Below are 72,089 nucleotides of genomic sequence, written 5' to 3'. Positions count from 1 at the left end.
GTTGCGGTTAAAGTTGCGGTTGTGGTGGTAGTTATTGCGTTTGTAATTGCGATTATTGTTGTTGTTGTATTGGTGACTCTTGTCACTGTTTTCTTCCCACTTCCTCTTGACTTGTTTCGTGTTGGCTTCTTCGGTCACCTGCTCTTTAATTCTTCCCTCAATCTGATTTATGAGTTTATGAGCCATTCGACTTGCCTTTTGTATGGAGGCGGGTTCGTGTGAACTCACATCTTCTTGAATTCTTTCTGGTAACCCTTTTACAAATGCGTCGATCTTCTCTTCTTCATCTTCGAACGCTCCCGGAGACAATAGGCACAACTATGTGAATCGTCGTTCGTACGTGGTAATATCAAACCCTTGTGATCGTAACCCTCTAAGCTCTACCTTGAGCTTATTGACCTCGTTTCTAGGACGGTACTGCTCGTTCATTAAGTGTTTGAATGCTGACCACGGTAGTGCGTAAGCAGCATCTTGTCCCACCTGCTCGAGATAGGTGTTCCACCATGTTAACGCAGTACCTGTGAAGGTATGCGTAGCGTACTTTACTTTGTCTTCTTCAGTGCACTTACTTATGGCAAACACCGATTTGACCTTCTCGGTCCATCATTTCAATCCGATTGGTCCTTCAGTTCCATCGAATTCTAGAGGTTTACAGGCAGTGAATTCTTTGTAGGAGCATCCTACACGATTTCTTGTGGAATTAGTTCCACTGCTAGATCCAGAGTTATTGTTGTTATTTTGCATTGCAGCCTGCACTGCGGCTATGTTTGCAGCAAGAAAGGTACGGAATTCTTCTTCACTCATATTCAAGGTGTGTCGAGTAGTCAGTGCCATTTCCTTCAAAAATAACCAAAAGAAATGAGTTAATCATATAGAATATTAAGAGTAGTCAATACTATTTCGTAGCATAATATGAACTTATTTATAAAAGCTTTTTCTTCATATTAGCGTTTTATAAGTTTTAATTCGGGTAGTACCTACCCGTTAAGTTCATACTTAGTAGCTAACATACAATTCAACTACTACAATTCTATATGAAAAACTGATTACAATAAATTTCACGTTCAAACTTTTATACAATATTTTACAATACCGCTATTTTACATACAGCATAAAATATAGCACACAATAACTTTGATACAAAGTAGTTTTGAAGACAATCATAGTTAATACGCAAGTCGTTCAACAAAGGCAATAAAGACACGTAATTCATAAGTCCAGAAACAAGTCATGCATTCTGGTTGTACTAATATTATTTCCCATCCTTGGTTATGTGGCAGATAACCATTGTGACCGTTAGCTAGGCAGCATGTTGTAACGTCTTCAAAAGGATGAGGGTTTCGTAATGCCCAACAGCCCCGTAACAATCTAAAAACCTTGTTTCTCACCCCAACTACCGAATCTGTCACTTGTGGGAAGGTTTTATTTAAAAGTTGTAATTCGATGTTCTTTTTCTCACTTTGGTGAGAGGCGAACATCACTAACCCGTAAGCATAACATGCTTCTTTATGTTGCATGTTAGAAGCTCTTTCTAAAGCACGAAGTCCTATGTTGGGATATGTTGAGTCAAAATAGGTTTTTAACCCGTAGCGTAAAATTGCACTTGGGTTCCCCGCATTTAACGCTTTAAAGAAAACACGGCATAACTTAAGGTCTCCCCAATGTAATATACCCCATCTTTCAAAAGAAAGCCTTTTATAAACTAAGGCATGCCTGGAACGTTCTTCAAATGTTCTACAAACTAATTTTTCCGTAAATAATTGTGCCGACGAATTCTGACCGACTCTAGACAAGATTTCATCAATCATGTCCCCGGGTAGGTCTTCTAAAAATTTTGATTGTCTATCCTTAACATCCATTTTGTGTTTTTATACTGTAAAAATAGACGAGGGTTAGATTCATAAAAGATACTTAACAAACAATACAATCCATTTTTACATATATCATAAAATCACAAGCACACTATATTACATATATTACATCGCATGATTACAACTCTTTATTCCGACTAACTTGTTTCTTCTTCTTCGGACTTGGTTTGTTTCGCTAATTTCCTAGGGATATATGGTGCTCCCCTAATACGAGCCGTTCTTTTCAAAAATTGTCTAGAAAAACCTGGTGGCTTAGATGTTCCCGGGTTATAGCTAAAATTTAAGAAATACGGGTGTTGACGGTATTTTCCATTGGGATATTTCATGTTAACATAGAGGTCATCGGGGTTGGAATTAGGTTTCTCTATTTTGATGCCTTTTCCCTTATTATTTTCTTTTGCCTTTTCAAATTGGGTCGGGGTAATTTCTATAACATCATCGGAATCCTCGTCGGGATCCGATTCATCAGAAAATTGGTAATTTTCCCAATATTTTGCTTCCTCGGCGGAAACACCATTGACCATTTTTAACTTTGGTCCATTGGTTGAGGATTTTCTTTTATTTATCAGTTTTTCTGGGGTTCCTAATATTTCCTCCTCCGGAACTTCTTCTTCCGGTTCCTCTTCTTCCGGTTCCTCTTCGGGAATTTGTGAATCTTCCCAAAATATATTCGACTCTTCATTATTATTAGGTGAGTCGATAGGATTTGTACTAGAGGTAGACATCTATCACAGAATATCAAACACGTTAAGAGATTAATATGGCACATAATATTTACATGTTAACAATATGTAGTTTCCAACAAAAAGTGTTAAGCAATCGTTTTTAAAGAAAAACATGGTCGAAGTCCAGACTAACTAATGCATCCTAACAAACTCGATAAGACACATTAATGCAATTTCTGATTCTCTAAGACCAACGCTCGGATACCAACTGAAATGTCCCGTTCATATCGATTATAAACGTTTCATATTAATTGATTTCGTTGCGAGGTTTTGACCTCTATATGAGACGTTTTTCAAAGACTGCATTCGATTTTTAAAAACAAACCATAACCTTTATTTTATCGATAAAGGTTTAAAAACATTGCGAAGATTATCAAATAATGATAATTTAAAATATAGCGTTCTCACACGACCATTACATAATGGTTTACAATAATATTACACAACAACTTAAGTCTTCGAATGCAGTTTTTAAACAATATTATACAAGCATGCAGACTCTAATCCTGTCTTTATTTAGCATGCAACAGCGGAAGCTCTTAATATTCTCCTGAGAATAAACATGCTTAAAACATCAACAAAAATTTTGGTGAGTTATAGGTTTAACCTATATATTTATCAAATCGTAATAATAAACCACAAGATTTCATTTATTCAATAATCTTACACTCGCAAGTGTATAAAAATCATTCATATGATGAATACCTGGTAACCGACATTAACTTTAATGCATATAGAATATTCCCCGCATACTCGCAAGTATGTCATAAATTGGCAATCGCAATCACCATATGTAACGACCCTGGATTTTCCAACGTGTATTTATTAATAATAATTATTATTAATACTTGTGATTAAACGAATGTATGTTATTACATTTAAATTGTTGCCATGATTAACCATACTTGACTTTAAATGCCCGAAACGTCTTTGTGACACACGAAACTTGCCGAATAATATTTTCAAGTATTATTTACATTCATGATTAAATTTTATTAATCATTTTAATTAACTAAGGTTTTTAGTTAATTACTTGGGCTTTGTTGGACTTAAGTTGTTAAAAACTTGGACTGGGGCTTTAATTAATGCTAATGGACCTATGAAGCCCACCCTACTTCTTTAGTGGACTTATTAGCCCATATTTACATGTAAGTAACCCATTTATGTGTAACTAGTTTGGTTAGTGCAATTGGAATCTAGTTATCACCTTATCCCCATGAAATCAACTCTAATATCCATCTTTTTAAGCTTTAGCATGCAATAACCTCATGGATCTTTCCCTCCTCCCCTTGGGATGTTGAAACTGTCAGCCTTCATTGGCTTTTAGGGGAGTTTCAATTTTTTTTTTACTACTTCATTACTTGCAATCTCATTCTCACACTTCACTTCAAACTTACCTCTTAACTTTTCTCTCATTTTCTCTCTAATTCTTGTAAGTATTATAAACAACTCTCCCTTCTTTCTCCTTGATAAAACCGAACCAAAACACCCCTTAATCATCATCATCACTTGTTCTCTGATTATTGTTTTGTTACTTGTTGTTGTTGTTATTTACTTACTAGTTTCAAGAATCAAACTTACTAGTTTCATTCTTCTTTTATCTTGTATTACAAGAACACTCAAGAACATAAACTTACTAGTTTATGTTCTACCTTTAAAGTTTTAAAGATTGTAAGTTCATGGTTGAAAATCATTACTTGTAATTCATGTTAGTAAACTTTAAAGTTTACTTTCTTAAAGATCAAACTTTGGTTTGAATCTTTAAAGTATGAACAACCCATGAACTAGTTACTAGTTTACTTAGTTTACTTCTTCATATTATGCACTTTAAATTCATGTTTGTTGGTTAAAATTGGTCAAGTGTTACTAGTTAACTTTGATCTCATTTATCTTGAACTAAAAGTTAACTTTAAAAGTTCAAGAACATGTAAGTAAGCTTTCTATAATTATAACTTGGTACACTTATGTTAGATCTAGACTTTTGAGTCTTGGATCTTCAAGATCAAACTGAGAACTATGTTCTACAACTTAAGATCTTGATTTCATAAGTTATCTTCAAGTTTGTAACTTAAATATTAGTTTTAAAGTTCATGTAAGTGTTAGATCTAAGACCTTGATGTAACTTTGGTTCATCAAACTTCATACAACTCTTAAGTGAGTTGTACTACATGTCTTGGACTTGCACAAGTGTTATGATGGTGAAACCTTGGTTAAGATGATGCAAACACATCAAGAGTTGTACACTTGAAGCTATATGCATCAAGGATGAGAACCATGATAAGCATCGAGCACCAAGAACCACCAGAACCTACTGACCCTACTGTTCTACTATTTTTGTGTCTGACCCATATGACCTGGGCTACTGTAATTATGATTTTCAGATATCTCTATTCTAGTAGATAACTTTTCATATAGGACTCGTCTTAATCCGAGTTACGGTTTAGGATTTATGGCCCTCCGATCGTCACTATGTCCATTTAACGTTGTGCTGAAAATTCTGACCTACTCGCACTTAGACCGTCGCCACGGTCAAACGAAGACGAGTTTACTTCTGTAATTTTTACCACAACTAAAGGACTCATATACGGAGCCATGGCCACTGGTCTCACCTTATTTCAGTAGGTATAGAGGCCTTGGTGACTGACCGAACTCAGCCTTTGTTTTAAACTACTTTCATAAATGAAACTTACTTTACGCCTTTTTGTTGATGATGAATGATGATGACCCTTAAGAACTTATTTACATACTTTTAAACCTATTCGGATGATTTACTGACTTAGTACTATTTGACTTAGGTTGAGGACCCTTTTGGACAACCTTCATTACTTGCTTACTTTCTGAGTCATACTTTACCGATATTTTATCATTGTGAGTTATAGCATTCCCTTTTTACTTTAACTTATTTTGGGAACTGAGAATACATGCGGATTTTATGTTTTACATACTAGGCACGAGTACTTAAACTTATATATGTGTGGGTTATACAACGGCAGAAACATTCCCTTTAGCTCGGTAACGTTTAATCATTGGTTTTTGAACCGTGAACGCGAATCTTAGATATGGATCCATAGGGTTTGACATCCCCACTCGGGCTAGTCGCGCTAGCATTTAACGAGTGTTTAATACTTCGTAGATATACGCACTTGCCAAGTGTACTTTCAGGGGGTATAAACGTTAAGTTAGTTACCAAGTGCCCACGGTTAACATATACTTTATCATACTGTTTTGAAATGCTCTTTGTAGCACTGAAATCTCGTGGCCTACCTTACATACTGTTATACTTAAACTATAGCTCACCAACCTTTGTGTTGACATTTTTAAGAATGTTTTTCTCAGGTGCTTAAGGTTATTTGCTTCCGCTGTCGTGCTAGTCTTGCCGTAGACACCCGCTGCTCTAGTGTTATCACCGCATGAACTGTTTATCTTGCATTCAAACTTTAATACATTTGAAACTATGTTTTGTAATGACCTAAGGGTCACATACATTTATTCATTCTTGCTATTCGTAGAAGCATACTATTGGTGTAAAACATTTGATGTCAATTATGATGTCATCTTTCTATCGTGAATGCAACTCCTTTTATTACATCATATAGTACTTAACCTTGTAATGATCCTGTTGTTGATGATTCGTACACGATGGTTTTGTACAGGGCATCACATTTGGTATCAGAGCATTGTTGTAGGGAATTAGGTTGCATTAGTGTGTCTAAGACCGACCCGAGTATGATTCACTAATAGGACTAATCTACAACTTGCGAGTTTACTTGTTTCCGATGAACTTACTGCATGCTGCTGCTTACTTTTACTGCTACATGCTGTATGCTACTACATGATTTCACTACTGTATGATATTACTTTCTTTCGATTGCATGCTACTTCTGTACGATTCGTTATTATTGCCATGCTACTTATTGTTATACATGATTTAAACTGTTGGCCTAATACGTGCTTGCTTTATGACTTACTGACATGGAAAAATTTATTTTTCCTTGTTCAGATGTCGGATACACCACCTGCTATCATTTTGGACAGTTCAGACTCGTCAGCCACCCCACCTGCTGCTGCTGCCGACACACCGATCCCGCTACCCACGAGTGACCCCGGCGCTTCATCTTTCGGGACTAGCAGCTAGGCGCCTGCCCCAGTGGTTACTTCTAGTGGATCCCAGGACCCTTCGGAGATTCCAGCTCCATCTGCCCCCGGAACCTCAGGATCACAGCCCCGCTCCGGTGAGATTGTGATTCCCGCAGAGTTCGGGGAAGGTCCATTCCGTAATCGGTATCGCCATTGGTGCCGACGCGCCCCTGATGGACGTCTCATTTAGATCGGACCCGCTAGGTGCAGACAGATGATGGCTGCTCAAGCACGGCCAGTTCAGCCACCCCGTACAGCCACCACATGATTCGGACGACCCGTCATCCACTGATGCTTCATCCGACGACACCTTCTCAGATGACTCCAGTGATGATGAGGACCCTGCCGATGTACCTATACAGGCACCCTCCACCCCGCCAAAGAAGCGGTACCGTTTTGATGGCACCGTCATTCCAGGGGTGAATGGAGGTCGTGCTTTCACTGACGCATTTGGTCGGCGTCGTAGGGTTACTTCTCGTAAGCGGCTTGTGCCGTACCCTGCCGACCCACAAGTGCGTAAGGCACCCCGTTACGTACTGACTATTTCTGGAGCCGGAACATCTGCACCCCGTTATGTAATGTCTGCACCACCGGCACCACCCGCACCACCCGCACCACCTGCACCGCCGGCACCACCCGCCCCACCAGCTCCCACTGTCGAGGAATTGACAAGGGAAGTGGAAATCCTCCGAGCTCGAGTTACTGAGCTAGAGGACCAGATGGCTCATGTTATGGACATCCTACACCCACCTTCACCGTAGGGCTTTTGAATTTTGATTCCATTATGTAATCTAGTTGTAGTTTTATGTTTTACTTATGTATTGTACGAACTTATTCAGATGTATGAACTTATTATTATTAATGGAACTTTGCGTTATTTAATTCTTGCACGATGTTCTATTTACATTACTGTACGATGATTCTGTGGTATTTGTACCTAGATGTGTTACTTAATAAACATGTGATGTGTTGATTCCATGTTGGTTACATATACTGTATTATTATATATTGAATGCTGGATTTTGACTCGAGTCAAAATTTTTGTTTAGAACACCATGGCCAACGGACGATCAACACCTACCACCGCCTAAATCGAAGAGATGATTGCTGAAAGGGTAGCCGCAGCCATTGCGGAAATGCAACCTCAAGCTCCACCGCCACCGCCACCACCACCGGTTATGCAGCCCATTCGAAATGGGTGTACTTACAAGGAATTCCAGAGCTGTAAACCACATAACTTCAGCGGCACTGAGGGACCAGTTGGTCTCACCAGATAGTTCGAGAAACTTGAATCAGTATTCCGAGTTAGCAACTGTTTGGAGGACAACAAAACCAAATTTGCTTCTTGCACGCTGTCTGACGGCGCGCTCACATGGTGGAACACAATGGCACAGGCACAAGGCATTGATGAGGATTATGCTACGCCATGGGAAGAATTTAAGTGTGCCATGATTGAGGAGTATTGTCCGAGAACCGAAATACAAAAGATGGAAATGGAATTCATGCAGTTAAAGGCCGTTAGGAATGACCTTGATGGTTACAACAGGAGATTTTTGGAGTTAGCCCTGATGTGTCCGACAATGGTCACCCCGGAATTCAAGCGAATGGAAAGGTACTTCTGGGGACTTCCTAAGAGCAATAAGGGAAACGTCACCTCGTCCAAACCACCAAATGTCCCAGAAGCGATGCGCATGACGCATACTTTAATGAATCAAATAACCATCGATGAACCAGAGAAAACTAAGTCTGAAGCGGGTACTAGTGAGAAGCGCAAATGGGATAACAACAGGGGACGGACCTATGAACAGAACCCGGCGAAACGACATGAGGGTTTCAGAGGAAACAACAACGGTGGAAATCCCAATCCAAACACCAACACGAACCCGAACTACAAGGGAACCTTACCAAAATGCAAGAGGTGTTACAAACACCACACTGGGTATTGCAATGTTGTCTGTGAGAAGTGCCAACGGTCTAGGCATATCGGGAAGGACTGCAAGGTCACCACTTTGAATGGGAAGCCGAACACCAATGGACCGAAAAAGTGCTACGAATGCGGACAGATGGGCCATTTCAGAAATGCGTGTCCAAACAAGTAAAAAGACGGCGGACCACCCCGTGGTAGAGCTTTCAACGTTAATACAAGGGATGCACGTGAGAATCCTGACTTGGTGACAGGTATATTCAAAATCAACAATCTTTTAGCTTCTGTCTTATTTGATACTGGTGCCGATAGAAGTTATGTATGTAGACATTTTTGCGATTAAATTAATTGGTCATTAATCCCGTTAAAAGAGAGTATGTTTGTCGAGGTCGCCAATGGAAAACTTGAGAAAGTTGACCATATTAGTCGAGGAGCTATTATCAACATAGCTGGTGCAGATTTCGAAATTGATTTGATACCCATCAAACTGGGAAGTTTTGATGTGATCGTTGGTATGGATTGGCTGACGAAAGAAAGGGCCGATATTATTTGTGGAGACAAAGCTCTTCGTATACCACAAGGAGACGGTGAGCCACTGATCATCTACGGAGAGAGATGTACCTCGAAGCTGAACCTCATTAGTTGCGTGAAAGCGCAAAAGATTATGAAGAAGGGACGTCTTGTTATCCTAGCGCATGTGAAAACGGTAGAAACTGAGGAAAAGAGCGTGAACAATGTTCGAATTGTGAACGAATTTTCCGATGTCTTCCCAAAGGAATTGCCCAGATTGCCACCGCCGAGAGCAGTAGAGTTTCAGATCGACTTAGTGCCAGGAGCTGCGCCTGTAGCTCGCGCACCTTATAGACTCGCACCTTCCGAGATGCAAGAATTACAAAGCCAACTACAAGAACTACTTGATCGAGGATTTATCCAACCAAGCTTCTCGCCTTGGAGCGTACCTGTGTTGTTTGTGAAGAAGAAGGATGGATCCTTCCGTATGTGTATCGACTACCGTGAACTCAACAAATTGACAATCAAGAATCGGTATCCTCTTCCTAGAATTGACGATCTTTTTGATCAACTACAAGGATCGAGCGTTTACTCAAAGATCGATTTGCGATCCGGCTATCACCAGTTGAGGGTGAAAGAAAGCGATGTAATGAAGACTGCAATTAGAACTCGTTATGGTCATTATGAGTTTCTCGTGATGCCATTCGGATTAACCAATGCACCTGCCATGTTCATGGACCTCATGAATCGTGTCTGCAAGCCGTACTTGGATAAGTTTGTTATCGTCTTCATAGATGATATTCTCATCTACTCTAAGAGCGAAGAAGAGCATGAGCAACATCTCCGATTAGTACTTGAACTCTTGAGGCAAGAGCAACTGTATGCGAAATTTTCCAAGTGTGAATTTTGGTTGAAGGAAGTCCAGTTTCTGGGTCATGTTGTGAGCGACCAGGGTATCAAAGTTGATCCCACCAAGATTGAAGCTATCAGCAAGTGGGAGACCCCCACTACTCCGACTCATATTCGCCAATTCCTAGGTCTCGCTGGTTATTACCGAAGGTTTATCGAAGGTTTATCTCTGATTGCGCGTCCTTTGACAGCGCTGACTCACAAGGGCAAGAAGTTCATTTTGGAACCCGCACACGAATCGGCATTTCAAACTTTGAAGAAGAAGTTAACCACCGCACCTATCCTATCACTTCCTGAGGGCAGTGACAACTTTGTTGTTTATTGTGATGCATCGAAGAGTGGTTTTGGTTGTGTACTGATGCAACGATCAAAAGTTATTGCCTATGCCTCCCGCCAATTGAAGATTCACGAGCAGAACTACACTACTCACGATCTTGAACTTAGAGCCGTTGTCTTTGTGCTCAAATTGTGGTGACATTATTTGTATGGAACTAAGAGCATTATCTTCACCAATCACAAGAGTCTCCAGCACATCTTTGATCAGAAGCAACTGAATATGAGACAGCGTCGATGGATCGAGACGCTCAACGACTATGATTGTGAACTCCGTTATCACCCTGGTAAGGCCAATGTTGTAGCTGACGCTTTAAGTCGAAAGGAGAGGATGGCACCTCTTCGCGTTAGGGCTCTGAACATCACCATCCATTCGAATCTCAACAGCCAGATTAGAGTAGCCCAAGATGAGGCTCTCAAGGAGGAGAATATATCTCATGAACATTTGAACATACTCGTCTCTCGATTCGAGGTTAGGGATACTGGACTCCGATGTTATGCCGGAAGAATTTGGGTACCTCTTTATGGAGATCTGCGGAACCTTATACTTGATGAAGCACACAAATTGAGGTATTCGATTCATCCTGGAGCGGGCAAGATGTACCACGATCTTAAGGAACAGTATTGGTGGCTGAATCTTAAGAAGGACGTTGCGACTTATGTTGGTAAGTGTTTGACTTGCTCGAACGTTAAAGCCGAGCATCAGAGACCTTCTGGGTTACTCCAACAACCGGAAATCCCACAATGGAAGTGGGAAAGGATAACAATGGATTTCATCACCAAGCTACCAAAGACGGTGGGCGGATACGATACCATCTGGGTTATCGTTGACCATCTTACCAAATCTGCACACTTTTTAGCGATGAAGGAAATGGATACAATGGAGAGACTTGCTCAATTATACATTAAAGAGGTTGTATCTCGTCATGGTGTACCTTTATCGATCATCTCAGATCGCGATCCCCGTTTTGCTTCTAGATTTTGGCGTTCTTTACAAGAAGCCATGGGAACCCGTCTCGACATGAGTACTGCTTATCACCCACAGACCGACGGGCAAAGTGAACGAATGATTCAGACCTTGGAAGACATGTTGCGTGCATGTGTTATCGATTTCGGAAAGGCCTGGGAAAGGCATTTGCCACTCGCCGAATTTTCTTACAATAACAGTTATCACTCGAGCATTAATGCTGCACCTTTTGAAGCGTTGTATGGCCGTAAGTGCCGATCCCCTATTTGTTGGGCCAAAGTAGGCGAAAAGCAAATCACCGGACCCGAGGTAGTCCACGAAACAATGGAGAAGATTGCTCAGATTCAAGCTAGGCTTAAGACTGCCCGCGATCGTCAAAAGAGTTATGCCGATCTTAAACGTAAGGACTTTGAATTCAACGTGGGCGACCGTGTAATGTTAAAGGTTGCACCTTGGAAAGGTGTGATCCGTTTTGAAAAACGTGGAAAGTTAAACCCACGATACATCGGTCCTTTCGAAATCTTGGAACGTGTTGGACCCGTTGCTTACCGTTTGGATCTACAAGCACAATTGAGCTCAGTTCATCCTACCTTCCACGTGTCAAACTTGAAGAAGTGTCTTACTGCACCCGAACTTATAATACCACTTGAGGAACTTACGATTGACGACAAACTCCACTTCATGGAAGAGCCTGTTGAAATTATGGATCGTGAGATCAAAACTTTGAAACGCAACAAGATTCCGATCATCCGAGTACGATGGAATGCCAAACGAGGACCTGAGTTTACTTGGGAGAGAGAGGATCAAATGATGCAGAAGTATCCTCACCATTTCCCGACTCCTCCATCTACCTCAGCTTAAAATTTTGGGACGAAATTTTCTTTAACAGGTGGGTAATGTAACGACCCTGGATTTTCCAACGTGTATTTATTAATAATAATTATTATTAATACTTGTGATTAAACGAATGTATGTTATTACATTTAAATTGTTGCCATGATTAACCATACTTGACTTTAAATGCCCGAAACGTCTTTGTGACACACGAAACTTGCCGAATAATATTTTCAAGTATTATTTACATTCATGATTAAATTTTATTAATCATTTTAATTAACTAAGGTTTTTAGTTAATTACTTGGGCTTTGTTGGACTTAAGTTGTTAAAAACTTGGACTGGGGCTTTAATTAATGCTAATGGACCTATGAAGCCCACCCTACTTCTTTAGTGGACTTATTAGCCCATATTTACATGTAAGTAACCCATTTATGTGTAACTAGTTTAGTTAGTGCAATTGGAATCTAGTTATCACCTTATCCCCATGAAATCAACTCTAATATCCATCTTTTTAAGCTTTAGCATGCAATAACCTCATGGATCTTTCCCTCCTCCCCTTGGGATGTTGAAACCGTCGGCCTTCATTAGCTTTTAGGGGAGTTTCAATTTTTTTTTACTACTTCATTACTTGCAATCTCATTCTCACACTTCACTTCAAACTTACCTCTTAACTTTTCTCTCATTTTCTCTCTAATTCTTGTAAGTATTATGAACAACTCTCCCTTCTTTCTCCTTGATAAAACCGAACCAAAACACCCCTTAATCATCATCATCACTTGTTCTTTGATTATTGTTTTGTTACTTGTTGTTGTTGTTATTTACTTACTAGTTTCAAGAATCAAACTTACTAGTTTCATTCTTCTTTTATCTTGTATTACAAGAACACTCAAGAACATAAACTTACTAGTTTATGTTCTACCTTTAAAGTTTTAAAGATTGTAAGTTCATGGTTGAAAATCATTACTTGTAATTCATGTTAGTAAACTTTAAAGTTTACTTTCTTAAAGATCAAACTTTGGTTTGAATCTTTAAAGTATGAACAACCCATGAACTAGTTACTAGTTTACTTAGTTTACTTCTTCATATTATGCACTTTAAATTCATGTTTGTTGGTTAAAAGTGGTCAAGTGTTACTAGTTAACTTTGATCTCATTTATCTTGAACTAAAAGTTAACTTTAAAAGTTCAAGAACATGTAAGTAAGCTTTCTATAATTATAACTTGGTACACTTATGTTAGATTATAACAACCCTCATTTTTCCCTTCTGAATTCACCAAGTTGTCCTTAGGGTTTCAATGTCATATTTTGTGCATCATCATTAGGGTTGTTATCCATTTCGACAAACGAACATTTATACTTTCATTAAATGATCGTAATTATTATTAAAAACCCTAATATGATATAAAACCCAAATACCATTAAATATTAAATAATGAACCCTAACCCTAGTACTTAATAAATAATATAAACTATGTGTATTAATATTAAATGTGATAACTTATAACTATTAAAAACTAGTAACCTAATTGGAACCAAATAAAAATTTATTAAGGTTATGGACTAATAATTAAACAAAATGTTTTTAGTAAATGTAATTTCAATAATAATAACAATAATAATAATAATAATAATAATAATAATAATAATAATAATAATAATAATAATAATAATAATAATAATAATAATAATAATAATAATAATAAATATAAAATACATAAATCAATTAATAAATGTCGAAAAATATATATAATACATAAATATAAGTAAATAGCCCTAAAAAAAAAATAAGATCATATGAATCAGGTATATCGGCTGTATAGTTTTGATTAAGGGAATTAGACTTGATCCATAAGTTTCTTATCCTAGTATAACTCAAATTAGTCTTGGATTACCATTAACTTGAGATCAATTAGGAAACTCACTCTATCTATATAAAGGCCATCGTAATTTTCAGGAGAATCACCATAATAAACCCTGCAAATTAGTCGAATGATATCCAGCTATCTGTCGACTTTCTATTCTGCTATCCCTCCATAATTCAGTCGACAAACAACCTCCACAAAACCCACCTCTATTCAGTCTTCATTCGATCACCAAGAATCTACTGCAAACTTTCCTGTTTCCTGCTCCAGTTCTGCTGTAAACCGCCATCTGTTCAGTCCAAAACAATCGGGAATTTCTTGCTAAACTTACTGCTACCTGTTGCTGTTTCTGTCGAGTTTAACCTGACCCAAAAGACTCCAAGTGGGTCGAGATTACCTGCTGTTGTTGCTGCTTGTTTCTGTTTTTTCTGGACGTGCCATAACCATCACAACATCTTGATTTCATTCTTCTTGAGGTAGTTCTAATTCCTAGTTAAATCCTACTTAAAGCTATTGGATAATAAATATATGTATTAAGATTAAGCTTATGATTTTATGTGTTAAAAGTTGATAAGATTATGAATATGAAGTATGATTTTGGTTAAGTATTAATAAGTATATGTTAAATTAGATAAAGATTAATGATGATGTTAAAGGTTAAAAATTGGATCAAGTTTTATAATTAGTTATGATTTTATGTGATAACTAGTATGTATGAATAATAATTGGGTTTTAAAGATAATAAAGATTTATGAATTGTCGAAAAGGATTGATCAAGTAATTGTTAATATCATGATTATGAGTTAATGTGAAAAGTTTAGGTTATAAATTGATTTTGGCTAAAAAGGATGATTAGTTATTAAGATATAAAGATATGATTTTATGTTAATAAGATACTAGGTTGATTTAGGTATGATCATGAAATATTAATAAGGTTAAAGATTTATGATTTTATGTAGGAATATGGTTAATGATGTTGTGATTAAAAGGTTAAGTAGGTTAATTAAAGTTGATTAGTTATAATAATAAAGGTTATGATTTTATGTGAAAGGTGGTTAATTAGTTAGAAAAGATAGTTAGAGATTATAAATTGATATTGGCAAGAAAGACTACTAGTTATTAAGTTAAAAACCTATGATTTTATGTTAAGTTATAAAGATTGTGATCAAAAGAATTAGGTTATAATTGTGGTTTCGTAACATAGTTATGATCATGGTGTACGTGCATGCATGCATGCATATGTACGTATGTGCAAGTATACACTGTAAGTATATGTGTGTGTGTATATGTGAATATATGCATACGTGTATATGTATGTGTATATAAGTATGTATATGTACGTGTGAATGTATGTATGAAAGTTCATTATGCAAGATACATAAGTTAGTAAACCTAATTATAACAAGAAGTAACAAGTATATGTTTATGTACCATCTTACACTACTATATATGTAACACCTACACTTACTAACACATATGTATCATATAGTTAAAAATAAATGCATGTGTAATGAATAAAGAATATATATGTAATGTATTGTATCACATAGATAAAATTATATATGTAACACATAATGATAACTTTCTCAATAGTTGAATAATTAATGTAACTAATAATACTATTATTAGTATAATATGTACACTAAATTATATAGTAACACTTAATAAACACTAATTATATTATCACTCATATGAATATAACTTTCTCGAAATATAGTTTACTATATTAATAAACAAACTTTATGTCTATTAGACATTACCTAATCGAACATTATATCTCTAGGTTGAGATCCCTGATTACACACTCCGATCATATATCTTACGTGGAATATCTATCTGCTATTAAGGTGAACTTCATTGCCCCGCTTTTTACTATTTCTTAACTGTTTTATAAACTTTGGGGTGAGACACATGCTTGTTTTTAAACTGTTTTATGATTAGACACAAGTACTCAAATGTTAACTATATAGATGTTGTTTGTTAACAATAACGGTCACTGTTATATAATTCGTTATATTAGTAAACATACTTTGTCTGTTGACAATAACGGTCACTATTAATATATTCATTATATTAATAAACATACTATAACGGTTACTGTTAATATATTCATTATATTAATAAACAAACTTTATCGGTCACTGTTAATATATTCATTATATTAATAAACAAACTTTATCGGTCACTGTTAATATATTCATTATATTAATAAACATACTTTGTCGGTCACTGTTAATATATTCATTATATTAGTAAACAAACTTCATTCTATTGATTGATTTTATATCAGTCAACCCTAACTAAATCTTGTGGTATAAAAACTTGTTATAATTATTAAACCTATGTTGTTCACTCAACCATTTTAGTTGACACTTTAATCATGTTTTGTCTCAGGTGAAGATTGCTAAAGATTATTTGCTTTTTGGACTTTGCTGCTTTTGGAGTCCGCATATATATATATATATATTCATATTATTGCATTAAAACATTTATTGTAATGACATAACACTTTGCGCTGCTTTAATACATTGGTAATCAATTAAAACGTATCATATAGAGTCGTTCTCGTTTATACATACTTGTGTTGTGATATTGTGATGTCATATCTTCCCCGGCCCTTTTTGGGGGTATGACAGAGTGGTATCAGAGCCAGGTTGTTATAGAGAACCAGGATTGCATTTATGTGTACCTTATGTGTTAGTTAGGTGCCTTAGCAATCTATAGGACTATAACCTTTTCTGTTTTAGTGCCTAGTGCATTTTCTCCTTACATTTTAATTCGTGCTTTTGCGTCCTCCTTAGAACTTGCCTAACTTAGTTCTTTCGTGTCTTCTAGGATGTCTTGCAATAGCCCGATCATCATCTCCGACAATGAGTCCGATGGATCCTACTCCGAAAGATCTGTCCACACACCGACTTATGGTCCCGTTTCCCCGCCATTTTCACCAACTCACCCAAACTATGTCCCTGCTAGTCCACCACACTACCCTCATTTGGAAGAATCCCACACTAATGATAACTATGATGGGGATGACGAGGAGGAAGAGTTTGTGCAGGAGATGATTGAAGAAGAAGGAGTTGAGGAAGAATTCAAGTCTGAGTCCTCTGTTCAAGGCAATGGAAACAATGGCGTACCGCGAAACCTTTCGACTAATCGTTCTCATCAAAGTTTCATAAACTACCCGCCCCCTACATACAACAGTACTGAAAGACCTGGGTTCAGTGATATAGAAATGGTGAATGCTGATCTCATGAGCTACACCAACCGATTTCAAGAGTTTGCTCTCATGGCTACTCCCGAGTATCTAGGGATCCAATGCTACATCAATGGGTTGCCTAACGAAGTACGAAGAGATGTTATCTTGGAGAACCCGAGCACCATACAAGAAGCTGCTTGCATGGCAAGCTATTTCATCGATAAACATAAGGAGAAAGAAGGTGCAAAAAGGAAGAGAGAAGGAATGGAGCGAGGAAATTCAAAAAGCAAATTCAACAAGTTGTATAAGGGAAAACGTCCCTATTGCAAGAGATGTGAGAAACATCATAAAGGATGGTGTAAGGCCAAGTGCACCAAGTGCGAGAAGGTGGGTCACGTAGCCAAGACTTGTAGAGTTGTTACTCCATCAGCCATCACTCCAGCCACAAAGGCAAATGCAACCGTTCCTACTTGCTATAACTGTAGAGGAGTAGGGCATTTCAAAAATCAATGCTTGGATAATAAGAAGAATAAAGAGGCACAATGAAGAGTTTTTGACAACTACAAGAGTCAATTAAATTTTCATAGTATTCTTTGTGTTACCGTTTAGCACTTCTATAGTTTGAAAGATTTCGTTAAAGTTTGTGTAATACTCTAGTTATTTCCTTTTAATGAATGATGTTATTTTCTTTTCTTTCATTTTCCATTGAATCCTTCACCTCGATGAAGATGCATATTGACTAGATGACATAGTAGTGACCTTATGGAGTGATAAAAGTATGATTTAGAATAATATAATGACACTTGATCAACGTCATTATATTATGATAAGTCCTACAGAAATCCTAATGGATCATGATGGGAATAAGATTTGATCAACCTTAGGACCACTGTGTACCATTACATACTCCTTATCACTATATTGTCAACTAAAAATATCAACCCTAGATATTATATATCTTCTACTTATCAATTATCTAAGCCCGATGCTATACCTATTGCATGGATATCATACCGATTAGCTCCACCCGAACTGAAGGAATCATCCAGCCAACTCCAAGAGCTTTTAGAGAAAGGTTTCATTCGTCTTAGCTTGCCTCCTTGAGGAGCACCCGTTCTTTTCATTAAGAAAGGTGGCACATTGAGAATGTGTATTAATTGCCGAGAACTCAACAAGCTAACCATCAAGAATCGTTATCCATTCCCGCTTATTGATGACATGTTTGACCAACTGCAAGGGTCAAGTATCTATTTGAAACTTGATCTTAGGTCGGGTTATCATCAATTGAGAGTCAAGGAAACCAATGTTTCTAAGACTACTTTCCTAACTCGTTATAGACACTATAAGTTTCTTGTCATGCCTTTTGGTTTAACCACTGCTCCTACTGTATTCATGGATCTTATGAACCATGCATGCAAATCCTATCTTGATAAATTCGTGATAGTCTTCATTGATGACATCTTAATCTATTCCAAGAGTGAGAGAGAGCATGAGCAACCTCTGCGATTTATTCTAGAGCTCTTAAAGAACAAACAAATGTATGCCATGTTTTCCAAGTGTGAACTTTGGCTACAAATCGTACAATTCCTAGGACATGTAGTTAATAATGAAGGAATACATGTCGATCCTATAAATCACCGCTATTCAGAAATTTTTCAAGAACTAGTCATGGATGAAGTCCATAGGACTAGATATTCTAATCACCTAGGCTCTTTAGCTGAAATTTCATACAGTATCCACTCTCGTTCAAGTAGGTCCCCACTTTAATTAAGTGTAGACTTTGCTTTAACAAAACGATGACCGAATGATAATTTTTAGTCAACACTTCCTGTTAAATAAAGTTCATCCATTTCCCATCTCGAATCTTAAAAAGTGTCTTGATGACAACATACTCGTTATTCCCTTGAATGATCTTCGCATTAATTGTATTTCATCAAAAAACCTATAGAAATTCTGGATTGTGAGGTTAAACATTTGAAACAAGGCGTTACTTATGTTGTTAAGATCTGTTGGAATTCACGAAGAGGCCCCGAGTATACCTGGGAACGTGAAGACCAGATGAAACGAAACTACCCACATCTATTCTCACTCGCTGATGCATTCGAGAAGTCTTCCTGAAACTTCGGGACGAAGTTTAAATTAATGGGGAGGTACTATAACAACCCTCATTTTTCCCTTCCGAATTCACCAAGTTGTCCTTAGGGTTTCAATGTCATATTCTGTGCATCATCATTAGGGTTGTTATCCATTTCGACAAACGAACATTTATACTTTCATTAAATGATCGTAATTATTATTAAAAACCCTAATATGATATAAAACCCAAATACCATTAAATATTAAATAATGAACCCTAACCCTAGTGCTTAATAAATAATATAAACTATGTGTATTAATATTAAATGTGACAACTTATAACTATTAAAAACTAGTAACCTAATTGGAACCAAATAAAAATTTATTAAGGTTAGGGACTAATAATTAAACAAAATGTTTTTAGTAAATGTAATTTCAATAATAATAATAATAATAATAATAATAATAATAATAATAATAATAATAATAATAATAATAATAATAATAATAATAATAATAATAATAATAAATATAAAATACATAAATCAATTAATAAATGTCGAAAAATATATATAATACATAAATATAAGTAAATAGCCGTAAAATAAATAAATAAATAAGATCATATGAATCAGGTATATCGGCTGTATAGTTTTGATTAAGGGAATTAGACTTGATCCATAAGTTTCTTATCCTAGTATAACTCAAATTATTCTTGTAGTATAACTCAAATTAGTCTTGGATTACCATTAACTTGAGATCAATTAGGAAACTCACTCTATCTATATAAAGGCCATCGTAATTTTCAGGAGAATCACCATAATAAACCCTGCAAATTAGTCGAATGATATCCAGCTATCTGTCGACTTTCTATTCTGCTATCCCTCCATAATTCAGTCGACAAACAACCTCCACAAAACCCACCTCTATTCAGTTTTCATTCGATCACCAAGAATCTGCTGCAAACTTTCCTGTTTCCTGCTCCAGTTCTACTGTAAATCGCCATCTGTTCAGTCCAAAACAATCGGGAATTTCTTGCTAAACTTGCTGCTACCTGTTGCTGTTTCTGTTGAGTTTAACCTGACCCAAAAGACTCCAAGTGGGTCGAGATTACCTGCTGTTGTTGCTGCTTGTTTCTGTTTTTCTGGACGTGCCATAACCATCACAACATCTTGATTTCATTCTTCTTGAGGTAGTTCTAATTCCTAGTTAAATCCTACTTAAAGCTATTGGATAATAAATATATGTATTAAGATTAAGCTTATGATTTTATGTGTTAAAAGTTGATAAGATTATGAATATGAAGTATGATTTTGGTTAAGTATTAATAAGTATATGTTAAATTAGATAAAGATTAATGATGATGTTAAAGGTTAAAAATTGGATCAAGTATTATAATTAGTTATGATTTTATGTGATAACTAGTATGTATGAATAATAATTGGGTTTTAAAGATAATAAAGATTTATGAATTGTCGAAAAGGATTGATCAAGTAATTGTTAATATCATGATTATGAGTTAATGTGGAAAGTTTAGGTTATAAATTGATTTTGGCTAAAAAGGATGATTAGTTATTAAGATATAAAGATATGATTTTATGTTAATAAGATACTAGGTTGATTTAGGTATGATCATGAAATATTAATAAGGTTAAAGATTTATGATTTTATGTAGGAATATGGTTAATGATGTTGTGATTAAAAGGTTAAGTAGGTTAATTAAAGTTGATTAGTAATAATAATAAAGGTTATGATTTTATGTGAAAGGTGGTTAATTAGTTAGAAAAGATAGTTAGAGATTATAAATTGATATTGGCTAGAAAGACTACTAGTTATTAAGTTAAAAACCTATGATTTTATGTTAAGTTATAAAGATTGTGATCAAAAGAATTAGGTTATGATTGTGGTTTCGTAACATAGTTATGATCATGGTGTACGTGCATGCATGCATGCATACGTACGTATGTGCAAGTATACACTGTAAGTATATGTGTGTGTGTATATATGTGAATATATGCATACGTGTATATGTATGTGTATATAAGTATGTATATATACGTGTGAATGTATGTATGAAAGTTCATTATGCAAGATACAAAAGTTAGTAAACCTAATTATAACAAGAAGTAACAAGTATATGTTTATGTACCATCTTACACTACTATATATGTAACACCTACACTTATTAACACATATGTATCATATAGTTAAAAATAAATACATGTGTAATGAATAAAGAATATATATGTAATGTATTGTATCACATAGATAAAATTATATATGTAACACATAATGATAACTTACTCAATAGTTGAATAATTAATGTAACTAATAATACTATTATTAGTATAATATGTACACTAAATTATATAGTAACACTTAATAAACACTAATTATATTATCACTCATATGAATATAACTTTCTCGAAATATAGTTTACTATATTAATAAACAAACTTTATGTCTATTAGACATTACCTAATCGAACATTATATCTCTAGGTTGAGATCCCTGATTACACACTCCGATCATATATCTTGCGTGGAATATCTATCTGCTGTTAAGGTGAACTTCTAGCCCCTCTTTTTACTATTTCTTAACTGTTTTATAAACTTTGGGGTGAGACACATGCTTGTTTTTAAACTGTTTTATGATTAGACACAAGTACTCAAATGTTAACTATATACATGTTGTTTGTTAACAATAATGGTCACTGCTAATATAATTCGTTATATTAGTAAACATACTTTGTCTGTTGACAATAACGGTCACTATTAATATATTCATTATATTAATAAACATACTATAACGGTCACTGTTAATATATTCATTATATTAATAAACAAACTTTATCGATCACTGTTAATATATTCATTATATTAATAAACAAACTTTATCGATCACTGTTACTATATTCATTATATTAATAAACAAACTTTGTCGGTCACTGTTAATATATTCATTATATTAATAAACAAACTTCATTCTATTGATTGATTTTATATCAGTCAACCCTAACTAAATCTTGTGGTCTAAAAACTTGTTATAATTATTAAACCTATGTTGTTCACTCAACCATTTTGGTTGACACTTTAAGCATGTTTTGTCTCAGGTGAAGATTGCTAAAGATTATATGCTTTTTAGACTTTGCTGCTTTTGGAGTCCGCATATATATATTCATATTATTGCATTAAAACATTTATTGTAATGACATAACACTTTGCGCTGCTTTATTACATTGGTAATCAATTAAAACGTCTCATATAGAGTCGTTCTCGTTTATACATACTTGTGTTGTGATATTGTGATGTCATATCTTCCCCGGCCCTTTTTGGGGGTATGACATAGATCTAGACTTTTGAGTCGTGGATCTTCAAGATCAAACTAAGAACTATGTTCTACAACTTAAGATCTTGATTTCATAAGTTATCTTCAAGTTTGTAACTTAAATATTAGTTTTAAAGTTCATGTAAGTGTTAGATCTAAGACCTTGATGTAACTTTGGTTCATCAAACTTCATACAACTCTTAAGTGAGTTGTGCTACATGTCTTGGACTTGCACAAGTGTTATGATGGTGAAACCTTGGTTAAGATGATGCAAACACATCAAGAGTTGTACACTTGAAGCTATATGCATCAAGGATGAGAACCATGATAAGCATCGAGCACCAAGAACCACCGGAACCTACTGACCCTACTGTTCTACTGTTTCTATGTCTGACCCGTATAACCTGGGCTACTGTAATTATGATTTTCAGATATCTCTGTTCGATTAGATAACTTTTAATATAGGACTCGTCTTAATCCGAGTTACGGTTTACGATTTATGGCCCTCCGATCGTCACTATGTCCATTTAACGTTGTGCTGAAAATTCTGACCTACTCGCACTTAGACCGTCGCCACGGTCAAACGAAGACGAGTTTGCTTCTGTAATTTTTACCACAACTAAAGGACTCATATACGGAGCCATGGCCACTGGTCTCACCTTATTTCAGTAGGTATAGAGGCCGTGGTGACTGACCGAACTCAGCCTTTGTTTTAAACTACTTTCATAAACGAAACTTACTTTACGCCTTTTTGTTGATGATGAATGATGATGACCCTTAAGACCTTATTTACATACTTTTAAACCTATTCGGACAATTTACTAACTTAGTACTATTTGACTTAGGTTGAGGACCCGTTTGGACAAACTTCATTACTTGCTTACTTTCCGAGTCATACTTTACCGCTACTTTATCATTGTGAGTTATAGCATTCCCTTTTTACTTTAACTTATTTTGGGAACTGAGAATACATGCGGATTTTATGTTTTACATACTAGGCACGAGTACTTAAACTTATATATGTGTGGGTTATACAACGGCAGAAACATTCCCTTTAGCTCGGTAACGTTTAATCATTGGTTTTTGAACCGTGAACGCGAATCTTAGATATGGATCCATAGGGTTTGACATCCCCACTCGGGCTAGTCGCGCTAGCATTTAACGAGTGTTTAATACTTCGTAGACATACGCACTTTCCAAGTGTACTTTCAGGGGGTATAAACGTTAAGTTAGTTACCAAGTACCCACGGTTAACATACACTTTATCATATTGTTTTGAAACGCTCTTTGTAGCACTGAAATCTCGTGGCCTACCTTACATACTGTTATACTTAAACTATAGCTCACCAACCTTTGTGTTGACGTTTTTAAGCATGTTTTTCTCAGGTGCTTAAGGTTATTTGCTTCCGCTTTCGTGCTAGTCTTGTCGTAGACACCCGCTGCTCTAGTGTTATCACTGCATGAACTGTTTATCTTGCATTCAAACTTTAATACATTTGAAACTATGTTTTGTAACGACCTAAGGGTCACATACATTTATTCATGCTTGCTATTCGTAGAAGCATACTGTTGGTGTAAAACATTTGATGTCGATTATGACGTCATCTTTCTATCGTGAATGCAACTCCTTTTATTACAGCATATAGTACTTAACCTTGTAATGATCCTGTTATTGATGATTCGTACACGATGGTTTTGTACGGGGCATCACACCATATAAATCGAAGTACTAAAGCCATTCATAACTTGAATGGGGGTTGTTAGGCCCAATAGATCTATCTTTAGGATTCGCGTCAATTAGGGGCCATTTCCCTAATTCTTAGGCTACCAGACTTGAAGGGAAAATATTCGGTTTAATAATCCAACCATAGAATGTAGTTTCGTGTACTTGTGTCTATTTTGTAAAACATTTATAAAGCTGCATGTATTCTCATCCCAAAAATATTAGATTTTAAAAGTGGAACTATAACTCACTTTCACAGATTTTTACTTCGTCGGAAATTTAAGACTTGGCCACGGATCGATCACGAACCTATAACAAATATGTACATATACATCAAATTATGATCAAAATACATTCACAACATTTTTATTACATTTTAACGATTTAAGTTTATTAAGTCAGCAGTCCTTGTTAGTAACCTACAACTAGTTGTCCACAGTTAGATGTACAGAAATAAATCAATATACATATTATCTCGAATCAATCCACGACCCAGTGTCTACAAGTCTCAGACTCGATCACAACTCAAAGTATATATATTATTTTGGAATCAACCTCAACCCAGTATAGCTAACTCAAACATTACTGCATATAGAGTGTCTATGGTTTTTCCAAATAACATATATAGATGGGTCGATATGATATGTCAAAACATTATATACGTGTCTATGGTATCCCAAGATTACATAATATATGTTAGGATACATGTATAATACAATATAAGTTGGTTAAGTTATGATTTGTATAGATTTGATACAAATTTCACGTAGCTACAGCAAGCAAAATTATCCAATCTTGTTTTACCCATAACTTCTTTGTTTTAAATCCGTTTTGAGTGATTCAAGTTGCTATGGTTTCATATTGAACTTAAGTTTATGAATCTAAATATAAAAAGTATAAGTTTATAGTCAGAAATACATATTACAAGTCGTTTTTGTAAAGGTAGTCATTTCAGTCGAAAGAACGACGTCTAGATGACCATTTTGGAAAACATACTTCCACTTAGAGTTTAACCATGATTTTTGGATATAGTATCATGTTCATAAGAAAAATCATTTTCTCAGAAGAATAGCTTTTAAATCAAAGTTTATCATAGTTTTTAATTATCCAAACCAAAACAGCCCCCGGTTCTACTACGACGGCGTATATCCGGTTTCACGGTGTTCTTCGTGTTTACAAGTTTTAAATCATTAAGTTAGCATATCATATAGATATAGAAAATGTGTTTATTTGATTTTAAAAGTTTAGTTAGGAGGATTAACTTTGTTTGCAACAAGTTTAGAATATACTAAACTATGTTCTAGTGATTACAAGTTTAAATCTTCGAATAATATAGTTATATATATATATGAATCGAATGATATTATGAACATCATTACTACCTTAAGTTTAGTAGGTAAACCTACTGGAAGTGACAAGAAATGATCTAGATTCAAAGGATCTTGGATGGCTTGAAAGTTCTTGAAGTAGGATCATGACACAAAAACAAGTTCAAGTAAGATTTTTACTCGAATTAAGATAGTTTATAGTTATAAAAATCGAATCAAAGTTTGAATATGAATATTACCTTGAATAAGAAAGATAACCTACTGTAAATAACAAAGGTTTCTTGATCTTAGATGATTACTTGGAATGGATTTGAAAGCTTGGAAGTAATCTAGCAAGTTTGAAAGATTTATTGAAGTGTTCTTGAATGGTTGTTTTTATGATGATTAAAGCATGTAATTGAAAATAAAAGATGGTGAAAATGCTTGGAGATGATCAAGTATGATGTTAGGAGTATTTTGAGAGAGAATTTGGAGTGTAAGTATGAGAAAATGGAATGAAAAAATGAGGTGAAATCATAAAAACGGTTTTACTCATTATAAAGAAAGAAAAGATTCTTAAGTTTGTTTTCTAACTAAATAATTCATGCTAGTTGACGAATGGTTGGTTCCACATGTTCCTTAATCATTTAAGGCTGCTAAGGAGCAGATTTTTATGTGTATATACCAATAGTGTGTACATCTAGGAGCTGGGTATTGTACGAGTACGAATACGGTTGCATATAAGTAGAATTGTTGATGAAAATGAATGATGATGTAATTGTAAGCATTTTTGTTAAGTAGAAGTACTTTGATATGTGTCTTGAAGTCTTTCAAAAGTGTACTAATACATCTAAATACACTATATGTATATACATTTTAACTGAGTCGTTAAGTCATCGTTAGTCGTTACATGTAAGTGTTGTTTTGAAACCTTTAAGTTAACGATCTTGTTAAATGTAATTAATTCATTGTTATTATACTTAAATGAGATGTTAAATTGTTATGTTAATATGATAACATGGTGTATGAATATATCTTAACATCATATATATATATATGTTAAAATACTATTACAACGATAATCGTTACATATATATATTGTTTCGAAATCCTTAAGTTAGTAGTCTCATCTTACTTGTATAGTTCATTGTTAATACACTCAATGATATACTTAATTATCATTTTATCATGTTAAATATAGTATATCAATATCTTAATACAATACATATGTGTTTAGTAAGACGTTGTTATAACGATAATCGTTATGTATATCGTTTCGAGCTTCATAATTCAATATTCTCATTTTTTATGTATATCACACATTGTGAATATACTTAGTGAGATACTTACTTATCATAATCTCATGTTAACCATATATATGTCCATATATATATCATCATGTCGTTTTTACAAGTTTTAACGTTCGTGAATCGTCGGACAAACTGGGTGGTCAAATGTTAACACAAAATCCGTTTGAATTAATCAAGTCTTAACAAGTTTGATTGATTAATATGTTGGAAATATTTAATCATGTAAATATCAATTTTATTTAATATATATAAACATGGAAAAGTTCGGGTCACTACACAGAGTATTATCGATTAATGTATTAATATAATTAGATTATATTAATACGATATTTGAGTTTGGACTAGCATCTATTGACGGTCGTTTGAAGTGTAGTGTGGACTATCCAAAGAGACGGTCATACTTTTGATCGTAAGTTTCTCTCAGTCTCATCAATTTCTCCAAGAAAGGTATATCATTAACTCCTCTTTTGTTTTATATTCATGACAATTATTATGGTGTAATTGGATCATTGAGATAAATTAATCGTGTGCATGTTTCATTAAATATATGAATATATAATCTTGTAAATGTTTTTATGAAATAATAAAAGATTATTATTTTAACTATCCGCTGCGTTAATCTGAAATTGGTAAAAGTACACACGGTTTTCCAATAAACAGTCATTTCATAAAGAAAATTGTGGTCAGGAAGAGTTAGTGGAGTTGCAAGAAAACAAAGAGATACAGGATAATATGAACAGGTCTGTCATTTTGGTTGATAAAGTAAAATTTTCCAAAGATAAGCTCTCACAATGGCTTATTTCTCGAAAAGCAAAGATTTCTAAATGCTATATATGGGGAGAATATTGATGTTTTATTGAATGCTTGGATGACGATAGTTTCCAAAAGGTGATTCATGGTCAAGTAAATGGAGATGCAGGGTTTTTTAAAATACTTATGGAACAAAGAAAAGGTAAATTTCCACGTATAGTCTGGTTAGAAGTTAGAGGGATCCTAGTGGATTATTGCTGCTCGGATAGTCTAAGTGCATCAGTAAGCAAGATCGGTGATTTGTTATATATTGCAAAAGGATCAAACGAGTTGGCACAAGCTGGGTCACTTTATGTTTTAATGGAAGTTTATGATGCTGGGTTCATTCAGAGATATGTACCGGCAGTGGTGAAAAATAAAGAAACGATCAAATTATGGATTCAGGAGGTTGGTCCAGATTTTAAGCCGAAAAATTATATTTAGGTTGATGACAACAATGATTTCATTGGTTATATTAATAAATAGGGAACAAAAACAAATTTTGGTAATAGGAACTTGGATGTTAATGACGGGCTGATCATTGAAGATGAGGGTGTAGATGGTTTGGAGTCACCGGAAGTTGAACCGACCACCCCTATCCAGGAGGCAGTTGGTGAACACATAGGCTGCTATTCTGTTTTTGAATATTTGCAAACGGACAAAAACTTTGGTCCATTAGATTATAGCACGATCTCCAACTCCAATTTGAATTTAGATGTATATGAGAAGTATAAGGGTGCAGTGGGAACAAAAAAATCGTTTAGTGTGCCTGTAAAGGTGAGTGCCTACAGTCCTTTTGTGAAAAAGGTACAAAATAACACTATAATAAACCTTGAAAGTACATTTAGGGAAGCTGATGCTTTAAGCCCTATTGTTGACCTTCCTAACTCAGCTTTTGTTCCCCATAACCCTACTTGTTCCCCTCTAGTGGCTAATAACATGTCTTTAGTAAAAAAAATGTTTCTACCATTTAGTTGGATAAGCCCATCGATAATGGGCCAACCCAGAACAATTATGCCTTTGATGTTGAAATCCCCAAGGAACCTTCTTTTTTTCACTCGGCAAGATTTACTCATGAGAAGCAAGACTTACACAATTGTCCTACATTAGATTGTCGATCTTCGTGTGCAATCTATAAGAAAAACTCTCAAAAATCCAAATTAGTGTTTAAAAAGGATGTAGTTACTCGTGCTCAACGTAGCCCTTCGAAGGGCCATAAAAGAAAGAAATTTAAGGCGGTGAATAATCCTTTTTGACACGTTTAGCAAAATTGTTTTTTATATAATCCGAAATAGATATAGATATAGATATAGATATAGATATATATAGATTATACCTGCCTAATGCGGAGGCTAGGGTTTGTAAATAACGTTCAACAATTTGACAAGAGTTATATGAAGAAGTGGAGGCAGAGATGGATTGTCTAACAGATGATGAAGATGGGGAACAAAGAGAAGTACATCAAACTCCTGTCGTTCCTCGCAAACCAATTAAAGTGATTGGTAAGCGTTTAAATCCTAAGAAAAACCTTAAAGATGGAAAGAAGGATGATGAATTCGATAACTTCTTAGAGGGGATGTTCGATAGTAGTGAGCGCCCGAACAAACCTAAACCATGAAAATTACGACTTGGATTCTAGGGGACTTGGAATTAAATATAAAGGGCGAAGGGTAGGTAAACTGATTTCCAACTTCAGTTTGTTATGTTTATGATAGTCATATGTTGCTGTTTGTTGTCGTATGGCCTTTTAATCTTTTTTGTTGATGGGCTCACTCAAGTTGATAAGTAATATTTCACGTGCAAATACAAATCGGCGAACTGATTTTGCATCAGTAAAGGAAAATGGGGCTATCACGTGGAATATTGGCCTCTCATGTCCATTTGTTCCTTATACAGATAGGCATTATAAGTCCCTTATGGTTATTTTGTCTCCATCTGTATTGATCTTTAAGAAAGAAGATGGAATTCATGGGATCTTTTGATAGAAGAGTGTTTTCGATTGCGGATGGGATTCGGGTCATTCTATCTTCAACTACAATTTTGTGTTCTTTTGTGTCCAATTCGGTAAAGTGTGTCTCGTAAGCCCGCCTTAGCTACGCACATAAAGGTTAAAGCTTCTCAATGGCTCGTAAATGAAAGGGAGTGCTCGAGTCACCAATTCTACATATGGTCGTCTCAACCTTGGTTGTTAAAGTAAAAGGTCAAGGCGACTCTTGCTCTGATATGGAATGATGTGCACTTCAAGGTCCAAGGCTTCAAGTTTTCAAGTCCATTTTGTCCCATATTATGCCTACTGTAATGATCTTTGTTTTTAAAATTGGTTAAGGGGATAGCTAGCTTCTTTTGATTTTTAAAGTTTATGGTTTGATTGGGTAGATGCAAAGTTTGTAAATCCATGCTGATCCATTTTGTATGATTGGCTTTTCACCACTTTGTGAAAAGTCTTGATATTTTATATTTCTGTTTTTTGCCACACAAAAAAAGTAAGAGATATGACAATTTTTAGTAATTTTAAATGAATTAAATAATTCATTACATAAAAATAATTAATAAATTTTTTACAATAATTAAATTAGATTAATGTTAACAACTAGTTAGATTTTATTGAGCTATGTTAAAAATTAAATTTGGCCCATTTCATTTTATATAACCTTTAAAAATTAAATTCGGCCCGTACTCTTATAACAATGCTCTATAATATGGGATTATCACCAAAATGCCCAAATATTTTTTACCCCTTGTTCCAGAGCCCAAAAAAAAAAATTGACAAAATGCCCTAACAAGGCGCAAGGTACCTTGCGACCTTGCGTCCTTGCGTATTCTTCTAAAAAATCACGGTTAAATGACATGTTATATCCGTCACTCCACACTTTCATCCGACTTCGCATGCACGCAAATAAACAGTAACACAGGCGATTCGCAAAAACGCAAGCACAAACGCAAACCCTGTTCATCGCTTCCATTACTACTACCAGATTCTCCTCCTTCATCATCTCCACCACCACCTAACCCCTCTTGCCACCACCGTGACCTCTTATTCTAGCCTACAAGCATTTACACGAAGTATTAGGGTTTTTAAGCAAAATAAATCGGGTTTTATCGAGGTAATCAAGTTAATAATCAAGTAATCAACCTCTCTACGATGGCGAGCACCCAGGTTAGTGATTACTTTGTTATTTATGTGTGTTTTATCGGTTTATTTTGGGTTCGATGCGAATTGTATAAATGTGCACACCAACTGCTCGATGAAATGTCTCTTCGAGGTGTATTTGTGTTTAATGAAGTACAATCGTTGTTTTATGACATGCAACTGTATTTTAGGTTATATGGTCGAGTGAAACATACATAAACTGCTCGTAAAATTATGGAAATTAATCAGACGCAAGGCCTAGTTTGCGTGCTTGCATACGCATCGTTAAGGACGCAAGGTTATATTTGCGTCCTTGCGTGTCGCCTGAAACATGTCTTTGCGACCTTGCATTGGTCTATTAAACGGACGCAAGTTGTATCTTGCGTCCTTGCGTCCTTGTACTTTCTGCTGATTATAAAGTTACTTATGCAGGGATTTGTGGAAGGAAAGTTAACGATGAAGAATAAGTTGAGCGTTATAGGGGATGTGAAGAAGGTCATGACTGAGAATCAAATTAAAAAGTTTAAAGAAACGTGTTTTGGTCCATGGTTAGATCTAGAATACTTTGGTAATGATCCCGGGCTTGTACATTGCATGCTTCAACGGAAGAGTGTGCGACCGGAAAGACTGGATAATGTTAAGTACCCCGATGAGCATGAGGATATATGGTTTCATTTTCAGAACAATTTTCCGATTAGATTTGGTCGCCGTGAATTTTGTCTTGTGACGGGTTTTTTGTTTAGTAGCCGGACGGACATGACACATTACATCCCGAAGAATTATGACGTCCAGACTGCACCTATTAGACGACGTTTATTTAAGGGTTTTAAAGATTCTCAAAATGTTTTGATTAGTGATGTTGAAAAGATGCTTTTAAAATCTGATCACAGCCGTGTTAGTGACGATGATGTGGTGCAATTAGCAATTATCTTGATTGTAGAGAGAGGTTTTATGGGTAAACAAGGGATCCATGTTGTGAATAAAAAGTTTTTATGGCTAGTCGAAGAGTTATCGCGTGTTAATCAGTACCCATGGGGGTCTCGTATTTGGGAGCCAACTTACGAAGCGGTTAGTGAAGGCTTTGTTATTCGTGAAAGCCAATTAGAGAGTGGAAAGGCGTACACTTTGGCGGGATTTATGTGGGCTTCCAAGGTAAATGGTTTAATATTTGTTATTTAATGTTAATATTTAAGATGTAACATAAATTAAATTAATTGTTTTTTTATTTGTAGATTTGGATTCTCGAGTCTTACCGTCGTACCATTAAACTGTTTGCAAAAAAGACTGACAAGAATGGAGTACCGAGGGCTCTTTTTTGGAAGCGTTCATCTACCGAGTCATTTGGAATGTCTGAATACCTTAAACTCCTACATATTCAGGTTAGTTACATTTTTAAAATGTTAGCCTATCCTAAATTGTTCATAGTTTATCTGTTATCTGTTTACAGACAGGTTCTGGTATGGGCGCAAGGTATACCTTGCGTCCTTGCGTGTATTTTTATGTAGACGCAAGGTGGACCTTGCGTCCTTGCGTGTGGTTTTGTTCATCAACGCAAGAGTTGTTTGCATCCTGACGTACACGGACGCAAGCTTTTCTTTGCGTCTTTGCGTATTGCTTTCTGCTAATATTCTTATTTGATAATTAAATAATTAATAATAAATTGTAGGATCACTGTCCCAAGAAAAATAGACCTTTTCGTGGTCTGCAGCCAACTGAAACATAGCAGAGTTGTCAATGGTGGATTCAGAGTGACGTGTACTTTAGAGGAGGAAAGGTACCAGAAGATGAGATCGAGGTTGAGGTCCAGGATGATGAAGTTGATACAGATGATCCAGTTGTTGATGGGTCTGAGCAGACACACCACAAGCATTCAACAGAAGATGTTCATACAGAGGGCCTTCACGATGTACACAATTTACATCGTATGTTAGAGTTGTTGACAAAGCGGGTGGACAAACAAGAGAAAGAGTTAATTGATTGCAAAAAACTTGTTATGCAACACGACGAACTTTTATCGCAACAACAACAACAACAACAATATCAGGTACATTGAATTGAATTGATTTATGTTGATTTATTTATTATTATTTTGGTATTAATTGAATTGATTTATTGATTTATTTATTACTTATGTTATTTATTGTGTTTAGGATGATGATATGTGTTTCAATCGATCTTTGTCTGATAATGAGACTGAAAGGCCGTCTCCAATGCACATTCGACGTGGAATCAGAGAAAGAAAGCCAACTGGTGTATTAAGGTCCCCATTCACAACACCTGGGTACAGAAAACCCATTGAGAAGGTATAGCCCAGCAAATTAAAAAAGTTGTATTTTAAATTATTGCAATAAACAATGGCTATTTAATGTTGTTTTCTGTTACTGTCTCGGACGCAAGACATGCCTTGCGTCCTTGCGTGTCGCAAGAGTGTTCTTGCGTCTTGGCTTCTAGGCACGCAAGGTTGTACTTGCGTCCTTGCGTGGGCTTGTCGCAAGGTTGAGTTTGCGTCTTTGCGTATAGTTGTTTACTAAGTTAGCATTTGTATTTTACTCAGTTGTCAAAAGATGTGATTGAGAAGGTAGAAAGCATGAATGCTGTAAAGTTAGGGACTGAAGAAGATCAAGGTTAACAACAAATTAATGAGGATGTGGTACCCATGGACACAGATGCAGCAGCAGAGGTGAGTTTGGCTGGCGCAAACAATCATTTGCGTCCTTGCGTATGTTATCTTTTAGGCGCAAGGTTGTTCTTGCGTCCTTGTGTGTGGTGTATTCCACACACGCAAGATTATATTTGCGTCCTTGCGTCTGTTTGAATTAATTTATTCTTGTTTCCCATAATTATTGTAGGTTAGTGTTGATAAGCAGCCTGTTAAAGTGACTAAAAGAAAAAGAAAGGAACAATACTGGGCTACTGAGGAAGAAATTTGGGGGATGATTGACAGGTTTATAAATGATCAAGGAACTCTCCAACCACCGCCACCTAATGCCTGGAGAGATGGTAGAAAGCATGCAGGTCCAGCAAAAGATCCAAAGACAATGATTGAGAGCAAGCAAAACACGCGTTGCATGTTCATCTTTCAAAATGAGCAATTCATTTTTATGAATCAAGAGTTTTGGCTTCAATTACTGGCATTAGGGCATTCTGGTTATTTGGATAACTTGGTAAGTTTGTAAGTTTGTTATTTTGTTATTCTTTTGTTAATTTTATATAATTTTATACAATTTATAAATTATACTAAGGTTACACTGTATATGTTAACTTGTTATATTTATAGCACATTGACGGCTGGGCTACATTTCTGTTGAGATATCGTCAGAGATTTCTCCCCCGAGCTAGTCAAGTTTATGCCACTCCTGAGTTTCCAGCTGAGGTGTTTAAGGCTAGTTCTAGATGGACTATTATGCCACTGGGATTCCTGAACATGTTTGAGAGGTTCAACACTTATTTTGACAATACTCAGAAGGAGGTGGGCACACAGGAGGAATCTACAATAGATGGAGAGGGAATTATTGGCCAAAATCCTCCAGATTACATGTACTTAATTGGATTTGGAGACAGCAGTGTTGACCTATATCTATCTTGGGCTGACTGTGATCAGGTAAACACAAGAATTTTTACAGAATTTGTTGTTCTGGAGCAGACGCAAGGACATTCTTGCGACCTTACGTCTTGGTTACTTGACGCAAGTTCTCCCTTGCATCCTTGCATGTCAATGTCGCAAGTTCAACCTTGCGCCTTGCGTGCATTTTGGATACGCAAGGTTTATCTTGCGACCTTGCGTCCCGTTGTCGCAAGGTTTACCTTGCGCCCTTGCGTATGTGTTTGGTCTTCGCAAGGTTTATCTTGCGTCCTTGCGTCTTTTGTTTTGTTTTAACCTTTCTGCCTGTCTGTTACAGGTCTTGATCCCAGTACATTTTTATGACGAAGAACATTTCCTGCTGCTTCAGTTGAAGTTAGAAGAAATGAAGGTTTTTGTGTACGACAGTTTACCCGGATGTGTCAGTGAAAAAAAACTTGACGCAGTTTTCAAGATTTGGGTTGACAACTTGCCAGTGTACTTGAAGGCGATTGACTATTTTAACAAGATGCAAGACTCCCAAATTGTCGGATACTATTAAAATAAAGAGAGTGTGGAGTTAATGATTGAACCTGGTCCCGTTGTGCCAATTCAGACTGGTGGTCATGGTGATTGTGGGGTTTGGGTGTGCATACATATGGAGAGGATTATTTATGGAAGGGAGGAGGTTGACAACATTGGAGATGCTAAAAAGGCTGCAGAGCAGTATAGAAACAGAATGGCAAGGATGTTTTTTCGTGCACGTTTTGATACACGAGAACCGCCGCCACCAACTCCACCAGTAGAGATTCAGGTTGATTGATACATTGTAGCTAATAGGTAGCAGGTCTTGTATGCAAATATGGTGTAAATAGGTTGCTGGTAAAAACACTTTTGCAACAGTTGATTTGACACCACACGCAAGGACGCAAGCTTATGCTTGCGTACGCAAGCTTCGATTTGCTTCCTTGCGTGTACATATTTTTAGCTCTTTTTTGTACGCAAGCAAGACCTTGCGTCCTTGCGTGTGTATACTTTCGCCTACCTTGCGTACGCAAGTAAAGCCTTGCGTACGCAAGCAAAGCCTTGCGTACGCAATCAAAGCCTTGCGTACGCAGTAAGTGATTTACTTCCTTGTGTGTGTTGTAAAACAAATTACATTTATTACATAAAATAATACAGTAGGTACCTAGAATACAAGGGAAATACTATACATTACAACTAACGAAATCCAACAATAAGTTAAAAATAAAACTGACATTACAACAAATGCGATATTGTTACTAATTATCGCTCCCTAAATTGCACGTTGCATAAAACTGAGACTGATATGCCTTAAAAGCTTCAGGATCTGTGGCCTTCTCCTTACCCTTCTTCAATTTTGAGGCCGATGTTTTTACTACCCTTTTAGAAGTTGATTCACCTGTTCGGTCATAAGAAGCTGTGCACGTATCCCTACCATGACCTGGTTCTTTACAACGAGTGCAGGTTCTTACGGTTTTTTCAGTATCTTCACCCTTCAACGGAATATATTTTGTACTTTTAGGGCGTCCAGGGGCTCTTTTCTCCTTAATGGGAGGGTTTACAATTTGTAAAACGCCGGGCGACGGATACGACCATTCTGACCGATGGGGCAAAGGAAGGATGTGTTCCAAATACGTATTTATATAAGTTTGAGTTGTGAACCAGTGTGATACAAATTAAGTAACATCCTCCATGCCGAAAAGTCGTGCTGCTACAATTACATGACCGCAAGGTATCCCCGATAACTGCCACTGCCCACATGAACATACTTTATCGTCGAGATTAACCATTCCATTTTTTCTACCATCTCGCACTTCTATTAGATTGTTTGTCGATGGAATTGCTTGCCATCTTCTAGATTTTCTCGTCCTCTTGCCTAGTTTACGTTCAGCATATGGGGTAACCGTTGAAGTAAGACTAACCGACTGGTTGCGATGTTTGAAATACCAATCTTGTACTGAAGCGGGAAAAAACTCAAACAACATGCAAACAGGTAGTTTTCGAGCATGTTTGGATAGTGCGTTAACAGACTCTACACTGTTGCTAGTAAGGTATGAATACCTAACATGTTCAGCTCTACTTCTGGACCATTTGTGGAAACCAACTTGTTCTAAATAATTGTAAGATGCTCTCAATCTTCTTCGAAATACACTAAGATGATCCTCAAAATCCGACCCACGGTAAGCTTTCACCATTTTCCAATATTGCCATTAAAAATATTTGAATTTGTTAGATTTAGTCTTGATGCTTCCAAACAAATGACGTGCGCAAAAACAGTGAAAGGCTTCAGGAAACACAGTTGAAACACCATGTGCTATTGAAGCAGCACGATCAGAAATAAAAGTAAGCTCTGAAATACGATCACTCATACCACAACTCATTAAATGATCTCTTAGGTTGCCTAAGAACCATGAACAAACTTCGTTTGTCTCGCCGCCACCAATTCCATAGGCCAATGGCAGAATTCCATTATTGCCATCCATCGCAACAGCAACTAAATTTGTCCCCGAGTACCCTGCCTTCAAATGCGCACCATCGACGATGATTACCGGGCGACAATGTTGCACAAATGATCGAACCTACATAGATTTTAGCAGGTCAAAAGTGTTCAATTATAATAAGGTCAATTATAAGTTAAAAATGAGAGAGATTATCGATACTTACAACTACGCCAAGGGAATAGTAACACATTAAAAATCTATCTTCTTTGTCGGTGACCAAATTACTTACGCTTCCCGGGTTGTGGATCCTAATGTTATATAGGTAAAGGGGAAGCAAGAGGAACGAGTCCTCAGCACTGCCACGAAGCATCTGTAATGTATGACATTTGGCCCTCCATGCTTGATTGTAAGATATGCTGACACCGAACCGTTGTCCTATATCCGCACGTATATCATTTGCTTTGTATTCCCGATTTGCAGACTTGAAAGAATCCACAAGCATACTACCCAACACCTTTTTGGTAGCATGTTTGTTGTTTCCCATAATTAGTGTGCGTGAGCATGTGTGTACGTCATGCAATTTCTTTACCATAAAGTTTTCAGTGTTCCGTATTTTGTAAGCACTAATTTTCCATTCACAATTTGGCAACACACAATTAGCGGTGTATCGAGATTTATCCGTCTTTACAGGCTTAATTTGGAAGTTTTCTTCAAGACATTTTGTAAATAGAGTGTTTATGAACACGGCCTTATTCAAAAAAGTTTGACGAACTTTAATTAAATCTGATACCCTATACGTGGTTGGTGTTTGTGTCGTAAATTCAGACTCTTGCTCTTGCTGACTCAATAGAGGTGGCATATTCCAGAATAAATCTTGCTTTTCTTCTTCACATTGATCTTCTTCGTCTTCGTCTCCGTCTTTTTCTCCATCTGAATCACTAGATGCGACAACAGATATCTCAAACGGGTGGTCTCCTTCTTTAATTTTACATACATTTTCAACACCATAGTTAAACATATCAAACTCTTCAGTGTGTGGTGTATTCCACACACGCAAGATTATATTTGCATCCTTGCGTCTGTTTGAATTAATTTATTCTTGTTTCCCATAATTATTGTAGGTTAGTGTTGATAAGCAGCCTGTTAAAGTGACTAAGAGAAAAAGAAAGGAACAAGACTGGGCTACTGAGGAAGAAATTTGGGGGATGATTGACAGGTTTATAAATGATCAAGGAACTCTTCAACCACCGCCACCTAATGCCTGGAGAGATGGTAGAAAGCATGCAGGTCCAGCAAAAGATCCAAAGACAATGATTGAGAGCAAGCAAGAGACGCGTTGCATGTTCATCTTTCAAAATGAGCAATTCATTTTTATAAATCAAGAGTTTTGGCTTCGATTACTGGCATTAGGGCATTCTGGTTATTTGGATAACTTGGTAAGTTTGTAATTTTGTTATTTTGTTATTCTTTTGTTAATTTTATATAATTTTATACAATTTATAAATTATACTAAGGTTACACTGTATATGTTAACTTGTTATATTTATAGCACATTGACGGCTGGGCTACATTTCTGTTGAGATATCGTTAGAGATTTCTCCCCCGAGCCAGTCAAGTTTATGCCACTCCTGAGTTTCCAGCTGAGGTGCTTAAGGCTAGTTCTAGATGGACTATTATGCCACTGGGATTCCTGAACATGTTTGAGAGGTTCAACACTTATTTTGACAATACTCAGAAGGAGGTGGGCACACAGGAGGAATCTACAATAGATAGAGAGGGAATTATTGGCCAAAATCCTCTAGATTACATGTACTTAATTGGACTTGGAGACGGCAGTGTTGACCTATATCCATCTTGGGCTGGCCAAAATCCTCCAGATTACATGTACTTAATTGGACTTGGAGCACGGCGTACCATCCTCAAACGGACGGTCAAACCGAACGTACGAATCAAACATTGGAGGATATGTTACGAGCGTGTATTATTGATTTTGGTGGTAGTTGGGATGAGCACTTACCTTTGGTGGAATTCTCGTACAATAATAGTTATCATACTAGTATCGGGATGCCGCCATATGAGATGCTTTATGGGCGTAGGTGTCGAACCCCGATTTGTTGGGGTGAAGTGGGACAAAAGGAAATCGGGAGTACGGATTTGGTTTTAGAGACGAATAGCAAAATTGATATCATTCGAGAGCAGTTGAAAAAGGCTCAAGATAGGCAAAAGTCGTATGCCGACAAGCGTAGATGAGCGATCGAATTTCTAGAAGGTGACATGGTGATGCTTAAGGTTTCACCATGGAAGGGTATTATTCAATTTCAAAAACGAGGAAAGTTAGCTCCTCGGTTTATTGGACCATTTAAAGTTGTAGCTCGTGTTGGTGAAGTCGCGTATCGTTTGGAATTACCCGAAGAACTTGCGGGGATCCATAATACATTTCATGTTTCCCATCTCCGTAAGTGTCTCGCGGATGATTCATCTTGGGTGCCATTAGACAAGATCGAGCTAAACAATAAGTTAGAATATATTGAGGAGCCGATTGCTATACTCGATGAGAAGGTCAAAAGGTTGAGACATAAAGAGGTAAGGACTTTTAAAGTCCAATGGCGTCGTAGTAAAGGTTCTGAGTTTACTTGGGAGCCCGAAGAATTCGTGTGGGTTTATCTTCCTTCTTGTCATGCGGCTTGGATCGCGAGGACGCGCTCCGATTCAAGTGGGGGAGAGTTGTAACACCCCGTTTTCCAGTACGTATCAAAAGGTACATACTTAATCAATTATACGTTTGTAACTCGCTAGATTATGCGTAATTGTATAGGTATATGTGTATATATATATAAATATATATATATATATATATATATATATATATATATATATATACTTGATAACGTGTGCGCCTACAAGTTATACATGGGCTTTGATAGCGTTAAGTCTTATGAGACTATTGTTGAAGTTTAGGCGAATGTAGGAAGCGGGAATTAAGTGTACGAATCAAATAAAATCAAAATTTGTTTAAGGTTGTTGAACTGTCCAGTTACAGCCTTGGGCCGCGCCGCGACAATTGGGTCCGCGCCGCGGCATATAAAGCATTTCCAGTTCAGAAGTCAAGTTAAAAGGGGTCGTTTTTCCTTCGATAAGTCGCGCCGCGGCATCTCTGCTTTTCTGACTCCGATGTTTACTCTATTTAAAAGGGTTTTAGGGGTAATTTGGTCTTTTTGTGTGTAGATCAGATTTGAGCATTTAATCACAACCACTTGTTCATTAAATGTAATTTCTTTTCTCTTTTCTTTCCAATTTCTCTCCCAAAACTTAAAACCCATTTGGATTAAAAGTGAGATTTGGTGTTGAAGATTTGTGAATCAAACCTAGGAGCGGGATTTAAAGTTGTTCCTTGTGTCTCTAGCTACGCGTTGAGAGTCTCGGTAAGTTCTAACTCTAAGTTTTGAGTTTTAATTGATTAATGACTAGGGTTTTAGTTACTAGAGACTTGTATGACCCATTTGGGGGTAAAATGGGCGAATTTGGCTTATGTTGTTGATATGGAACCCTAATAACCATAATCTAGGGTTTGGTCTAATGAAATTGAGTTTATAGGTGTTAATGGTGTTGTCAAGCATTAAACACTTGTTAAAATGTTGTTGAAATGGTAAATAGGTCATGCTCGACAAATTTGGTAGAGTAAGAGTTAAAATGGGTCAAAAAGAATAATGTTGACCTAGTGTGGGTGAATTGAGTATAAATTACCCTATGTTATGTTAATTAATGTTTGTAGACTTTAAATCACTAGCCTTGGTAATTTAATATGAGTCTTGGCCATTTATGGGCGGTTGTGGTGTGGTTGGGTCATTAAATGCTCAAGTAAGTGTAATGTGGTTAATTCCACAAGTTGGTGTATTGAATGTGTACTTAATGAATTAGGTACATTGCCTTGAAGTTCGGACGTGCATAATCATCATCCTTGTGTCAAGGTGAGTGGAATAAGTATACTTGTACGTATATGATGTGCTTATTTGTACGTAAGGATATGTGTTGTCCTAGTTAGTGATATATGTGTTGTACACTAACGATTTATGAACGGATATGTGTTGTCTAATTTAGCAATATATGTGTTGTACGCTAACGGTTTTTTAAATGGATATGTGTTGTCCAAGTGGTGATATATGTGTTGTACACTAATGATCTTATGATCGGATATGTGTTGTCCAAGGGTTGGTGATATATGTGTTGTGCACTAACGGTTGTTATGAACACCGATGGGAAATTTGAGTACCATTCCTTTTTGCTATTGGTTAACCATGGTGGTGTGAAATTGGTATTAGCATATTTAATATTGAACTATATGCTATTCGTGTTGCTAGCTTCTTATAAGTTGTGGATTGTAGTTTATGCATGAGTTTTGCATGGTTGTCGTATTGCTTGCTAGTATGCGGTGTTGTGTAAGTGTTTGCAAATGAGTAGGTTATATATGAACATGTATAATTATTGCATTCACTAAGCGTTAGCTTACCCCTCTCGTTGTTTATCTTTTTAGATGCAGGTGTGGACAAGGGCAAGGGCGTTATTGGGCACTAGGTGTCCTTGTTGATGTTATGACGAAGCTTTTGGAAGTTGACCTACGTTTTGGGTAGTTTAGTCCCAAACCATGCTCAAGGGGTCGTTTGGATTATAAACTACCATTTGTAGTTGGTCAAACTTGTATCATATTCGTTAACGGCCTTTGTGCCTTTTTGTAAACATTAAACTCGTAGTATATTTTTAATGAAGCGTGTGGAATGGTTTACATATTTAATTGGTGCGTAAATGTGTATCTTTTAAAAAAAAAAATTATCGTACGGAGTACGGGTTGGGTTGTTTCAAGTGGTATCAGAGCATGGTCTAAGGGATTTAGGCGACTTGAGATAGGTGCCTAGACTTAGACTTTATTGTGCTTGCACTTTTATGCGGGACTTGTAGGACTTTAGGTCTAATCGGGAAATTGTTAGTGCTTAGGTTATGTGAACTAACCTCGTGCTAATTGATTTATGTCGTGTTTAGCAATCATCAAGCGAGATGGACATTGTACTAGCAAGTTAATGCGACGTGTTCGCGTAACAATGATTAGCTACCATTGTTACGGGTGCAAATCGTGTCAAACAAGTAATGTACGACGATTGTCGAGCAAGGTGGAGTAGTGTGGTGTATATGTATATACGCTTGTGTTATGTCCTTTTGTTTCACCGTCTAATCCATTTCGTTTTATAGAATGAAGACGAGAAATAGACCCGATAATGGTAACGGGGACACTAGTGAGGACGTTGAGTTTACGGCCAAAGTTGAGGCCATCTTTAAACGTCAAAAGGCGGAGTTCCTCGAGGATGTTAAGAAAATGTTTCTAGACACAATTGACGAGTAATTAGTCAATGTAGTCAAGGAGCAAGTGAAGGCCGTTCATCAAGAGGATAATGTGGGGAGACGGGACTTCTTCTATAAGAATTTCAAGGACTCTCAACCTCCCACCTTCGATGGTGAACGGGACCCACTTAAGAGTGCCCGATGGATCTCCGATATGGAGGGGGCTTTTCGTACTTGTGAATGTCCTCTTGATAAGAAGACAAGGTACGGGTGTAGTATGTTGAGGGGTGATGGTAAATTGTGGTGGGACGCGAAGATCCGACTTTATGGCGAAGAACAATGCATGGAGTTCACATGGGATGAATTCAAAGCAGAGTTTTTCGATGAATACCAAACTTCAGCCGATCTTACAAGGCTTAAGGATGAACTACGTTCCTTGAGGCAAGGGTTGATGGATTTGAACACTCTCAAATCCGTGTTTTTGTCCAAGACCCAATTTTGCCCGGAGTATGTCGGGAATGATAAAATGTTGAAAGAGGATTTCTATCGAATCCTAAATGATAACTATCAAGAGAAAATTAGTGTGAACGTGGTGAAGAACTTTGATGAATTGTTCAATATGGCAAAGGGTTTTGAAGCGCTTGTGTTGAGAAAGGGTAGTTTTACTTTTGGTAAGAGGAAGTTCGAGAATTCGAGTCAATCGAGCTTTTTCAACAAAAAGAACAAGAAGGGTTCCGAAGGTGTTAATAGTGGGAAGAAAGGTGGCTCCGGTGGTCATGTACCCACGTGCTATACTTGTGGGCAAAAGGGTCACATCTCTCGTGATTGCTCCAACTCACCTTCCACACCCAAATTTACTTGTTTTAACTGTGGTAAAGAAGGGCACAAGAGGCCCGAGTGTCCCGAGTTGCACAATGATAATGTTAAGCGGTTAGAAAAGGCGGCGGGTACGGCTAGGGGTCGAAATTATTTGATGACCAATGACGAAGCCAAACAATCAAACGAAGTTGTCTCAGGTACTTTCATGGTTAACTCTAATCCGGCAAGGATTCTATTTGATAGTGGTGCAAATTTGTTTTTTGTGTCACCTCGATTCGTACCTAAACTTAATAAGCCTTTAGCTAAGTTAAGTCGTCCGGTAGAAGTCGAAATAGCGGACGGCAAGACGGTGCTAGTGGTTGACGTGTGTAAAAATTGTGATGTTGTGTTTGGTGCCGAAAACTTTAAAATTGATCTCATTCCTATGACTTTGGGCGATTTTGATATTGTTGTTGGTATGGATTGGCTCGATCGAAATAGAGCCGATATCGCATGCCACGAAAAATCTATTCGAGTGAAGACCCCAAGTGGGGAAGAGTTAATTATTCACGGTGATAAGCGTAGGAGACTTGTGCCGATATGCACTTTTGCACGGGCACGTCATTCTCTTGTTAGTGGTGGCATGGCTTTTCTTGCCCATGTTGTTGATACTCGTGACGAGCCACCACCTATACGTGAAATTCCGGTGGTTAGTGAGTTCGAAAATGTTTTTTCCGGATGAGTTACCGGGTGTTCCGGCGGAAAGACAGGTAGAATTTCGCATTGAGTTAGTTCCGGGAGCTACTCCCATTGCTAAAACTCCTTATCGTTTAGCGTCAACGGAAATGCAAGAGTTGTTAAATCAAACCCAAGAGTTGCTTGAGAATGGTTTCATTCGACCGAGCTCCTCGCCATGGGGTGCTCCGGTCTTGTTTGTGAAAAAGAAAGATGGAAGTATGCGGATGTGCATCGATTATCGGGAGTTGAACAAAGTGACGATCAAGAATAGCTATCCATTACCTAGGATTGACGATTTGTTTGACCAACTCCAAGGTGCAACGTACTTTTCTAAGATTGACTTGCGGTCCGGCTATCATCAAGTACGGGTCCGTGAGGAAGACATAGAGAAAACGGCTTTTCGAACGCGTTATGGGCATTTTGAGTTTGCAGTTATGCCTTTTGGTCTTACGAATGCACCAGCGGCATTCATGGATCTTATGAACCGGGTGTGCCAACCCATGTTGGACAAATCGGTAATTGTGTTCATTGACGACATACTAGTCAACTCGAAGAGTATGAATGAACATGAAATTCATTTGCGAGAAGTATTGAGGACGTTACGGAAGGAAAAGTTGTATGCTAAGTTCTCCAAATGCGAATTTTGGCTAAGGGAGGTTCAATTCCTTAGTCACATTGTGAACAAAGACGGCATTCAAGTAGATCCGGGGAAGATAGAGACGGTGAAGAGTTGGGGACAACCGACTACGCCTACGGAGGTCCGAAGTTTTCTTGGATTGGCCGGTTATTATCGTCAGTTTATCCAAGACTTTTCTAATATCGCTTCCTCATTGACGAAATTGACGAGGAAGAATGCGAGGTTCGATTGGGAGAACGAACAAGAAATTGCTTTCCAATTGTTAAAGGAGAAGTTATGTCAAGCTCCGGTATTAGTTTTGCCGGAAGGGGTGGAAGACATGATGGTTTATTGTGATGCTTCGTTAAATGGACTCGGGTGTGTTCTAATGCAAAGAGGTAAAGTCATCGCTTATTCCTCTCGACAATTAAAGGAACACGAGACGAGATATCCGACTCATGATCTTGAGTTGGCGGCGGTTGTGCATGCGTTGAAAATTTGGCGCCATTACTTGTATGGTGTCAAGTGTACTATTTATTCGGATCATAAGAGTTTGAAACATCTCTTTAATCAACGAGATTTGAATTATCGTCAACGTAGGTGGATGGATGTGGTAAAAGACTATGATTGTGAGATACTTTATCATCCGAGCAAGGCGAATGTGGTCGCGGATGCGTTAAGTCAAAAGAGTCATCACCCAGCGTTACGATTGGGATTGTTACGTATGATTATTACTAACGATTTTCTTGAAAAACTTGGTGTGATTCAAATAGAGGCTTACGTTCACAACAAGCATACGGAGCGAATTGTGGGACAATCGGAGTTCATTACTATGGGCTCGCGGGGTTTGTTGTCGTTTCAAGGAAGAGTGTGGGTGCCTAAGATGGGAGATTATCGACAAGTGCTACTTGATGAAGCACACAAGTCAAAGTATTCCATCCATCCGGGCGCAATGAAAATGTATCTTGATTTAAGGAAAGATTATTGGTGGCCGGGCATGAAACGTGATGTTGTGAAGTATGTTGAACGATGCGTCACGTGTTTGCAAGTTAAAGCCGAGCACCAAAAGCCGTATGGTAAGTTGCAACCGTTAGAAATCCCGAAATGGAAATGGGAGCACATTACCATGGATTTCATCACAAAGTTACCTAAAACGGCGAGAACCCAGTTTGATTCGATTTAGGTTATAGTTGATCGACTGACGAAGAGTGCTTTGTTTCTCCCCATTAAGGAAGCTATATCGTCGGAGACCTTGGCTAAATTGTTTATCAAGGAAGTCATCTCTCGACACGGTGTCCCCATATCGATTGTTTCGGATCGAGATACTCGTTTTACATCTCGGTTTTAGGAAAAGTTTCACGAAGATATGGGTACACAATTGAAACTGAGCACGGCGTACCATCCTCAAACGGACGGTCAAACCGAACGTACGAATCAAACATTGGAGGATATGTTACGGGCGTGTATTATTGATTTTGGTGGTAGTTGGGACGAGCAGTTACCTTTGGTGGAATTCTCGTACAATAATAGTTATCATACTAGTATCGGGATGCCGCCATATGAGATACTTTATGGGCGTAGGTGTCGAACCCCGATTTTTTGGGGTGAAGTGGGACAAAAGAAAATCGGGAGTACCGATTTGGTTTTAGAGACGAATAGCAAAATTGATATCATTCGAGAGCAGTTGAAAAAGGCTCAAGATAGGCAAAAGTCGTATGCCGACAAGCGTAGACGAACGATCGAATTTCTAGAAGGTGACATGGTGATGCTTAAGGTTTCGCCATGGAAGGGTATTATTCGATTTCAAAAACGAGGAAAGTTAGCTCCTCGGTTTATTGGACCATTTAAAGTTGTAGCTCGTGTTGGTGAAGTCGCGTATCGTTTGGAATTACCCGAAGAACTTGCGGATATCCATAATACATTTCATGTTTTCCATCTCCGTAAGTGTCTCGCGGATGATTCATCTTGGGTGCCATTAGACGAGATCGAGCTAAACAATAAGTTAGAATATATTGAGGAGCTGATTGCTATACTCGATGAGAAGGTCAAAAGGTTGAGACATAAAGAGGTAAGGACTTTTAAAGTCCAATGGCATCGTAGTAAATGTTCCGAGTTTACTTGGGAGCCCGAAGAATTCGTGTTGGTTTATCTTCCTTCTTGTCATGCAGCTTGGATCGCGAGGACGCGCTCCGATTCAAGTGGGGGAGAGTTGTAACACCCCGTTTTCCAGTACGTATCAAAAGGTACATACTTAATCAATTATACGTTTGTAACTCTCTAGATTATGCTTAATTGTATAGGTATATGTGTGTGTGTGTGTGTGTGTGTGTGTGTGTGTGTGTGTGTGTGTATATATATATATATATACTTGATAACGTGTGCGCCTACAAGTTATACATGGGCTTTGATAGCGTTAAGTCTTATGAGACTATTGTTGAAGTTTAGGCGAATGTAGGAAGCGGGAATTAAGTGTACGAATCAATTAAAATCAAAATTTGTTTAAGGTTGTTGAACTGTCCAGTTACAGCCTTGGGCCGCGCCGCGACAATTGGGTCCGCGCCGCAGCATATAAAGCATTTCCAGTTCAGAAGTCAAGTTAAAAGGGGTCGTTTTTCCTTCGATAAGTCGCGCCGCGACAAAAGTGCCGCGCCGCGGCATCTCTGCTTTTCTGACTCCGATGTTTACTCTATTTAAAAGGGTTTTAGGGGTAATTTGGTCTTTTCGCGTGTAGATCAGATTTGAGCATTTAATCACGAACACTTGTTCATTAAATGTAATTTCTTTTCTCTTTTCTTTCCAATTTCTCTCCCAAAACTTAAAACCCATTTGGATTAAAAGTGAGATTTGGTGTTGGAGATTTGTGAATCAAACCTAGGAGCGGGATTTAAAGTTGTTCCTTGTGTCTCTAGCTACGCGTTGATAGTCTCGGTAAGTTCTAACTCTAAGTTTTGAGTTTTAATTGATTAATGACTAGGGTTTTAGTTACTAGAGACTTGTATGACCCATTTGGGGGTAAAATGGGCGAATTTGGCTTATGTTGTTGATATGGAACCCTAATAACCATAATCTAGGGTTTGGTCTAATGAAATGGAGTTTATAGGTGTTAATGGTGTTGTCAAGCATTAAACACTTGTTAAAATGTTGTTGAAATGGTAAATAGGTCATGTTCGACAAATTTGGTAGAGTAAGAGTTAAAATGGGTCAAAAAGAATAATGTTGACCTAGTGTAGGTGAATTGAGTATAAACTACCCTATGTTATGTTAATTAATGTTCGTAGACTTTAAATCACTAGCCTTGGTAATTTAATATGAGTCTTGGCCATTTATGGGCGGTTGTGGTGTGGTTGGGTCATTAAATGCTCAAGTAAGTGTAATGTGGTTAATTCCACAAGTTGGTGTATTGAATGTGTACTTAATGAATTAGGTACATTGCCTTGAAGTTCGGACGTGCATAATCATCATCCTTGTGTCAAGGTGAGTGGAATAAGTATACTTGTACGTATATGATGTGCTTATTTGTACGTAAGGATATGCGTTGTCCTAGTTAGTGATATATGTGTTGTACACTAACGATTTATGAACGGATATGTGTTGTCTAATTTAGTAATATATGTGTTGTACGCTAACGGTTTATTAAATGGATATGTGTTGTCCAAGTGGTGATATATGTGTTGTACACTAATGATCTTATGATCGGATATGTGTTGTCCAAGGGTTGGTGATATATGTGTTGTGCACTAACGGTTGTTATGAACACCAATGGAAAATTTGAGTACCATTCCTTTTTGCTATTGGTTAACCATGGTGGTGTGAAATTGGTATTAGCATATTTAATATTGAACTATATGCTATTCGTGTTGCTAGCTTCTTATAAGTTGTGGATTGTAGTTTATGCATGAGTTTTGCATGGTTGTTGTATTGCTAGCTAGTATGCGGTGTTGTGTAAGTGTTTGCAAATGAGTAGGTTATATATGAACATGTATAATTATTGCATTCACTAAGTGTTAGCTTACCCCTCTCGTTGTTTATCTTTTTAGATGCAGGTGTGGACAAGGGCAAGGGCGTTATTGGGCACTAGGTGTCCTTGTTGATGTTATGACGAAGCTTTTGGAAGTTGACCTACGTTTTGGGTAGTTTAGTCTCAAACCATGCTCAAGGGGTCGTTTGGATTATAAACTACCATTTGTAGTTGGTCAAACTTGTATCATATTCGCTAACGGCCTTTGTGCCTTTTTGTAAATAATAAACTCGTAGTATATTTTTAATGAAGCGTGTGGAATGGTTTACATATTTAATTGGCGCGTAAATGTGTATCTTTTAAAAAAAATAAAAATTTATCGTACGGAGTACGGGTTGGGTTGTTTCAATCTATCTTCTTTGTCGGTGACCAAATTACTTACGCTTCCCGGGTTGTGGATCCTAATGTTATATAGGTAAAGGGGAAGCAAGAGGAACGAGTCCTCAGCACTGCCACGAAGCATCTGTAATGTATGACATTTGGCCCTCCATGCTTGATTGTAAGATATGCTGACACCGAACCGTTGTCCTATATCCGCACGTATATCATTTGCTTTGTATTCCCGGTTTGCAGACTTGAAAGAATCCACAAGCATACTACCCAACACCTTTTTGGTAGCATGTTTGTTATTTCCCATAATTAGTGTGCGTGAGCATGTGTGTACGTCATGCAATTTCTTTACCATAAAGTTTTCAGTGTTCCGTATTTTGTAAGCACTAATTTTCCATTCACAATTTGGCAACACACAATTAGCGGTGTATCGAGATTTGTCCATCTTTACAGGCTTAATTTGGAAGTTTTCTTCAAGACATTTTGTAAATAGAGTGTTTATGAACTCGGCCTTGTTCAAAAAGTTTGACGAACTTTAATTAAATCTGATACCCTATACGTGGTTGGTGTTTGTGTCGTAAATTCAGGCTCTTGCTCTTGCTGACTCAATAGAGGTGGCATATTCCAGAATAAATCTTGCTTTTCTTCTTCATATTGATCTTCTTCGTCTTCGTCTCCGTCTTTTTCTCCATCTGAATCACTAGATGCGACAACAGATATCTCAAACGGGTGGTCTCCTTCTTTAATTTTACATACGTTTTCAACACCATAGTTAAACATATCAAACTCTTCAGTGTTTGGAGGTGGCATTTCAGGCTCTCTCGCTTCTAAATTATGAAGGTTTGGTCCAGTGGCTTGTGTTGAGTGTGTTTCTGGGTTTGGTTGTGGTTGGAGTGTTTCTGGGTTTCGTTGTGGTTGGTGTGTTTCGTAGTTTCGTTGTGGTACGTGTGTTTCTGGGTTTCGTTGTGGTAGATTCATTCGTACTTTCTCAACAACATAAATATCAATCGGAGCATTTACAATTGCATATTGTAAGAACTCTTGAAAGTCTTCATAATCATCCGTAATATCAAAAACATGATTATTATAAATGTATCTCATTGAAACAGGTGAATTGGGTGGCATTTGTATTTTTTTAAGAACATTTTTTAATAATATTCTCTGATTCATTGGTTTTACAGGTGCAACAGGTAGTTTTAGCCTAATTCTAAAACAATCTAGGGGTAAATACATGAGAATGTTGTTAATGTACTCAAAAGAACCCCCACAACATATATGAACAACAAATTTATCTTCATTAACACAATTCATAAATACTTAGTTAGTGAAAAAAATGCTTGAAAATGTACCTTGTGTAGCCAATAATCACTGAAATTCTTTTGGAATGAGTTGTTAGGAAATGATAAATTACAAGTTCCAGGGACATTCTTTATATAGGATCGAAATTCTATCCATGAAAATCTAGAAAATCTAATGAAATCTTATCCTGAAAATCCTATCCTGATAAGATAAAGGCGCAAGGACGCAAGAACGCAAGGACGCAAGAATGCTTGCGTACTTGCGCCAGTGTGTACGCAAGCTACCTTGCGCCTTGCGTACTGTTTATTTGCGTGTTTGCGAAGTCGGATGAAAGTGTGGAGTGACAGGTATAAACATGTCATTTAACCGTGATTTTTTTAGAAGAATACGCAAGGACGCAAGGTCGCAAGGTACCTTGCGCCTTGCGAGGGCATTTTGTCAATTTTTTTTTTTTTGAGCTCTGGTGCAAAGGGTAAAAAATATTTGGGCATTTTGGTGATAATCCCCTATAATATTCATCATCCTTCACGACATGTCAAAAGGTGTATGTTTGTCGTGAACACCCCGACCCTGTATTTCTTTTGGAAACTCACCAGACTCATCCCTAAAGAGTCGAATGCAGGAAAAGTACCTCCATCGGGTCCCCACATATGTGTCAAGAGCAATCATCATTCCACTGTCACAAGAGTAGTAAATTCTTGCCGCAAGTGGGGATTGAACATGCACCTATTTCATGTCAAAGCTTTCACGTGGAGAGTTTCAGCTTTAAAGGTAACGGGTACTACCGAACTATTATTAGATTGAATGGAGCTTTAAAAGGCAGGAAGGGTCTGTGGCCCCTTTACACAAATTTGTAACTCTTGGTTACTCTTAAATCCATTAATTGGAGTACGTATGGAGAAAATATAATCACAACGGTGACAATTCTCTAAATGTGTTATATGAATTAAAAGTTCACATTTTCTTTTATCTTTCAAACATAAAAATTTATTTAAAACAAAATGAGCATCGAATTATTTTTAAACCAACCTAGATAATAATATATGTATATTTGTTTTGGTATATTTTTTTAAACAACTTAATTATATAATATGACCATCCATTACAAGATAGTCTAGTGGTTGAAGTCTATTGTTAATTTATTGTTATCTGATAGTCACTTTAAGTTTACTTGAAAGTTATTAATTTATACAGAGTACTTAATAACGATAACGAGTATGAAGAGTGTGAAATTCACTACAGTAATAGTAAGAGTGTGGGGTCTAAAGATGCTAGGGTAGCCACCCATATTTAATACTACGTATTTTGTAGGGTTCCTTCAGTTCCACATAATTTAGCTATCTCGCTTGCATACTAGGGACGTCTCTTGCTGAGTAGCATACCATACCAGTAGCAGTGAATAGGTGTATGAGACCATGAGTCTGTTTCCACCGTGTTCAATTGTTCATGTCTTTATTTAAGGTCTCGAAATCTTTTTCATTTATAAAACTTTAATTTAAATTAATAACGATATGCGGATCAATACAATTACACTTAATAGTTGATACATACTTTACCCGGTCTGTTTGTGTAGACATTACGATCTACTTGTTGAATAACCAAATGTAATGTCGATTGAGTTGATTCTAATCTAACCAACACCACGTGCGTCTTCTAAAATCACGCATAACTGTAGTTTGGCCAAAACTATTGCGATGCAGGAGAGGTTCTACTTATGCAAAGGTTGCATTAGACGAACACACGTGAGTTCCAATAAAACTATCGAATCAACAACGTCGTATAACAGGCAACAACACCTTCCAAAATTACCTTTGACCATAGAATACCAATCATATGTCACCAAAGTTGGTTGGTTGTTGTCTCGTAGTCTCTTTCTTGAGACACCCCACCAAAATCATAAATGATGCCCTCATTGGTTAAAATACACTTTCTATAAAAGTTTTATAACGAATTATCTTTTTTTTAAATGCCAAAATGCACCCTCTATTCGAACGTGTACGGACAATAATGAACTCAACCCAAAATTGTGCGAGTACATTCGAACGAATGGTGTTTTTTGACAATCTTCTTCTCTTCTCTACATTTTACAAAGTATGTGGGGTAGGGCTGATGTGTCAACTGCTGAGTGATTCTCGGGATTAGTACTGACATGTAATTTGTGGGTTTAATCTGAATTAATACTAATTAATTGCACAAAATGACACGTGTGTCCTGTAAAATTCCGGAATAGAAATGCAAGTTGATTGAACCGTACCCCACGTCTCAATCAGTTTTATTTTCCCCAAAATCACGCATCACTCTATAATCATAATCTTTCCTTATTAAAATCCATTGTTCAAAAAAACACTCTTCAAACAACGAATTTCTGTGATTACATAGTGATTACACAAATCCCGTTTTATCTAGGATTTAAACGATGCTCGATCCGGCAACAGATTTGTGTTTAGGCTTCATCCTTATTAAATCGATATGAAGCCAAAGGTTTATTAATTTCTGGCAGAAGCATCATGGCCGACGGGATAATGTTGACGATGATGATTGTGATTACTTGCTTAACTACACAATATTATTTGATTTAATGCATTTCTGCTCCTAAAAAAAAATAAGTTAAATTCAGTAAAACTTTCAGCAGTCTGATATATAATTAACTTGCAGTTGCAGATTTTGGATGAATATGGAACAAAATATCATGTATCTGTCCTAGAAAATTACGCTCAGGTATGTTTGAATGACATCATTATCATACATTAGTCCACAACTCCAGGCGATATTGAACTTGCCTTAAGCGTGTGACATGAGTGGTGCATTCTCTAACCCGCTATTTAATGAGTTGCTTAATTGAAAATTCACTTTCAGATGTATGATTTTAATGATCACCATGTATTTGATGAAATGCCTAATTGAAAATTAACTTGCAGATGTATGGTTTTTTATGATCACCATGCCTAGATGCATCTTGGAAAGTTTCTAGCAATTAGCATATCAAAATGGTCTGTAAAAATGTTTACCAAAGCGTATTTTTAATGCCTGCTTATTCAAAAAAATGGTTGAATGTTAAAAAAAATTTGTTTTTCAATTATTTGAGACGCTAATTAATTTACAATGAAACTAAAGTTTTGGGCCAAAATTGTTTCAGGGCCAACCCCACCCGCCTGACCCGCACCACTACACCTTAAAGTTACCCATTGTCACAGACTGAACAATTCACTCATATTGCTCTCGCTTTTTTATCTGATTTAGAAGTTGTGTATCTTTCTTCCACATGTTATAGTCGTAATAGTAATACTGTTTGGTTTAGTTTGGTTGTTCAGGACGAAACCTTAATTGCAATTAAAGCTCCGCATCACACCACTTTAGAAGTTCCAGATTGATGAGTTAAGTTTTTTTTTTTTTGGCGTAAAAAGAGAAATTAAAATGAGTGGGGTCGAAAATACTTAAACGTGTTACATGATATGATTTACATTTGATTATGACACTAGATAGAGCTTACAGTTTTTTTTATTGTCTATCAGGCTGCTGACTTTCTTCAAAGGAGATATAGAATAGTCCTAAGGAGCACTATTAGTTATTAATCTCATGTTTATATGTATGCATCCTACTCCTTGCTCACCTGATTTATTATCTCATGAAATTCCAGTGTTTTGAGATCATTGCGGTTTGGAGTGTAAACATCTCATGAAATTTCATTGTTTTGGGATTATTGCAGTTAAGAGTGTATAAAGAGGTGGTTCTCTCTACTTTTGGGTTTTTTGTAAATCTATTTTGATTTTTCTTTTAATCATCATGTACTCACTTACAGGCTCTTTTTTAGTAGTTAATGATGTATGTTCACATGATATATAAAATAGATGTGTGTATGCTGGTTATATGTTCTCTAGAACCCATGGTGATCATAATAAGTATTTATGATACTTCATATTAATTTCAGTTATATAGTACTGTAGTTACATCAGTAATGGGTGTTAATTAAAGTTAGTGAAGTAGATTACGAATTTGGTGTGTGTGTGTGTGTGTGTGTGTGTGTGATAGATAGATAGTATGAATTTAAACTTTAAAGTCAAAAGACAAGTTGTTATCATAAATACTTTATGTAGTCATTTTTGTTTGTGTTGGTTTAAGGTTTGTATGTATGACCAGTGACAAAGGATTCCTCAATGTGTTTGTTAACTGTTGTAACTGTCTCGATGTTCCGATTCACAGGTATGTGTTTCTATTGTTGTTTAAAAATGCTAATTAAGTGAGCTACTTGCGATTAATCATTTAACTGTTGTTTAGATAATCATACGTCGAACGGGCTCAAAAAATATACCTATCATGAATAGTTGATTATTTTTGCATACAAGTATTTCTCTTCTTCACCTTACTCATACTTTCATACTTTCTTTTTATTGATGGATTACCATTATCAACAGGTAGGTGATGGTTTTCCTTCTCAATTTATTTGCGTCTATTATGTGGTCCAGTTATCTACGTAAGTGATAGTTCTTTATTTATCAACCCCGAGTTCTTCTTGTACAATGAATTACAACGGTTTAATAAAATAACTAAAATTGCAAGTTTTTTATGAGTAGGTTTTGCTAATTTTAATTTTTTATTTATAATTTATAGTTACTTCACGATAAATAGTCAAGCGGTATTGACGAAGTTGTAGGTATTGATGACTACAATTTATATGACATCTAATATATTAAGTAGTTTACTGTTATCACTCAAGGAAATGGTGGTTACCAACATAGGTGCATCAATACTACTTTGGAGGTATGTTCTTAGTATTAATATCAAATTTGTTGTACAATTATTTTTTAATTAATTATCAAATTTTTTTTGTTATTATGGTCTCTAAAGATTGATGACCCCGTCTCGAGTCTTTTTCAACCTTGTTATTAGATAATGGTTATAGCTTTGACCTGTTTGTGGTGAAACCTAACCCAAATCGGTTATTCTTTAGTAAATGGGTTGGAATCGCCACTTTTAGTTTTTCTCTATACATTCTTGATTTTGGAGATTTAGCTGTATTCAAAGTTTGTTGAGTTGGATTTGAACTTATTATGTTTAGGTTCATGGGAAGAAATCAACAATTAAACATATCCAAGAAGATTTTGAAAGGATATATGGGAAATATGCATCGTTCCAGTTCTTAATGTACTGGTATTCCTTTTATGTTCTTCATTTTTCAGTTGAGTTGGTTGACAGTTTTCCTAATGGATTATGTGTTAAATCAGGTCAGAAATATGGTCCTTTTATGAAGAAAAGTTTGGTAAACTAAGTGAGCTTCCTAACTCTCACTATAAACTTATAACGGCTGCTAATATGAAACACAAAAATAAGTGAACTGTAGTGATGATTAAGTGACACATTTTGAAGACCAAAGATTACGCCCTGTTTGTTGTATACACTTTTTTTGTGTGCAAGTATTTTGTCTGCGATGTCATAAAGTTTTATTTGAACCAATGATTTATCAGAATGTACACCTCCAGTTTGTAATATTATGGTGTGTATTATTGTTCCACTACTTATTTGCTTCAACGCAATGTTACTATTAGTTGCTATAAACTATAGGTTGTATATATGCATAGCAGGTCATAATGGGTAATTTTTTGTCACATGTCAAAATAGTCCAATTTTTTCATATTTCTACTCATCTTATCTTATGTGCTATGTATTGTATGATTTGATTATGATTATTTCTACTCATCTTATCTTACGATTTGATTATGATTATAGAAAGAACTTCATTGATGCAAAAGGGATCTGTTTTTTTGCATGTATATGTCCATTGTCGTGTAATGGGTCGAAATTGTCACCATTTGTTATCATGTTTGTTTTATTCGTATGTCTTTCATTTGACTAGGTTTTGAATCTCCAATTGCTTGTCAATGTCTTGAACATACCGTTAATTTATATACGGAGTAATATTTTACGTTTACGGTTTGTTTGATCAAGAGTCGCCGTGCAACGCACGGGCTCTTAAAGGCTAGTTTTTTATAAAGAGGTGAATTTTAAATATAATTTTTTTAGCAAAAGTGTATTTTAACCGATTTCTCGATTTTTATGGATCTTTCATATATATCAGGTTGGAAGGTACAAATTACATATTCACCCCAATATAAGTTTACAATTAAAATTAATACTTTATGACCTTAGGAATCACAATATCACATGTCATAGTCTTAGTATTCTCAGCTTGAAAAAAATCCAGTAAATTAAATATGAATTAGAATATCTTGATATCCTCTTCAAACTATGAAATTATCCACAAAACACATAGGTGTCATGGTATCCTTGTGGAATATTTTTCTCATATCTTGCTATTAGTACACAACTTGTTGCTCATTTTGTATTCCCACATCAATTAAATCAATGAAATCAAACCAAAATACAAATCAATATAATGAGTTTTTCAAAGTTTTTCATGCTACTATTTCTTGCATCATTTGTTCTGCATCATTATGTTACTGTTATGGTTCAGTCTTTCACAATAGGTTTCACTGATGATGAAAGAAATGCACTTTTGGCACTTAAAGACGGTTTTAACAACGCGTTTCTTGACAAAAACTGGCAAAGCGAAAACTGTTACGATTGGTACGGGCTTAGGTGCAATGGCAACGTTATTGGTATAACGCTCGAGAATCTTAACATCACTGGAGAAATCAAGGTTGATGCACTTTATAACCTTACTGCATTGTCGGTTTTAAGCTTTAAAAATAATGTGATATTCGGGCAACTAATGGACTTCTCAAAGAACGTTGACTTAACGCAACTTGATTTGTCAAGCAACAGTTTCAGTGGACCGATTTCACCTTCACTAGTTGAGTTAAATTTCTTATGGTCGTTACAACTTCAAGAAAACGAGCTGAATGGTTCAATTCCTCCGTTTGATCAATCAAGTTTAAAAGAACTTAATGTCTCAGACAATAATCTCTCAGGGCAAATACCGAATACTCCAATAATTCAATCATTTAGCGCCTCTTCGTATGATCATAACCAACTTTTATGTGGGCCCCCTTCTTCTACAAGATGTTCTTCATTGAGTAATGGTACTTCAAGGAGTCCAAAGAAGTCTCAAAGCCATTTACTTTTAATTATCGTCAACGTTGTTGGTTTTTGTGCTCTTATTCTACTGTTAGTTATGCTATACAGAAGGAATAAGCTACTTAAGCAAAAGATCATGGATAATAAGAACGTTGTACGTAAAAATGATGAGGAAAAGGGTGAAGAAATACCGATAAAAGTGGTTGATCATCAAGAAAAAGAGGTGAAACATGATCAACGACAGCTTGTTTTTGTGAATGGTGAGCCTGAGTTCGAGTTAGGAGATCTTATGAAGGCTTCGGCTGAGAGTTTAGGTAAAGGGAATTTTGGGAATACATATATCGCTAAATTGGAAGATGGAAGAAATGTAATAGTGAAAAGGCTAAGAGATGTAAAGCCGTTGAGCCGCGACGAGTTTATGTATCATTTGCAAGTGATTGCGGCTCAGAAACACCCGAACTTGGCACCACTTCTTGCTTACTACTACTCGAATGAAGAGAAATTGTTGGTTCATCGGTTTATAACTAACGGGAACCTTTTCAATCGCCTTCATGGTAACTTTACTCAACCATTTTCTCTTTATCTTCAACCTTTTTTATTTCAGTTTAGTTAGTATTGTAACATTCATATATTCGAATGCGCTGAATGCTGAATGGTTCATAATTCAGTGTTGAATGCTCGTTGAATGTTGAATGTTTCATCATTCAGCGCTGAACCATTTAGATAACACGCACCGTCATTAGTATTGTAGTATGTCAAAAGGATTTGAATTTATTTTACATTTTACATACATGCTAATTGGCACAAGATATTTGATCGTATTATGCCTTCACCATTGTAGTTTTACTTAGATAGAATTTGAGTCAAGTGAGATATAGATAAAGCATATATACTAATTGGCACAAGATATTTGATCGTATTATGCCTTCATCATTGTAGTTTTACTTAGATAGAATTTGAGTCAAGTGAGATATAGATAAAGGGTAATAATTATATCTTTATAAGGATAACAGTTGTATGATGGTTAATATATGGGGGATATAAATTAACTTCTCCATTTAATATAATAATAACTAAATAAAACCCACCCAATTTTTAGACGGAAGTTATATGTTTTTTCGCTATGAGTTGGGTTTCTCCATCATCACCGTTTAACTGGAAATAATTTTTCGAATAAAACGCAACTAATTATTTTCGAATCAGAGGTTTTTTTTTTCTAAAAAACATGTTGGATAAATTATTATATATACGGAGTATATAGTAAACAAATTCAACTATTTATATTTAGTAAATGATCAGTGCAAGTGGTAAGTTCATAAGTTTGTAAGGTAGAAAACTTGAGTTCAAGTCCTCCTGCCCTCTTTTTTTATTTTTTTTGTTCACAATTTTTTTCTCATTTCTTGCTCAACATTAGTTTTATAAAAGACATTAAAATATTCCAACGTAACGCACGAGCTATTATGTATATTTGTTTTCCTTGGAGAGAGATAAATAAAACACTATAACGCATCATAAATGTCAGTATTTAGTCTTGATAGAAATAAAAAAAGAGAACGAATCAGTAAAAAGAACGTTACTTTTAGAAATAACGTGCTTTCTTTAAATACAGTGTTTTTAAAAATCTCAAATGTACAACATTATTATGTATGTATATAATAAGTAGTAAATATGTGTAGGGATTTTGTACATAAATATCGTTTGATACTACAAGCATGTAGGCAAACAACGTATATCTAAATGCAACCGCCACAACGCGCGGTCTAAACTATTTCTAGTTGATAACGTTTCCGAATATAGGAGGAAGAGGAACAAGTGAACGAGTTCCCTTTGGATGGAATGAAAGGTTAGCCGTTGCACTTGGGGTGGCTCGAGCCTTAGAATACTTACATATGAACCCGAATTCTCAAGCCCAAGTTCCACATGGCAATTTAAAATCATCTAATGTACTCATTGATGAAGACAGCACGGTTCTAGTTTCGGATTACGGTCTCACCTCAATCATCTCAAACACAGTTTCGGTTCAACGAATGGTTTCCTTCAAATCTCCCGAATTCCAAACCACTAAAAAGGTCACGAAAAAGTCAGACGTATGGAGCTACGGTAGCCTGGTTATGGAACTCTTGACTGGACGAGTTAGTGTTCATTCGGTCCCACAAGACAACAGAGCTGTGGACCTTTGTACTTGGGTTCATCGAGCAGTTCGTGAAGAATGGACGGCTGAGATCTTCGATTTGGAAATCATGGTGCAAAGAAACGCGATTCACGGGATTTTAAAACTGCTGCAGTTAGCTGTTCGTTGTTGCGATAAATCGCCTGAAAAACGACCCGAGATGATTGAAGTAGTAAGAGAAGTTGAGTGCATAAAGGTCCCGAATTTGGATTCGGAGAGTGAAGAAGATCCATCTGGCGACCGTTCGTTAACTGATGATTCCATGTCCGCAACACCATCAAGATGATTTTAGTAGATTCTTGAAAATCTTTGCAGTCGAATGATTATTCGGACTCTTGATTATCTCATTTGAGCACTTTATAAAGCAATTGGATAATGGTGTGGGACATATTAGTACAAAGTTATGAAGATTGTTTGGATTTGGTTATTATGAAACGAGACTGTTTTATATGTTTAATACTTTAGTGTGTGAAGTCATTGATGTTAATAATAATAATAAGTTGGAGGTATCACAACAATAATAATAAGTTTATAAAGATTGTTTAAATTTGGTTATCATGTATACTTACTCCAGTTTTGAAACTTCTTACTGTAATTTTGAATTTCCATTTTCTCCCCTATTATAAAAAGATCATTCCTTCATTTATCTTTAAGCAAAGTTCCATATCTTAAATATACTCCCTTTTGTGCCCATATAGGTATACTTGTACAATGACATTTTGTATCTATCGAATGTATAATATTTTGTATATATCGAGACAAAAATGGTGTACACTGTTTACAAAGAATAAAAGTTGCTAAATTGTCCCTATGTTACTAAACTATACACGATTTTGACCCGTTGCACGGCAGTTAGTTAGAAAAGACAACTATAATGACAAAATCGAAGTTAAAGAAAAGGAAATTGTACCATCATAGGATTATGTGGCAGAGGTTTAAAATCGAAAAGACGATTGTGATGTTAGCCTAATTTTCCAATTTCCCTTTTCTTCTTCAGTGCCCTTTGACCATGGTAAATAAATGAATCAACGATCCCTGCTACTGTGAAGATACCTGAATAAATTACAAAAAGATCATATCATATAGTTACTGAAAAGAACCATCAAATGTATGAGTTTTTTTTTTTTTTAATTTTTTTGGAACAGCCATCAAATGTATGAGTTGGGATTGTGAGCATTAGAGGTGACCAAAATGGGAGGGTCAAAATGGGCCAGGTTGCGGTCATTCAGTGTTTTGATTTTTTTAGCTGATTACTATTATATGAATTGTATTATTACAGGAATGATCTCACTCTTTTTACTAAAGTGATAACAAGCCTTTATGCATTTTGATACTCTTCAGGTGACTTTCGACATGTTCAGCTTGTTTGATTCGTTTACTTATAATTATATCCTTCAGTTTACCCAAATTGACCCATTTATAGGTAACTGGGTCAAAATGACACCTTGGGATTGTATGCATAATCCAACACATACCTCCAACTATTGCACAAATATTGGTCAAGAAATGTAAGAAGGAGGTACGTGTTTCAGTGTAGGTCACCTGCGAAAACAATAGTAGTCAATTATAGTAACCAATATGAAAAACGGGTCCATTTTCCAGTTTGAAGTCCGATTTTTACGTTATCCTATTTCTCATAGCAGAACATGCGATACACAAATTGAAATATTAAAATGGTTGATGAAATTTATCGAACCTTAATTGCAGAGAGGTCATAGAAGAAGAAGACTCCAGGAAGTGACCGTTGACCAACTTCGGGACTTTTATAATGTTCCGTAACAGAGAACTACATAATAGAAATTGTACGTGTTTTAGAAAAACCAAAAGTTGATCATATCGTAATACATTATATCTTTAATGTTCATACGTACCTGATTTGAATGAATAACCGGGCCTCTAAGCGGAGTGTAAACTGTTGGTACGACCTGCCATTTAGCAAGAATTATATATTATATATTTATGAATTTTTCTAATGACAACCTGTCCTTAGGCTGTCGTTAAGGTGCAAAAAAGACTTGTATAACATACTAATTTGTATAAAAGTCAACATTGATTAATTTGTATAACATACTAATGCATCTTAACGACAGCCCTCGGTGTTATCAGGTATCATACATACTAATACATTTCATTAAAATCGTATACTCAAAGTAGAATACCAACCTTGATAAAATACTGATACATTCCATTTGCAGTTCCTTGAAACCATTGCACCCTGAATATAACGATATAAACAGCAATAACCACAAACAGTTGTCATCGAATCTTTATTTAAAAAAACAACCGTTTTGACGCTAGATAGTTAACACAAAATCTTACCCATCAAGTGGATTTATAATACCAGGGTAATGGCCTCCGAAAGATAATTTATTAATCTTGTGACTTATCTGCAAAAGTAATCAACACCTTAAAATGTGATCGAAAAAACAAAGATCTACAGGAAATGAAAATGGTAGCATACATTATAACTATCTTCTTGAAAATTTTGAGCTGTTTGGTTTACATGCATATTTGCAAGATGAAAACTTTTTACGAAGTGAAAATTGCCGGCTACTTTGTTGACTTCTAAAGATCCGTATACGTTACAACCTTCACCTTCTTCGGCTTTAATCCTTTGAACAAACCCTTCTCTTTTGCACTAACATGCCAACAATGTTAACTTTTAGCATTAATGCTTAATATAATTAATGCTTAATATAACAGGGTCTATAAAACCATTAGAACCAATATACATTTCAAAATATCCTATAAAGTTCGACTTGTAATCTAAACACGTTAACGTCGACAAAAGGCTGATGAGGTTTCTTATATAATTTTTGTTAGTTTGTTTATTATAAACTTATAATCATGTTGTCCACGTCATCTTAAAACATGGACTATCATAATAGGCACTAGTATCGTAACCTAAACGAAACGTCACAACTAGTAGAGGGACTTAAATGACCATTTTGGAACATAGCTCGGTTACCTTCCTATGGCATTAGCCCTTTAAATAGTTTACATATAAATTGTGACCCGCTTGACCCATGACCCGTTTTGACACAAACCCATTCTGACCCGTTACCCAACCCGACCTTTTTTCCAGGTATACATACAATCTTGAAACAAAAGTGAACCTGGTCAATCAAATCAGGGTTCATCAATCCCCAACCTCGCCTTCTATATGCTTCCCGAACTTCGTCACACGTATTACAACATTCAGCTTCGTTCTGCAACGTCAAACTGATTTATAATAATCAACAGTTTCATGACATTATAAGTCATAATATAGAACATCTACGTACCGTTTCAGCACCATAACACGAACCACAATATGTTTCATTATGTGAAAGCTCTCCACCATGTTTCTGCATTGGTTTCCCAATTTTAGGCTTCCCAATATCATCATATCTCACTTGTATCACATTGCCATTTGGATCGATTCTGGTCTTTATTACAGCGTGTTTCTGCAACCCTAAATTTCAGTAACAAACTTATACGAAAAAACATTATAAAACACTTCGATAAGACCTACAATATCGAGATGCTGTTCCCCGCTGATATCGATAGCATCAAGACTGATTAGCGTACACGAAACAGAAGGAAATGTAATATCAAACTGCATTTTAAACCATCATATATAAATTCAGCTCTGATCAGTCCATAACTTAGATATGAAAGTCAACGTTTATATGCTAAATTGTTACATTAATCATAAGTTTTTCCCCTCTTGAAGTATCGACCATAAGCTTCGATTCAGTAATTGTTTGGATATATAATCCTGCAAAGAAAAAAACCACAAACACCATTATATTCAGAGATATTTTATACAGTTGTTTTCCATCAAACTAGACTTGAAAAGAGTGGCGGAAATTTTTTTTCACCGAGGGCAATTTTTTTTTTAAAACCGTATCAATTTTTTTTGAAAAAATACGGAGGTTTTGGACAAAATAGGGGAGCTTCTGGGCAAAATACGGAGGCTTTGGAGGCATAATGTGTAGACTTTTGCGAAAAAAAATCCACGCAAAATCGAAAAATTCAAAATTATTACACTGAAAATTACAAATCCAAGGCGAGTGGCCCACCCTGCCCCACATAGTTAGTTGAAAATATGAACAATCACATTGAGATTATTAGTAGAGATGAACAACAAATCATACGGTACAAAATCGATAAAGTTGTTCGTACCGAGCTCTGAACAAACCAGAAATATCATTGCAATAGACGAAGCTAATGTAATAACACCACCAGAAAGCGTTCGGCTGTAAAAATCTTCATTAATTTTAGGATACGCGTCCAGATTACGTACCCTACTGAATACTCTGTTCATCATCCCCATACCGAATTTTTTCGAAACAACAAGAATTTCGATTTGTTCTAATTCAGATTCAAATTTTTATATATGTATTGAATTCAAAATTTGCCAGCTTTATTTTCATTCTTTTTATTTGCACGCATGTGTTCCTTTTTATTGTTACTATTTTTCTTTCATTATTAGGTTGATAATCCAATATTGTGATCTCCGGTGGCCGGAATATGTTAGAGAATGGCTTTTCTAGTTTCCGGTTAGGTTTTCCGTTGGTTCTGAATTGATTGGACGATATTCCGCCATTTTTGAGTTTTTTTATTATTATTTTTTATTTTTAATTTGTTTAAAGTGCGAATTTGTTGGGGGTCAATCGATTAACACCTGTAAAAGTAAAGGGATTTTTAGTGGCGGGGTGAGTATATGTGTTGAAAAATGAGGATTAGCGAGGTGGTGTGTAGAGGAGTTACGTGTTGGATGTATGATGTATCAAAACATGATTGAAACTTGAAAGAAAAAGAAAAAAAGTATTAAAATAATATTAAAAAAATACATATTTCATCAAAATGTCACTTCCATCTTGTGTGTCACAAGCAACACGCTACACAAATCCAAAGCCTAGCACTCTGTGTTAGCGGCGAGTTCCGGGCGTACTTCAAGCACGTGAACTCTAACACGCTCTATTTCTTAAGTGGTAATACAGTAAACGCACTGGTGTTTTCTCCTAAGATCTTTTTAACCAAACTTTTATTGTTTTCGTTAGGTTAATGATTCATACACCATTAAAATTATTCATACGCCACTATACATGCTTTATAATGTGTGTCATACATCTCTCTAAAACAGCTTTAGTGGTGTGCAAATAAACTTTGATCATGTGCGGATCACTCCCCTTATCGTTAAGATGCTTAAATATGTTAAAATTTAAAACAACTCTCAACAAAACAGAAAAAATATGAACAACTATGATTAGTTAGTTTATAACGTGACATTGTCTTATTTGATAGGATGATGAGATATTGTTATGTATTATGTTATACGGAGTAATTTCTCATCTATGATTAGTTAGTTTATAATGTGTCATTGTCTTATTTGATAAGATGATACAACAACAACAAATTCTGCATGAGCGGTGTATGGGGGAGGTGTGATGTAGACAATTTTCCCCATATCCGAGAATAAGGACAAGTCATTTCTCCACCCGAGTGTAACACTCTCAAAAGTAGAGAAAGTCGTCCCTCTCTCTCCATTCGTCGGATAAAGAGATTGCTTCCGAGTGGACCTCCGGCCAGTAAGTAGGAATTTTTTTTTTCTTTCTTTTTAAAAAGTAAGCAAAAATTAAATGATAAGATGATATTTAGAATGAAAAAACTAAGAAATTACTAAATGATAAAGCGGTACAAGGACAGAAATGGAACTCGCAACTTTCATGTCCCCGTGCGCCTTTGACTCTCCAAATAACATGTGTAACCTACAAGGAGATAAAATGAGAGTGGTTAGTCACTTAGTTGTATATTGTTCACTAGCAAATGAATAGTCGGTTCAACGGCTCCCAGGAGAAAACCTGTATAGTATCATAAAAATATGTAGGAAACCGAGATGATTTGTACGCTATGCACCTTTACCCCTATATTTATAAGTAGAGCTGGATCTTGTAGCTAAAGTTTATGTACTAAAGCTAAAGCTGGAACTTATGCTTAAAACTGGTAGCTGTAGCTTTTAATTTATTACAAGTGTTTAGTAAACTAATGGGCGCTGTGCTTATTTTTCAATTTTATGACTATCAAACAAAGCTTATGACTTGTTAAAAACATAAACTCAAACTCATATAAACTCGCATAAGCTATAAGAAGCTGGTGCACCCTCTAAGCCCAAAACTATTCATCATCACCTCACCACATCCAAAAATGTGAAGTATGTAATGAACAATCCAAATGCGAAGGCTAATTACAGCAGAATGACAACTGATGAGGAACAATTAAAAAACCATAAATGACCAGACAACCAGTATTGAAATTTTGTAAGTATGTATCAAGGAATCAAAAAGACACACAATATGAACATTTATGGATGTATTCTAGGTCAAAATTGGGCCACCATGAGAACTAGTTACAACAGATGATCAAGACTACATGGTCATTTTGATGATGAAGATACACAAGGATGGACACCAATAAATACTATTACAACCCTCAGATTCACTACCAATTAACAAACTTATGGAGCCCATATTCGGACTCACTATTACAAATTTATATTTATAGATATAGATTTTATCTACACATGATAAAACGTCACTTTGAAATCTCGCATGCCTGACTAACGACAAGTTAGTTTTTTCCAGTGCTCGAAATCTTGTCATCTGATTCATTTTCCACTTCATGACAAGATAGTTTATTGGCTACCACTGATGGACCCATTGTTGATCCATGAACCTGGAAAATTGTACACAAGATAATTATTATATTATACTTTATACTCATATACATTTGAGCAAGTGGGTTACTATTGATGAATAGTAGCCCACTTCCATGCTTAGAAGAGTTGTACGTTCCGCCTAATTCGTCGTACCCACTAGCACTCTTTACTAACAAATGTCAAACACCCCAAACTCCAAGGGCTAAAGTGAAACTTACATATTTCTAAATAAAAAAACCTAAAAAAAAAAACTCGCCCAAATCTTTAACGGACCACACCTTCTCGCTCGCCACGCGTTAATTAGGTTACAATTCATTGGATTTTATCATACTAGTCATGGTGGCTAAATGGGCGGGTCGTACAGCTTGCGTCAAACAGTCAAGGGCCAAACCTAACAAGTAGTTTTTTGTGTGGTAGGGATGGATTGACCCAGGAACGCTTTTTCGATTTGTTACTTATTAGCAATATAAATTAGTAAACTAGTGCATTAAAGATAAACATTTATTAGAAAAAGTAATCTGATTTTTTGAATAACACGATTTTAAGGTCATACGGTATACATTAAAACCAATGTCGGGCGACCATTCAAGCCATTTGACATGTTTCCTTTTCAGTTTAACTCAGAACTTTTAACCCTTTGGACTTATTTTCTTCTAGCTAAAAATTTATCCATTTTACTCATTGACCCATTATTAAGCACATCTTCTACTTTCATTTTAACATATTTTATACCGAGTACATAAATGCAAAATATGATATTACCAATAGAAACATAGAGTTATCTTAATGAAATGATTTAGAAAGCTGTATTCATTACACTTTGGCTTTTGAACCATTTGTCACTCCTCCTTTTCCTCATCGTTTATAACTTACCCAATCTATTCACTCAAGATGATATATGAAATAAATCGATCCATTTGAAACTAACATGGCTGAAATGGCCATTATAACACACATACACGGGATCATACCTTTGCATTTTCTTTGAGAAGTACATGAGTAGCTCTGTTAGATAAGTCTGAAGGCCTATGAAACAATAGATGTGCTATTGTTCGATCTATGGGGTTTGTATCGGTTTCCATATCCACAAGGCCAGTGTATCTGAAACAAAACATACAAAATTCAGAAATATGAAATTCAGAACCAATCTTACCAGGCTTATAACAAATATGTCAGTACAAAACTACAAATAACTTACAGTGACAAATTCACATGTGAAATAAAAAACATATAGACTGAGTGCCTAATTATCCATCATTCCATTGTAATATTGAGATTAGAGAGAGAAAACGCACTTGTTAGTCCCTTCGGTGATTGAAGGACCATAGTTTGTGTTGTGTCGTTGTTCTGCACTTCTAGCCAAACGGTACAGACTATCCCTTATGCATAACTTGGTTCTTAAATCCAACTGAACAAGTACAACGATTTAAACCACTCGGATTCAAAATTAGCAATTCAATAGAAGCTATTATAAACACATTCGATTGCATGTCGTACAATATCAATCTTTATGCAAAAATGATACTGCTTGTTATATATAAGTGCCCAATAAATAAATAGCATGTGTGTTTAAATATATTCTGTGAATAAAGTCTAAGTAAGTCTACCTGTTCCATAACCTGTTGTAGTTGGCGAAAACTAGAAGCTTCGAGTGAAATTTCGTCCAACTCTGAACTAATGGAAGAACCTTCTCGTACATTTGACATATCAAATTCGGCTGATTCTCCCTTTCTGATTTCATCTACATCACTTTGACTTTGACTTTCAATTTTGTTTTCCTTACCGAATTGATTTTGGGATGCATTACAAGATTCCTTTCCAGAAGGAGTTGTGGGACCCTTAGTTTCAGATTTGATATCAGTCATCAATGAGGCCCCTGTCGTTTGCATTGGAACATTATCATGCATATAAGTGCTCTGCACGTACCCAACAAAATCGGGTCCTAAACATTTATTATCATTTTCTAAAGGTATTTGATATTGTGTCACATTAGTTATACTACTTGGCTGTGAACAAGGAAACTTAAGATCCATCTTCAACGCGTCTTCATATCCTACAGAAGGATTTTCAGATGTAAACCAGACTAATTCATCGTCATTGCCCGTAACCCCTAGTCCAAATGACGAATCACAATTGCTGCACACATTAATAACAAAACATATACATATAAGTATATATTTCTTGATAACAATGGAAACCATCACAAGGTAGCCCAGTGGTTGGGGCGGGACATTTTTGCATCCTTGCAAGAGATCTCAGGTTCGAATCTTGTGATGGCCAGGGAAGGGTTGGAAACAGCCAGGGATTAATCCTGATGGGCTGCATAAACTAGAGTATGGGGAGGAGTATGGGGTTGGATAACTTGCCCTCCCGAGTAACCCGAATGGGGAAAACCTTAGAACTTTTTTTGATAAGAATGGAAGTTAGATAATTTATATAAAAGGTGAACACACACTAATGTAAGAAGTACCTTAACATGGTGTCCACGTCCTCAAAGTTTCCAATATCAGGCCAACCATAATACAAAAGATCATTTGATTCTTTACCATTACCATCACTCGAGAATAAGCTAAGATTATCTGACTGGGATATGTGACTTGGCGGGTAGCCACTTGTATTTTGTAGGGTTCCTACATCTGCACATAATTTAGTATCTCCGGATTGCATACTAGGGATGTCTTTTGTTGAGTAAGCATTACCAGTAGCAGAGAATACGCCATTAGGCGTATGAGACCATGAACTAGTATCCACCATTTTCATTTCTTTTTTAAACGTCTCCGAGTCTCTTTCTTGAGACACACCACCAGAATCATAAACGTCGCCCTCATTGTTCTGAGTCGATGCTACTTCAAGTCGAGGTTTCTTATTGTTGCCGCCCTCACATTTATCTTCACTACCTTGATCTTCACTAGGGTTGCCATTACGCTCAAAGTCATCCCAAATGATATCATCAAGCTGTTACACCAGTTACTAACTAATCACAAATCTATTTAACAAACTAGAACTTCAATAACTTGTAAACACAAATTACTCAGCATAAGAATATAACAAGTTAATGAAGAATGAACCTACCTCATAAATAGACAAGTCTGACATTCCTTCTAATTTTATCCAGCACTATTAATACAACCAAGGAATCGATCCACCTTCATACTTCGCCAAAACAACAAATTAACAACAAAATCGATAAACCTCGATTCACCTCAGTTCTAAAATATTAGTAATTTAACCAAACAAGAGCACTTTACACCTGAAAAAAGTTATAAACAAAAAATAAAATGAATAAAAAAAAAAATCATTAATTAATAGATGTAACATAAAAATAGTTCTTTCAACTATAACAACACTCCAACTAAAAACCACATCTGAGTTCACAGCTCGCAAGCAAAATAATAAATTCAGATAAACAGACGTTCAAATAAACCATCAATTCACAAATTAAATTAGCATATAAACCTAAAACAATTAAATTCGTGGCATCAACTTATAACAGCACATATTAAATAAAATATCATTTACGGATTCGTAGCTTGCAAAAAAATTCAAATTAAACATAAACGATTAGCATGAGTTGAAGTAAATCTACCAGAAAAGTCAAATTGAACACAGCAGCTGCAATTACAAACCCTAATTTTTGGATCCACAGAAACAAATCTCGTAGTTTCGAGAGAGAGAGAGGAGAGAGAGAGAGAGAGAGAGAGAGAGAGAGATGAAAAAAATAAAATAATAATTTGGGTGGGGAAAATAAGGGGGCGTAGATGATGTGACACGTGGCAGGGAAAATCAAAATAAACAAGGGGAAAGGGAGTATCTAGAAAAATTAGTGGACGAGGGAGACGGACGATATACGATCTGTTTCCATTGTATGATTGTGCCACGTATGTTTTTTAATTTCCACGTGTCGATGTGGGACCTGACGGCAGCCTAAGTAGTGGCTCTTGTGAACTCTGGGAGGGTCATGTGATTTGCTGTTTTTGTTTTTCTCAAATTAATATAATATTAAATATTAATATTAATTAATATTAATATTAATTAATATTAATATTAATATTAATATTAAATACTGTATTAATATTAATATTAATATTGATACTCTCTTTTCTTTTCTTTTTTTTTTTAAAAAAAAAAACAAGAATTTATATAATAACTCGAGGACATTCATCGAAAAGATGAAGTCCCGTAACAAGTACACCTAAAGGCAGCAAGGCCAAACATGTAGAGACCCGTCCTAATCTATCCGGACGAAGTCCATATCGATTATAAACGATTCACAACAGTTGATTACATCGCGAGGTACTTGACCTCTATATGATACATTTTACAAACATTGCATTCGTTTTTGAAAAGACAATCTTTCATTACATGGTTGGGTGTGTGAAAAATGAAATATTAAATAGAACTATAAAATAAGGGGTTCAATTTGTATTTTAATAAAAGTTAGGGGTTGGTTGTGTAAAAAATGAAATATTAAATAGTACTATTCATAACTAATAAGACAAATTTTGTCTGTTAGTTAAAGTTGACAGGCATGCATACCATTTCATAATATATCCAACTATAATTGACTTAAATATAATCTTGATGAACTCGACGACTCGAATGCAACGTCTTTTGAAATATGTCATGAATGACTCCAAGTAATATCTATAAAATTAGCAAATGCACAGAGGAATATTTCTTTCATACCTGAGAATAAACATGCTTTAAAGTGTCAACCATAAGGTTGGTGAGTTCATTAGTTTAACATAAATAATCATTTCCATCATTTTAATAGACCACAAGATTTTCATTTCTCATAAATATACGTCCCATGCATAGAGACAAAAAAATATCATTCATATGGATTGAACACCTGGTAACCGACATTAACAAGATGCATATATAAGAATATCCCCTATCATTCCGGGAAACCCTTCGGACATGATATAAAATATTTCGAAGTACTAAAGCATCCGGTACTTTGGATGGGGTTCGTTAGGCCCAATAGATCTATCTTTAGGATTCGCGTCAATTAGTAGATCGGTTTACTAATTCTTAGGTTACCAAGTAAAAAGGGGCATATTCGGTTTCGATCATTCAACCATATAATGTAGTTTCGATTACTTGTGTCTATTTCGTAAAACATTTATAAAAGTGCATGTATTCTCAGTCCCAAAAATATATATTGCAAAATCATTTAAAAATGGAGTAATGAAACTCACCATAATGTATTTTGTAGTAAAAATACATATGACTATATTCAACAACTGAACAATGCAGGGTTGGCCTCGGATTCACGTGAAAGGACCCGTCCTAATCCATCCGGACGAAGTCCACATTGATTATAAACGATTCACAACAGTTGATTACATCGCGAGGTTCTTGACCTCTATATGATACATTTTACAAACATTGCATTCGTTTTTAAAAGACAAACTTTCATTTACATTGAAAGTTGACGATATGCATACCATTTCATAATATATCTAAACTATAAATGACTTAATAATAATCTTGATGAACTCAACGAATCGAATGCAACGTCTTTTGAAATATGTCATGAATGACTCCAAGTAATATTTCTAAGATGAGTAAATGCACAGCGGGAGATTTCTTTCGTACCTGAGAATAAACATGCTTTAAAGTGTCAACCAAAATGTTGGTGAGTTCATTAGTTTATCATAAATAATCATTTCATAATTTTAATAGACCACAAGATTTCATATTTCCATTTCTTATAAACATACGTCCCATGCATAGAGACAAAAATATCATTCATATGGATTGAACACCTGGTAACCGACATTAACAATATGCATATAAGAATATCCCCATCATTCCGGGATCCTCCTTCGGACATGATATAAATTTCGAAGTACTAAAGCATCCGGTACTTTGGATGGGGCTTGTTGGGCCCGATAGATCTATCTTTAGGATTCGCGTCAATTAGGGTGTCTGTTCCCTAATTCTTAGATTACCAGACTAAAAGGGGGCATATTCAGTTTCGATCATTCAACCATAGAACGTAATTTCGATTACTTGTGTCTATTTCGTAAAACAGTTATAAAAGTTGCGCATGTATTCTCAGCCCAAAAATATAAAGGGTAAACAGGTAAAT

At 36.0% G+C, this 72,089-nt stretch overlaps 4 protein-coding genes and 2 long non-coding RNA genes across 9 annotated transcripts; 3 read left to right on the top strand and 3 right to left on the bottom strand.

Annotated features, from left to right (window-relative positions):
• Positions 1-35,775: 35,775 nt before the first annotated feature.
• On the bottom strand, positions 35,776-36,711 carry LOC139901644 (uncharacterized). The gene is made up of 3 exons (XM_071884333.1): positions 36,508-36,711; positions 36,243-36,441; positions 35,776-36,113 (listed from the first exon to the last, which is right to left on the bottom strand). The coding sequence occupies exons 1-3, from the start codon at positions 36,709-36,711 to the stop codon at positions 35,776-35,778; spliced, it is 741 nt and encodes a 246-aa protein (XP_071740434.1).
• A 15,750-nt stretch (positions 36,712-52,461) lies between these two features.
• LOC139898689 (uncharacterized) lies at positions 52,462-53,965 on the top strand. The gene is made up of 5 exons (XR_011777099.1): positions 52,462-52,627; positions 52,743-52,805; positions 53,386-53,461; positions 53,600-53,673; positions 53,794-53,965. It is a non-coding gene; the product is annotated as an uncharacterized lncRNA (long non-coding RNA).
• Positions 53,966-54,220: 255 nt separating this feature from the next.
• LOC139898094 (uncharacterized) lies at positions 54,221-55,592 on the top strand. The gene is made up of 5 exons (XR_011776873.1): positions 54,221-54,287; positions 54,500-54,558; positions 54,696-54,845; positions 55,144-55,229; positions 55,310-55,592. It is a non-coding gene; the product is annotated as an uncharacterized lncRNA (long non-coding RNA).
• An 886-nt stretch (positions 55,593-56,478) lies between these two features.
• On the top strand, positions 56,479-59,607 carry LOC139901642 (pollen receptor-like kinase 4). The gene is made up of 2 exons (XM_071884332.1): positions 56,479-57,673; positions 58,917-59,607. The coding sequence occupies exons 1-2, from the start codon at positions 56,479-56,481 to the stop codon at positions 59,573-59,575; spliced, it is 1,854 nt and encodes a 617-aa protein (XP_071740433.1). The 3' UTR covers positions 59,576-59,607.
• A 500-nt stretch (positions 59,608-60,107) lies between these two features.
• Positions 60,108-63,697, bottom strand: LOC139902860 (uncharacterized). 2 transcript variants are annotated; one of them, XM_071885514.1, is made up of 12 exons: positions 63,457-63,697; positions 62,976-63,049; positions 62,804-62,887; positions 62,574-62,735; positions 62,406-62,498; positions 61,751-61,927; positions 61,609-61,676; positions 61,453-61,504; positions 61,161-61,214; positions 60,986-61,075; positions 60,765-60,831; positions 60,108-60,342 (listed from the first exon to the last, which is right to left on the bottom strand). In XM_071885514.1, exons 1-12 carry the CDS (start codon positions 63,605-63,607, stop codon positions 60,251-60,253), a joined length of 1,164 nt encoding a protein of 387 aa, XP_071741615.1. In that variant the 5' UTR covers positions 63,608-63,697; the 3' UTR covers positions 60,108-60,250. The 2 variants fall into 2 exon arrangements, with proteins under 2 accessions (XP_071741615.1, XP_071741614.1); XM_071885513.1 differs by lacking the exon at positions 60,765-60,831.
• Positions 63,698-65,610: 1,913 nt separating this feature from the next.
• On the bottom strand, positions 65,611-69,688 carry LOC139902858 (protein LNK1-like). Of its 3 annotated transcripts, XM_071885509.1 has the most exons (8): positions 69,579-69,688; positions 69,065-69,242; positions 68,692-68,947; positions 68,463-68,628; positions 67,600-68,128; positions 67,288-67,400; positions 66,964-67,093; positions 65,611-66,009 (listed from the first exon to the last, which is right to left on the bottom strand). In XM_071885509.1, exons 2-8 carry the CDS (start codon positions 69,086-69,088, stop codon positions 65,905-65,907), a joined length of 1,323 nt encoding a protein of 440 aa, XP_071741610.1. In that variant the 5' UTR covers positions 69,089-69,242; positions 69,579-69,688; the 3' UTR covers positions 65,611-65,904. The 3 variants fall into 3 exon arrangements, with proteins under 3 accessions (XP_071741610.1, XP_071741608.1, XP_071741609.1); XM_071885507.1 differs by having other exon boundaries at positions 68,463-68,947; XM_071885508.1 differs by having other exon boundaries at positions 68,463-68,947; positions 69,065-69,145; positions 69,579-69,672.
• Positions 69,689-72,089: the final 2,401 nt, after the last annotated feature.

The sequence above is a fragment of the Rutidosis leptorrhynchoides genome, chromosome 3 (assembly GCF_046630445.1).
Source record: "Rutidosis leptorrhynchoides isolate AG116_Rl617_1_P2 chromosome 3, CSIRO_AGI_Rlap_v1, whole genome shotgun sequence".
In the NCBI taxonomy this organism is placed as follows: domain Eukaryota; kingdom Viridiplantae; phylum Streptophyta; class Magnoliopsida; order Asterales; family Asteraceae; genus Rutidosis; species Rutidosis leptorrhynchoides.
Note: the sequence above shows the minus strand (reverse complement) of the source record. Positions and strands in the feature narration are given on the sequence as shown.

Bases quoted from the DNA above. Each gene is read 5' to 3' on its own strand.
- LOC139902858 (XM_071885507.1), bottom strand. From the start codon at position 69,088: ATGTCAGACTTGTCTATTTATGAG. The intron at 68,948-69,064 runs GTAGGTTCATTC...CTGGTGTAACAG, and splicing joins CAGACTTGTCTATTTATGAG to CTTGATGATATCATTTGGGA. The intron at 67,094-67,287 runs GTGCGTTTTCTC...GTTTTGTTTCAG, and splicing joins ATCACCGAAGGGACTAACAA to ATACACTGGCCTTGTGGATA.
- LOC139901644 (XM_071884333.1), bottom strand. From the start codon at position 36,711: ATGGTGAAAGCTTACCGTGGGTCGGATTTTGAGGATCATCTTAGTGTA. The intron at 36,442-36,507 runs GTTTGCATGTTG...CATCGCAACCAG, and splicing joins AACATGCTCGAAAACTACCT to TCGGTTAGTCTTACTTCAAC. The intron at 36,114-36,242 runs GTCATGTAATTG...CCCATCGGTCAG, and splicing joins GTTATCGGGGATACCTTGCG to AATGGTCGTATCCGTCGCCC.
- LOC139902860 (XM_071885514.1), bottom strand. From the start codon at position 63,607: ATGGGGATGATGAACAGAGTATTCAGTAGGGTACGTAATCTGGACGCG. The intron at 62,499-62,573 runs GTACGTAGATGT...TTGACGTTGCAG, and splicing joins CGTGTTATGGTGCTGAAACG to AACGAAGCTGAATGTTGTAA. The intron at 61,076-61,160 runs GTACGTATGAAC...TCTATTATGTAG, and splicing joins CGGTTATTCATTCAAATCAG to TTCTCTGTTACGGAACATTA.
- LOC139901642 (XM_071884332.1), top strand. From the start codon at position 56,479: ATGAGTTTTTCAAAGTTTTTCATGCTACTATTTCTTGCATCATTTGTT. The intron at 57,674-58,916 runs GTAACTTTACTC...TTCCGAATATAG, and splicing joins CCTTTTCAATCGCCTTCATG to GAGGAAGAGGAACAAGTGAA.